The following is a 72,089-nucleotide window of genomic DNA, read 5'->3' as shown; positions in this document are numbered from 1 at the left end:
AACAGCTGGGGGATGCATTTTTTTTCAAAATGGTAGGCTTGGGGTGATTTGTGCCCAAGTGCCTGGGTTAAGTTGTGCCAGATGTTTTGTTTGTTAAGTTGCCCCAACTTATAATTATTAACTATATATATTACTTTATTGTATTTTATTGTTATATTTTTTTTATCCACTTTTTCTTATTATTTTTCTCCCATCCCAATTTCGTATTATCCAATTCTTCCCTCCCCTGTCTTGAACGTTGCTAGACTATGCCTCCCACTGGTCGGCTGTAGTGAGGATAGAAGCCTTGCATCACGTGTCCCATCTGGTACACGAGGAGGCAGCCTGTTGCATCTTTTCACCGCAGCAGCTCGAACACTCAGTGGCGAGGAGTAACATCCTAAACTATGTGTACATATTTTAGTTGGGGGCATTACTGTAATCCCCTTGCTTTAAAGGCACTTTAAGTAAAAATTTGCACTACTTACCCCACTCTCCCCTATAGCTCTACAAACAAGGTGACGCAGTCCTATCGTTTAAAGCGCGGCCTAGCTACAGCAGGCCCCGACTAATAGCTGCCGCAGAATGAGTTAAGCACAGGAAGAAATATTAACAGACGTTTTCCAAACAAACACTAAGCAAAATGGGAAAACACTAAACAAACACAGGTATAAAGAAGTATCATAGGACACAAGCCAACAAGCCAAAAGGTTGGCACTGGGAACCACCCAGAAATAATACACAATACAATAAGTCCACACAAATAGTGGCAATATGGCCAACACAATATATAATTCCATACAACAGTGGAAAATACAAAGGCCAACACAATATTCATCCACACTTCAGTGGCAATAGGCAACCCAACGATCAAGTCCACACACGTAGTGGCAATGGCAAAAAGCGCCCTGAGTGTGTGTCGCATCCCAGGGCCCTGTTCCTCGTACCTGGCTAACTGAGTTAGCCGGATATTTTTATGATAACTTGATTTAAGCTAGACCTTTCCGTTCCTCGAAGTGCGATTGTCTAAATCACTATGGCAACAGATCAGAAAGTTTGAACCTGGTCCAGCGCAGGGTTTAGTTCAGTTAGCTCGATAAACTGGCCACGCCCTCACAAAGAAATGCCAGCTCCCTTGCTGAAATAATCCTCACAGTCTAGATCCCATTTAAGTGGCGCGGCATAGCTAACCTATTGTTCAATTTGTGATAAAAGCACCAAATTTGGTACATTTAGCTTAATATATTTAGAAAATATATGGATATTGGGGCATTGCAGATTGGCATTCTGGTGACCATGGTAACCATTTCCAAAAATGGCTGCCAGCGATTACTGGCATAGAACACTTAGGCCACCAAAGCTATTGTTTCCATGTTTTTAACACCACAAATAGTATTTACATACAACTTAAAGTGAAGAACATGTTTTATTAATGTTTTTTCATAATTATTATATAAAAAATAATACAACAATTTACAAAACAGTATCAAACATTTTCCTTTTTACCCCCCCCCCCCCCCCCCCCCCACCCCCCCCCCCCCACACACACACACACACACACACACAAAATGGTGATGGGCCTATTGCCCGATTAAACTGTAGCGAAGAATGGTTCAACAGGGTTCAACTGGCACATTCTCAATCACAGAAGCAGAGGCCTGTACACTCACTGAAGGTTTAGGTTAGGTTTGCTTTATTTGTTCAAGGGGGACAGTGTACATTAATAAACATTTTACAGGTAAATGCACCCAATTTTTGCCAAAAGGCTAATTTCCATTGGCAGTCCCCCTGCCAGAAGGTACAGGCTAAAATCCTGTGTCAAAAAAGGTTAGAAATAAAAACAAAGATAAATAACATTAGAATAAAAACAGAACAAAAGCACATAGACATACGATAGGGATACAGGTCACAATACAGTCATGGACACAAGGACAGAGCACATCATGACATATTAAAAGACCCAGACATAGACAGACGCACCATATCCACACACACATACACACACAGACACCTCAGTGTTGACAGTGCTGGTTTTCAATGAGCCATTCCCTAACCCTGCACTTGAATGAATGGTATGATGTGGACACTCTAATTCAGGGCTATTCAACTAAATTGTTCAGGGGGCCACATTGTCAGAAACCCAAGGGGCCAGGGGCCGGACTGCCACGGCGCCTCCCCGTGCTATGAATATATGTACACTTGACACAACACGCAACCACATTTTCACAACTTTTATTTAACTACATTGCAAAAGTAGTATACTTTTCAAAAAAAGTGCTTAATTTATGTGCCACATCTGCAACATCTCCTGCAGAAAGTGCTTCATTTATGACTGTGCAACAACTGCAACATCTCCTCTTCAACATTTCAATATAAAAATTAAATAAAAAACAAACAAGTGCATGATGTGCATCTGAACATTCTAACATCAACACTTGAACAAAAAAACACATTTATAGTGCAGCTGAGCTTATGAAAAAGTGCTTCATGTCTGTGCAACAACAGCAAATCACAGCATCTTATTAGCACTTATTGTCCACTCTTAACTCTCAAACATCAGGGGGGTGGGGGGCAGACAGGCCTAGCCTACATACACACATCTAATGAGAGCGATTGCACTTCTTTGACTGGGCAATGGCAGAGAAAGAGGGTTCATAGGAAGTGAGGGCTACCCGCAAACAGTGATGCAAATGCTCATTTGTCAAGGAGGCACGTTGCTTGTTTTAATGGCATTCATGTGAGAGAAACTGGATTCACAGGTGTATGTTGAGCCAAACATTGTTAGCACAGATATTGCCAGCGTTTTTATTTTGGGGAATGTCTTGACATGAATACACTTTATCCAAAATGTTGTGGTGGATTCATTCTCAAGTGCCTGCTTCAGAGCAGATGATGCTTGCATGTCAATTATTTCAAGTTGCAGGAGACCTTCATCAATGTGAAGTGATGCAAGGAACTCTTGTCCTTTTGTGGAAATAGCAAATGGGTTGCTCACAAAATGCATAAATTCTCTGGACATGTCAAATTCATCAAATCGACTTGCAAAGTTTTCCCTCAATTTATCAATGAAATCTGTCATTAATTGAGTGACTTTTGGCTCAATTGTGCGTGTTAACGTTGACATGGAAAGAAAAAAGTAAAAAAAAAAGAAAAAAAAGATATTAAAAAAATATATATTTTTTTATTTTTATTTTTATTTTTTTTATTATCATGTCATCTTTGGCGGGCCGGTCAGAATCATCCCGCGGGCCGGATCTGGCCCGCGGGCCGCCAGTTGAATAGCCCTGCTCTAATTGTTTGAGGAATTTAGTTCCATTGGTGGGATGCTCTGTATGAAAAGACGGCCTGGCCAAATACACTTTTTTTTAAAGGGATTGTACAGTCCCCTTTGCCGCACCTCTAGTGTTCCTGGTTGAGGCAGACTTGAGGTTGATGAAACCAGACAAAGGAGGAGGAGCCAATCCACACTTTATTTTAAAAACTAGACAGACGTTTTGATATAGAGTCAGGTTTTCCCAACTGAGTAGATTATATTTTTTTAGAATGTGACAATGATGGTACCTGAATGGTTTCTTGTCTAGAATTTGTATTGCTTGTTTGTATAGTGATTGAAGTGGTTTCAGAATGGTCGAATGTGAATTGGACCAGGTTATCAAACAGTATGTGATATGGGAAAGAACCATTGAATGAAAATATATAATATATATATAAATTAAGTGCAGCCTTCTTGCACCTGCAGCGCTTTTTGCAACCACTCTTGCAGCCACAAGAGATCAGCTCGTGGCAGGATTGTGATGCTTGTGGCAATGTCTTCCAGTGGGGCTCATACATTCCTTCTGTCTTCACCCACCCCCAGTCAATTGGTGATGGCAGCACATAGTATGGAAGCAGTGTCTTCCCCCAGATGTGACCACCCTGGTAGACTGCTCTCTTGACGTGCTCCACCAGGTAGGCGGAATTTTCTGTGCCAAGCTTTTACGTGGAAAGAGTTTCCTTCTTGCCTGGTTCACATTGGTGCAGGTGCTGGTTCTGTCAAATAGAAGTATGACAAACCTCTCAATAATGTGCATTGCATCATCTGGGATCTCCTTTGGTCCATTTGGTGGGCTGGGGGTGGGGGGGTGAAACACTGCACAGCTGAGAATAGATATATGGGATGAAAACCTGCTGGGCATATTCATCAAATGTCTTGGCACCTGCTGGCTTCATCATCTGAATCATGGCAGCTCCATCAAGAACTACACAGGTAGCAGCAGGGGCTTTAGTCTGAGCTGGAGACATGTCCTCCAGGCATTTCAGAAGGTCACTCTTGGTCCCAAGTCGTAATCTACCTCCATCAGAGAGTGCTGGTGGCCATGCTTGTGTCATAATCACAGCGAGAGCGTACTTCACCCCTCCTCCTTCTCCCCTCACATTCACCACACACTCCTCTTCATCCTCCCTTCCATCCACCACGGAAGCTTCACACCCTTTTATGGTCAGCATCCCTTCACCTCCCGTCACTTAACCCAGCTGCACCTCATCCCCTGATTCACACACTGTCAGGCACCTCACTCCTCACTGCTGTATCCCATCCCCTGATGATGAGGACCCTACTTCAACCGGACGACGCTGACCAGAAGTCGTTGTGGTGTTAGTATCATTACCTAGGTACGACGCCTTAGTCCGAAGACCTGCTAGGCATCCCTGTGTGATTATTCCATGTTCTAACTTTCCTCTCTTGTGCCCGCGTGTCCCTGTCTGGACCCCCTGGAGCCTACCAAGGAGTTCCTGCTCCCTCTCTCAACACGGACCTGTGTCTTCCGTCTGCAGTAGCACTGGAGTGCACCTGCTCCCTTTATCCCCAATTCATATCTGTTGTACATTTCTGGATGTAATTCTTGCCTACTTGGGAATACCATTAAAACAACCTGAAACGCTCCATTCTCCTCGCCTGTGTTCAGCGATTGGGCTCTGCTTAAAACCCATTCTCACAGCTTGGTTCTCATGCTGGAAGAAGTCTTCCAGGTTTCCATCTCTTGTTTGACAGCTAATGTAGAGTCGTGAAAACAACTCAACATCACTTTTCATTGATGTCAGCTGCTGCTTCTCCTTACTTGCCGTCTTTGGCGTTGAGCCAACAAACCGTTTCAACCGGTTGCGGTGGATTGTGTCATCAATGGGTTTTGTTCTCTCCACAATACATTCCTTTGTGAATGCTTGGAACTGTTGTTGGCCAATCTTCTGTGTGTTCTTAACAGTCTCCACTGCCGATGGATCTGCAATCTCTTTGCTGTAAAGGACAAGCAGGTCTTCACTCTCCTCTTCGAATGGGTTGCCCAGTTCTTCCATTACATTGACGAGCGAGCAGACATCTTTTCTAAATGCTTTCTGCACACTTGCTGTCTGATCATGGTGGAACACCCCATCTTGTCTTCCCATGAGCTGGTGAGCATCTTCAAAGTCCTCAATCAGCACTGCAACCTCAGGGCCAGCTACCATCCACCGTCTGAGGGCACTAGGGTTGTCTGGAAGACCTACCGCCCCTCCATCACTCTTGATGCAAGCATTATTTTGCTCATGTGCTTGATCAATGGGGATTGGCGAGAAGACCTGATTGGTCTTCTGAATGGTGAAATTGCCTACATTAAATTCTCTGGCAACATCTGGGTGTCTTGTTGGTAGTTCAGTCATGTCACAAAGATGAACGGATCCAGCGGGCATAGTTTGTATGGTCCAGAGAAAAGAACCAGGGGACGAGTTCTGTCAGAGCATCGAGGTAAATGCTGAAGGACTGCCGCAGGGATCTCACATAGACCAGTAAAGACAGCTCCAATGCCATGACTGTTGCCCAGTACTGGAATTGAGCGCAGCTCTCCTCCCTCCTTGAGCACCATTCATCAAACCCCAAAGGCGCATCTTCTGTATCTGTATCACGGTTATTGTAGGCCCGATACTGCAGGACATATAGTGCAGCCACTGCGACTTGGTGGGAACGTCAGGTGCGAGCAACATATGCTGCACGCAAGGAGTCAGCAGTGCCTGCTGTTGTGATCTCTGCTTGTACCAGTGCTTCAACCCAGCCACTGCCTTTCAACCAATCACCCAGGGTCTTCAGAGCTGCCATCTCTATATGCAGGCCGCCAAACATCACAACAAATTTGTCTTCCCCATACATCTCTGGCCACTTCCACTGGATCTGCTTGGCAATAGCATACAGGGGTTGATCAAATGTTACTACTGGTGTCTGCCCAGAATCCAGATGTTGAACTGCATTTCTGACTACATCCATGGAGTGTTTGATCATTGCCACTGTGTGGGCACTCTCGTGGAACAGGGGTAGTAGGGCACTTGGGCAGATTACTTTTCTTCCAGCAAGCTGTTAACTTGCATGGTATGCAGCCCAGGACATTTTGTCCACACTCTGATTCACAGAGTTCTCTTCATCGCCAGCACCACCATGTGGTAAAAAAAATATATATAATAATAATAATATATAAAAATTTAAAAAAGAAATTTACATTTACATTTTTTTTTGCTTTTGCAATGTAAGCTTGGGGCCAGCTTATACCCCATACACTGTACTTAAATAAATAACATTTGCACTTTAGTATTGAGAGAAAATGGTGGTTTTTTCAATGTATATTTGGTTTATAAACTGCTTTAAGAGGGTAATATCATTATCATCACGGGATGATATTGACGGTGGAGAAGAAGCGGTATCACAGGCACAGGCCGCGAGGAGGGTGTTTGTTTTGAATTCCAATATAAGACAAAACATTGATAAGAGCGAGTGTACTGTAGACCCAGAGCAGGAGGGAGAGAGGTTCATCTTAAGGAAACGTTTAATGGTGTGAAAGGTTATTAGCACGTCGCATGACAGAGGGAAGGCGGGGCCGTCGTTGCTACGACGAAGATCTATAAGTCGAAAGGTGTTTCCGGGTGTAGGGCAGACTAAAAATCTGGGAGACCAAAGAAACGAATCCCACAGGAGGGAAGAGACCAAGATACTCTCTCCTCTCATCACAGAGAGGGGGGGGGGGGAAGAATGCCACATCATCATTAGCTTCGGCTAACGCGAGGAGGGTTAGGCTGACGACCAGGCCTGACCACTATCGGACTGAATAGCAAAAGGACAACAGACTGAACACACCGAAAGATCATTAGAATAGACTTTTCAAGGACAATACAATCTGTTAACATCTGAGCTGAGGTTCCTGTTTATAGCAATAAACAACGCTTTTCCTCATAAGGTATTACGCTGTGTCGGAGTGTCGAATTCTTACGTAGGTGGAGAATTATTATGGTTTGAGGATAGTACTAACAGGGAGAGATAAGGATCTTATCAGCCAGTATGGGAGACGTCAGGACCATTAAAATGACACAACGCAGAGGAATTGGATGGAGAGCCAAACAGACGAAGACGTGATACTGGCCAGATTGATCAGGATCTAACAGTATGCTATAATATGGAAATTACGTCTTTAAGCAGCCTGCTACGATAACTGTTTTACTGATTCATGCCACTATATATTATTAATATAATGAAATTACAAAAAAAATTGTAAATGTCCTTAGAATGGTAAGTGAGTATTTTATTTGGTTATCAGGGTTAGTGGGATCTAGATTATACCCGTTATTGCATGCAAATCCAATGGGATAGGAAAGTTTGACCAAGCACTGGTGGCCATTTTGAAAAATGCCTGCCACGGCCACCAAGGTGCTATGTTGTAATGCCCCAATATCCAGTTTTGTTCCCAATATATCTATCAACACATCTGCCAAATTTGGTGCTTTTATCACAAAATGAACAATTGGTTTGATATGTTGAGCTATGCCGCGCCACATACCATTATGAATTATGTTTTTGTGCTTCGTTTTTCTAGAGGGGGCTTTTGAAATGTAAAATAATATACCTAAAATTCTCATAATAAATCATATTCAGCCTATGGATTTACTTTGTCCTAAATAATGCACGTCATATATTCAGCGCTCGGAGTCGCGATACACACTATGTGGTTATTTTAATAACGCCGCATTGCAAATGTGAATCCCGCGGGGATATTTTTAATGAATGAAACCTATCGGGCGTTTGGCTCTGATTAGTTTCATATTCTCCGCTGTGGATGTATTTGCTTAACGGAGCGCCCGGATTGTGTTTCATTCAAGCATAAATTGAAGCGTCTTAATGCGTGGATTGTGTATGTGAATTATGACAAATCTGAATATGTGGATTGTTGAATTGTATCATTGTTATTGTGATATTGTAACTGGGATTAAAATGTTTGAGGAGATGCACTGTTTGACGGATTTGATGATGTGGACGTGATTTGAGAAAATAAATGAGCAATTGCAAGCCTTTGACGTTTTGATGAATGAATTCGAGAAAATGTATTTATCTGTTCAAGCACTGTTATCTGATGATGAACAAGAAGGTGATTAACATGACTGGTGTCACTGGTATAAACCAAAGGTTAATTAATTCAATGCATGTATGGATGATGTCCGAAACAGATTAAAACCTGAGTAAATGGTGAAACTGCAAGCCTCCAAGCCTCTCTGACACGTTATTTCGGGGGTCGCGCCTTGAAAACTTTGGGAACCATGTATTTATATAGTACATGATACCTAAGCACATACAGTACAGATATCCTCATAAGTATCTATTAATTCGTATCAATTAGATAGTCTTTGGGCTTGTTTTTATCTACTTATTCTGAAAGAGTTGAACTAATTATTTTCGCTAGCAAGATCTCATTCGATTATTCATTCCATTAAGCCTACTGCCAGCAGGCACATTTAAATAAATATAATCTGATTGATTGGGGTAATGAGGGATTTAAAATTAGCCTATAGATTAGGCATTTAACTTGTCTGCGAGGCTATTGAGCTGTACTGTATTGTACCCATTCTGCAATCTGTTAATAAAGTTTTCAATCAATAAATCAATCAATGCCGTTCAAAAATCCGGATTTCTGCGATCAACACCTGCTGACTTTTCAGGTGAGGCGGCCGCACGCAATTATCCTGAGTATCAAATCTGGTTCGAATTAACGAGACTGAATCAGCGTTCGAGGAACAGGGAAAGCCTGGATTCAAACATCGGGTTAATTTAATCTGGTTAATGGGACTTTTGATCGACTTAGTTGAACCAGGTACTGGGAATAGGGCCCAGGTTTTATCCACCCGCCCCTTAAAGTGTGATTGCCCTCAGCTGCCACATCCTCGGGCAATCAGCACTCTCTAGAGAGGGAGGGGCGGGTGACACATGGGAAGGGGGAAACAGAAAGGGGAATTAACAAGGTGACACACCTCAATACATAAATACCAACAATATAACCTACCTATACTAACCTGATGTTTACATGGTGTTAAAAATACAATAATAATGATAATGACCAACCCACCTACTTCACATAAGGGTAAGTGCAAATAAAGATGTTAACCAATTAACCATGTACAAGTATCGACAATTCTATGCCGGCAAGATGGTATTATAAATAGAAGAGTATTCTTGTGGTGTGTGCATGGCCAGTGTGCATTCTACACATTCGGGGCCAACCACGTGTATATATACGTGTTTCGGATCCAACGCTTGAGGGCCAACCACGTATACAGTATATACGTGGTAAGGTTGTTTTGGCCTTTATTCCATTGTAATATCCTACTCAATGTCACCGAGCGGCGCTGCAGATTTACCCTACTCTTGGAATTCGGAAAAGTGCATTACCGGCCAGATCCTCGTAGGGGCGCTGTCTCGATAATGCAGTGTTCCCTGTTACTAGGGCTGACCCCTATTAGTCGATTAGTCGACTAATCGGTCGAAAGGAGCCGTAGTCGACTGGCCAACCTCTTAGTCGAATATATATATATATATATATATATATATATATAAAAAAAAAATAGATAATTATAAAAAGAAAAGAGGCCTAGAAGCGTGGCTAACGCTAATGGCACGCATACCAGAGGCTAACTGCCTACGAAAACAGGCACAGAGGCACTGAAAGAGGATTTCACCCATCTAATGAACACACTAGACTAGACAAATATCAAGATGTATCCATCAGTGGACCAATTGCATGCTTTTGCAGAGGACAAAAAGCCTTCAGTCGACTCCTTCAGACATTAAGCACCCCCACAGCCCAAATGAAATGATACAAAAAAATAATATATTTGTAACTCGCCTTCCAGGAAATTCCCCAGAACATTCTGCTATAACGTTCATATTCACGACGCTATAAAAGGGGAACGTATTGATGAAAAAATTATTTATTTAAGGCATATTGAAGGGACAGTTTATAGTGTCAATTGACAATGACAATGGACAGATAGCAATAATATAAAGTATAGATTTTGCTCTACAAACAGCCTCACGCACAATGAAAGGTTGTTATGATAAGCTGGCCTTATAGAGTGAGATTAGACGGATCCCAATGGCCCCGAATGTGTTTGACACTAACATTAAGTTTCAGGAGTTGATCAAAGCATCACACAAAATGATTGGACCAACATCACACACTAGATTATTGGCTGGGACTAGGATAATTGATAATTGTCAGGAACAGCACAAATCACATGGCATCTGATCTTTTCAATTCTGATATGGGCCACTTTCATAATATGTGGTCCTAAATCAGATACATGTCTGAATAATAATGTGACTTTTATGTCCCTCTAGAAGATATCGACATTTGTCACAATTCTGCGCTGGAGGGAGTCACTCTGAACACAAACATGGAACACAGCTGCGATAGAGGTGGTCAATGGAGGGACAGTGAGGTGTTAGACCTCATAAGTATTTGGGGTGACACTTCTGCACAAGCAAGGGGTCGTATCGTAACCGGTCTGTGTTTGAAAGCATGTCATTTACTGACTGTAGCATCCTGAAAATATGCCTATTATTCAGAAGTGCTGACTTGCCTTTTATCTCCCCTTTGTGCACCAAGACATTCTAATTAGTTTCCATTAATATTCCCTCGAACAATGACGCAGGCTCCTCCTTGGTCTACTCGCTGGAATATGGATTATGAACAGTATCGCTGGACCATATTCACTCACCCAGCCTCCCTGTGTGGCTAGTTGGCGACCAGCAGGGGGTGGTGGCAGGCAGAGAGCGTACCAGAGAGCCGGGGGAGCAAGTAAATGGGGACGGAAGAGGGAAGGCGAGCCTCTTCGGCTTGGGACGTCGCCGTGAACGGTTGCAGCTACAACGGGAGGTGCTTTGGAATAGCCCCGTTAAAGAACCACCAAGAACGACGGGTTATCCTATAACCGTAAACGTAGAAGCGGCTTGCATGTTTCCCTCCTGAATATCCCTAGTGATATAAAACGAGTTATCCTAGAACAAAGGCGGTATAGCCGAGTTGGGCTTAAGTTAAAGCTATCCCCTCTATGGAGGCGCCCCGCCAGCGTGGCGTGAAGAGGACCGGTGTTTAGGGACACCCTGCGTTATTATATACCCCGTCTAGCAGGAGGGCTGTTTGGGACCCTGAGGGTAGCTGCAGTGTTAGTGAGGGCAAGCTTATAAATGCGCGTCGACCCAACACCAACCGTCCACAACCGGTCTGCTCCGGCTGTCTACAACCAGATCTGCACCAGGCTGCCTTCAGAGCATGGGAGTTCGTCCCGACCAACAGAGGTCGCCACCACCCAGCACACGCTCTCAGCCCAACACTGCCCTCTGCTGCAGCCCCGCTTGCTAGCGCCCTCGCCGAGAGCGTTCGACGCCATCTTGCCTTCCGGACAACGGTGGCGCGGCGAGGCCGCCATTTTGGTTGAGTACAATTGAGCATCTATGCTCCGGAGCTATTACACAGTACACAGTGTGGTGCAGCCTGCGGGCGAAGTTAACGTTGCTAACTACAGTTCCTAAGGGGTACCCCAAACATTACATGCCGGCATTAGCATAGGACTTTTGTTCTGGTAAAGTGGGCCCACATTTTGATTTCTTTTGAGTGTGATAACTTGTTTGTGTTTAATAATATTTTCCCATCTAATTAACCCTTTCCCTGTAGGGAGGTTACAGACCTGTTGCCTTATAAGTAAAGCCTAGAGAGGTATTATTCTTGCCGTATAATTAAAGCCTGTCAGAGATATTATACAGGGTGTTGATCCAGACGTGGGGGAGGAGTAAAACACATTAAAGTATATTACTCCAGGCACTAACACGGAGGTGTGTGTGGAATATACGTAGACATAAGGTATTGAGTTACACATGGAGTTATGGTAGGACTACCGTCCATTAGAGCACTCCCATCCATTCTTGTAACTGAACAGTACAAAATAGCATTAAGGAATTAGATGGGAGTTCTGTGTGCGTGTCCATTCATGAGCCGTTTAACAACTCTTTTGGTGTGGGTAACGTTAATGCCATTAACCCCTTCCTATTCCACCTTTCCCTTTTTATTGTAAGGTTTCTAGTGTCACTGAGGGAGGGTACTGCTTGCGGGGGGAACCAAGTTATTTATTTACAATTCAGTCACTAGGTGTGGGAGGGTTGTAGGAGTAATTGGGGGAAGTGGGAGCGTGTTGGGGAGTACTGCTGACCGCCCTGCTGCAGGGGAGGAAGACCAGAGTACCAGACCAGGTTGGTAAATCCCGGGCCCCATCCACTCGCACTGCCAGCCTCCAGTTGAAGCTCCAGACTCAAAGACAGAGGTGCAGTTAGACAGAGCTCTACTGTGTCTCGCTACCCAGTGATTGTGCCCACCCGTTCCCACGAAGCAGGGATAATCCACCCTGCTACATGACGTACAACATATTTGTTATTGTTTTGTTAGTTCTGGACCGTGACCAGTTCACACTGAAAAAAATTATCGGAATTAGCTAATCAAATTTATTTGAATTGAGCACTAAGGCTTGCAGTGTGAATGTAGCCCATTCTGCAGTGTTACATAAGATGTAACCTAGAGGTGAAATGGATTGTTCTTGGATTTGTTTGATACATGAGATTTCAACATAGTAGTCTGTTACTGGATGGAGTGAAGCCTGCAGACTGCAAACTCCATTCATACCCCTCACCACATTTACCCTCTTACATAAGATGTAAACTGGGGTGAAGAGGTTGGTTGAACTCCAAGAACAGAAACCATAGAAAAGAGATTATTATAGTCGGCAGGGGATTTCAACATCAGTTAATTTCTTTAAATCTTACTGACAGGAGCCTTTCACAGTTCACTGTGTTTCAGTGATTGTGCAATAAGCTACTGGCAGAGGTTGTAACACTTTCTCCGCCCAATGGAGTAAATTCAGCCTTACCCTGGGACCCAGGCTCATTGAACATTTTAGTATTTGTATCATCTGCAGATAAAATCTTCTAATGACCCAAAGCAAACCAAGCAAACTTGATTTTATCAATACTTTGCAGCATTAGACAATATTGCTGGATCAACAACCGATTCCAAGTAAGATCAGTTTCCTGACTAGATATTGAGAGGGAAATATATCTGAATGGAGACGAGTCATATTGTGGTTATATTATCATACTGGCCAATCGCGTCTTGCTCTTCGCCATAATGAGATATCTCTGGGATAAACCTGGGGTTTCCTCGTCTCGTGACAGCAGATCGAGGGACGTCGCGCGGCGGCTAGCTGTCGGGCTAGGTCGCGCACAGGTAGGGCCTGTGCTGCCAGGCATCAATGCTAGCGTTTGTGATACTGCTCGTTGTCCCGTGAGACAACCAGAGTTGTGTATTGGCGCAAGGGGCAGGATATCTGGGTAAACATTGTCGTCATGACTCTGAGTTGGATGTTTTCCCAGCTATCCAGGAGCGCGTGGCTAATGCTAATGCTACAATGCTGGGTCACTGTTCCTTTGTTCCCTGCCATGGGCTGTCACCTCTCTTCCCTCCTCTTAACCGGTTCATTGCTGAAGGTCAATCGGTATCTAATGTGGGGGGTTTTGCTGAGGCTTATTTACCCCTTTTATGGGTGAATGGGCTGACAACAGGGCTTGAGAGCCAGGTATCATCGATCCTTTGCCCTGGCATGGTTGAACAGTGTCCCACCCGGAAGCCGACGCCTAAGGGCGAGTCGGCCCGGCAGGTGGCGGTATGGGCTGATGAAGTTTATACCGCCACAGGATGGAATTTAGCAGCGACCAGTGTCATTGCTCAGTTGACTGTTTTTCTGTCCACATTGGTGTCGGGTAGTGGGGCTGTAGGGCCAGCCGACGCCGAAAACATCGCACGTGTTTTTGGGGTTATAGAACTTTTAACTCAGTCGCAGGCTATAACCGCAGGGAGGATCAGGATCCTATCAACTCTTATTCACAGGCATCTCTGGTTGGAGCAGTCTTCCCTTGAGGAGGAGAAAAGGTTTCTCCTCCTTAGGGCTCCCCTTTCCGCAGAGGGACTCTTTGGTCTTTCTGCGGAAACGCGGGCGGTATTTGACCTGGGCCCCACACCGTCTCGCACCACGCAGCCAGAGGTGAGAGCGCGGCCTCGTCAACGACTGTGGCAAGGCCCTCAACCAGCGGCCATGTTTGCCCCGCCTGAGATACCCTGGACACAACGAAAACAGGTGATCGCAAGGCCGACAGCCTTGGCGGCCAAGGGATCGGCTACATTAGATGAGTACGCCCTAAAGAACCGTTGCCGTCTAGCTGTGTCTAGCTCGCTCTCCGGTCACTCCCCCCCCCAACACTAACGGGATAAGGGCTCTGATTTGTTTCCTTTGGTTGTGGGCCGCGTGCCTTCAATAAAGCGCAAGCGGCCCCACGTTTCGCTTCTCATGGGGACAGGGGCTGACACCCAGTTGATGGCTAGGCCTGGGTCTGTCCGTGAGAATGTTGTGCTGTCAAGCGGCTCCCACGCCACACGTTCTGCGTCTGTGTTTGGTGAGCCTGGTGTTATGGCTGTCAACAACAAAGGTTGTCAGCGGGGGAGCTTGAGGCCTCTTGGGGCACAGCGCGGGTTCCCCCAACCCCGCCTTCGCCAGGCCGGGTATCACGTTAGTGCCTCCCACGGCCGGATGACCGGCAGTGGTCAGGCAGGCGTGCGTGATTTGGGTGGTAGTAATATCACTGCAGGGCTACGCTGTGTAGGAACCCACCCTATCGGGCAGTGTGGGGTCCTCGCACCTTGCATGTCCAGCTGTAGAACAGTTCCTCAGCGATCCATGCTGGGGAGGTGTTCAGTGGGTCAGCTTCCCCCGTATCAAACCGGCCCTTTCTGTCGGGGTCCCCCCTTGGGTGCGATTGCCTCGTTAGTAGTGTCAGGGTCCGATGTCCCGACTCTACGAGACACCCTGCTCGCGCGGTTGGCGGGTCCAGGGTTGGCAATGCACAGCGGGTGGGACCGGGCCGCCTATCTACGGTTCCTGGCGGACCAGCGCCAAGTGGCGGCAGGTGCACTTTTGGATTATCATCACATATGGCTACAGCAGTGCCATATGTCGAGGTGGATGGAGAGAATGCTGAGGCGGGGGCTTGTGTTGCAGTTTGCGCTACCCCACCCTCCGCTTTCAGGTTTGGTGCAGACCTTGTTGTCAGGGTCAGCAGCAGTGACAGCTCTGGCCGACGAGATCCAATCTCTGTTAGCGAAGCAAGCCATCATCGTGGTCCCAAGGGAGGACGCGATGTGTGGCGTTTACTCCCGGTATTTTCTGGTGCCAAAGAAATCTGGAGGTGTCAGACCTATTCTGGATCTGTCTGCGTTCAATCGGCTGATTGTGATAAGGCGGTTCAGGATGTTGACCGTCAAACACCTGATAAGTTCCGTCAGAGTGGGAGACTGGTTCACCTCCATAGACCTGAAGGATGCGTACTTTCACATCCCGATCTTCCCTCCTCACAGGAAATTCCTTCGCTTCCTCTTTCAGGGTGTAGCGTACGAATACCAGAGGCTGCCGTTCGGCTATTCTCTGGCCCCCCGCACATTCACCAAGTGCGTAGAGACCGCGCTGGAGCCTCTATGTCGTCAGGGGATACGAGTTATTTTCTATCTCAACGACATTCTGCTCTTCAGCTGGTCGGAGGAGGTCGCCAGGTCTCATACCAGGCTGGTGATGGAATTCCTCACCAGTTTAGGTTTTGCTGTGAACTGGGAGAAGAGTACTCCTCTTCCCAGTCAACAGGTGGCGTACTTGGGCTTGGTTCTAAGCTCAAGGCCCATGAGGGCAACCCTCTCGGAGCGGCGGCGAGTGGCTATTCTCGACGCGCTCATGGGGCTCCGTCCTGGCAGGACGGTTACGGCGCTGTCCGTGATGCGCCGACTCGGTATGATGGCATCTGCTCACTCTGTGGTCCCTCTTGGCCTCCTCTTCATGAGGAGGATACATAGGTGGTTTTCCAGTATGAAAATAGACCTGGTGAGAGGCAAGTGGAAACGACTGAAGGTTCCCATGTCAATACTGGGGGATCTCGACCACTGGGGGAGGACTGGTACCCTCACCAGCGGGATCTCCATGGGCAGCAGGCTATCACACGTCACGGTCTTCACCGACGCCTCCCTCACGGGATGGGGGGGGACGTGTCGGACCAACGCAGTAGGGGGCAGTTGGACATGCCATGCTCCCTGGTCTGCACTCCATATCAATGTGTTGGAATTGAAGGCAGTCCTTCTGCACGTGTTGGTCAGGACGGACAACACGACGACAGCGTCGTATATCAACAGACAGGGTGGAGTACGCTCCATCCGTCAGCACCGGGTGGCGGTCGAGCTCTGGCTATGGGCGTCTCTCAATCTGCGCAGCCTGAGGGCGCTCTACATCCCTGGCAAGCACAATGTGGGCACGGATGTGATGTTGCGGGGCGGTCCACATTCCGACGAATGGGGACTATGTCCAGACATAGTCAGACAAGTCTGGGACCGGTTCGGGGAAGCCACGGTGGATCTGTTTGCGAGCAGACAGTCTCACCAGTGCCCGGTTCTCGGTCAGTCGGGGGACAATCCTCCCTTGGGGGTGGATGCCTTCTCGATGTATCCATGGCTGCCCGGGATTCTGTACGCGTTCCCCCCCATACATCTGATAGCTCAGCTGTTGGAGCGGATACGTCGGGAGCACAGGACTTTGATCCTGATCGCGCCGGACCGGGGCATGGCTGTGTGGTTCCCGGTCCTGATCCAGCTCTTGGTAGCCCCGCCGTGGCCTGTTCCTTGGTCATCACCCTCTCTCACGCACACGGGTCTCTGTGGCTGTTCCCTGTTCTGGAACAGCCACTGATGGTTTGGCTGTTGAGGGGGTGAGTCTGGAGGGGATGGGTCTTGACCCTTCTGTGGTCGACACCATCCGAAACGCGCGTGCTCCCTCCACTATCACAGTTTACGCGGGTAAGTGGCATACTTTTCAAGAGTGGTGTAAGGTGGGGGGCTGGGACCCGGTGTCCTGCCCCCTGGACGCTGTCCTTTCCTTCCTTCAGTCTATTTTGGGTAGACTGTCGGCCTCGACGGTGAGGGTATACGCCACAGCTATATCCTTTTGTCATGTGGGTTTTGAGGGCGTTACATTGTTCAGCCACCCTCTGAAACGTTTCCTGCTTGGCGCTCGGCGTCTCAAGCCGGTGGAATGTTCTTTGTCTCCGAGTTGGGACCTCCAACTGGTCCTCGGCCGGTTGTCGGAGGCCCCGTTTGAGCCTCTTGAGCAGGCGCCGTTGGAGCAGCTGTCTTTCAAGACTGCGTTCCTGCTGGCCATCACCTCCGCTAAGCGCGTGGGTGAGCTGTGTGCTGTCTCGGTGCTGCCTGAGTGCCTGTCTATTCGTACCAATAGCAGTGCGACTCTGAGGCCTAATTCTTCGTGCCAAAGAATATCCGGAGCTCTTTTCGCTCCAGGGATATTGTGATTCAGGCGTTTCATCCGCCTCCTCACGCTAGTGGGTCAGAGGCGAGCCTTCATCTGTCATGTCATGTCCCTGCTTTGGGAGTTTACCTCAGTCGTTTGTTATGGTGGCCCTCGTGCTGGTAAGGCACTGTCCAAGCAGCGCCTGTCACATTGGTTGTGCGAGGGAATTGCCCTTTGCTACACGTTGGCTGGACAGGTCCCTGGAGGCCTCTGCCGCATTGTTAGGGGGGGCCTCGTGGAGGACATCTGTGCTGCGGACTCCTGGTCCTCCCCGGGTCCCTTAAATTTTACCTCATGGACATGACTGGGGGTTCTGTCTCCCAGGCGGTTCTGAGGTCTGGGACCTCCCCTGCGTCCCGCCTGTCGGTGGGTTAGCAGGGGTGTGTGGGTGTGTGCCACGGGGTGATTTGTCACACGTGGTCTCGCCTGTACTGTGCGCTTTTAGGGGTTTCTGGTTCCCTTTTTTTCGCACTTTGGTGGAGTTGACTGCCTCACCCCCTTCGCTAGGACGGGCGGGTGGACGGGACTCCCCTCCCCCCTGGTAGTAGGGCTTGCGGGCCCTCAGGGGGTACACTTGTCGGGCGATGCATCTGCTCTGCCCCATATCTCATTATGGCGAAGAGCGAGACGTGTTTGGCCAGTATAATAATATAACGAAAGGTTATCCTATAACCTAGTTATATGAATACTGGCTGAGCGTCTCGCTCTTAGCGCCCTGAGGTCACTTGGTTGGGTTTTCAGTGAGGAAGGTAGAGTGTGACCATGTCCGGCGTCATATAGTAGGACGCAGGGGTGTGGCCTGGTCACGTGCGGTCAAGTGCAATTGTTTGTTCGTGAGCACAGAAGAGCGAGACGCTCAGCCAGTATTCATATAACTAGGTTATAGGATAACCTTTCGTTATCAATTACAGAGTAACTGAAAACCACACATATTAAGTGTATTTTCAACAGGACCAGGCGTGTACTCAGATAGAACCCAAAGTGTGGTGCATTTTCAACAGGACCAGGCGTGTACTCAGATAGAACCCAAAGTGTGGTGCATTTTCAACAGGACCAGGCGTGTACTCAGATAGAACCCAAAGGGTGGTGCATTTTCAACAGGACCAGGCGTGTACTCAGATAGAACCCAAAGGGTGGTGCATTTTCAACAGGACCAGGCGTGTACTCAGATAGAACCCAAAGGGTGGTGCATTTTCAACAGGACCAGGCGTGTACTCAGATAGGAACAAGAGCAAGTCTTAAAGAAGAATCTAACTTTAATCTAATAAATTAAAGGAAAATAAAATTGGTATCTTGAAAATTTTAGATACTGTACATCAACTATTTCAATATTATCTGGCCTGCTACATATCCATCGTACCTTAAAAAAATATCTCATAATTGGGCGGCTGATTGGTGCAGTGGGCAAGGCGCTCGCCTCTAACGCAGGAGACGCTGGGTTCGAGCCCAGCTCTCGGCGTTGCTACCGGCTGGCCGGTCGTTCATACTAACACAATTGGCAAGTGTTAGAGGGTGGGAAAGCCGGTGGGTGGGGATTTGACGTTGTGGACAGCGACTCCTACAGGTCGGTTTGGTGACGCCGGTGCGACGGAATCAGGAAATGGCGGGGGCAGCGTGAGCCTCCCACGCGTTACTCCTCGCCACTGACAGTTCGAGCTGCTGCGGTGAAAAGATGCGACAGGCTGCCTCCTCGTGTACCGGAGGGGACACTTGATGCAAGGCTTCTGTCCTCACTACAACCGACCTGTGGGAGGCATAGTCTAGCAACGTTCAAGACAGGGGAGGGAAGAATTGGATACACGAAATTGGGATTGGAGAAAAAATTTAAATGGGGAGAAAAAGTGGATACAAAAAAATATAAATTACTCATAATCCAGAATTATTTCTCAATCCAACAGACATTAACCATCTGCACCACTATATTCATTATTATCTACCTGCAAATTAAACCTTTTCCAAACATGCTTATTCATCCTCAAATTCATGAACTGTAACACATTCATGAACCTTCCTCTTACCTATTTAGTTATTTTCTCATCTGACATCCCCTCATATCCAACTAGCCATAGTAATCATCAAACCTCCTACTAGCCACCATTTTTATATCAAATTCAGAGGACCCAAATTCTAGAATACCTTGAGCTTGGCTCTGAGACAAAGCAACTGCGGGACTATATTGACATTTCTTTATTCTCTTAAATCTGTTAAATTTGTTTTCATTTATTTGGTTTTGTTTTTCTTCCTTTTGTTTGTTTTCTTGTTCAGTTGTTTCTTTTTTTTCTTTTATTTAATTTTTTTTTCATGTTTTGAGTTTCTACCATTGTTGTTTTATGTGCTGAATGAATAAACTAAACTAAACTGCAGAACTGTAGCACTAGATCTACTACTCTGATTGTTTTATTGTGTCCCAAGGGTGCACTCAGAGCCTGGTAAAACTGCTTTTTCTTTATGCACCTTGGGTATGGAATGAGCTGCAAAATACCATTACCTTAGAAGCACTCCCTCCTTTGAATAGCTTTACAAGTCTTTTACAAACTGCCCTAGAGGAAACATCTTGCTGTTTTATATAACCTTGACTTGAGGTGGAATGTGTAATGGATATCACTGGTATAGCTTGTATGCCTCTCTATTTTACATGTTCCCTTGTGTAGCGTTTATGTATTGTATTTGTATGTGTTCTGTTATGTAACTTTCTTTTTTTGTGAAAGTGCTTACGCAGCTGTCTTGTCCAGGACTCCCTGGAAGAAGATATCTTGTATCTCAATGGGACCTTCCTGGATAGATAAAGGGTAGATAAACAAACAAGACCTGTGGATTATCTCATGATTTCTGGAAAGGACATTGCTTTTGAGTTTTTCAAATGTATTTCTTTGGTGTGCTGGCAGATATCTCTACAGCCGACATCTCCAAAACTAGGAGAATCGCACAGAAACAATCTGGATGGATCAATAGCACTATGGGAAAGGGGGAAAATACGTTGCTGTTTTTATTTTATTTTTGCACTTTGGGTGAACTGTCCCTTTAATAAGAAAATATAACTTGTTGTTGTAGGTAGTGTAGTGAGTGGATATGGGGCTATGAATGATCACCACAGAGAGTCCAGCTCCTTAGTGTTGTTCTATTCTCCCATAAGACACATACACACACAAATACACACGCGTACACACACACACACACACACACACACACACACACACACACACACACACACACACACACACACACACACACACACACACACACACACACACACACACACACACACACACACACACACACACACACACACACAGTTAAGCTCTGACCTGGACCCCCCCCACCCCCCCCAAAGGGCTCTTATTTCACTTTTCTCAGCTATCCTATAGTCAGAGCACCAACATCTGTTTGTCATTGACTGGAGAGCCCGTCTCTCGGTCTGTCTTTTTATGCTCATATCTTTCAGTCTATCTCTATGGCTATTCTTGCTGTCAATATGTGGATCTGCCTTGTGTGTGTGTGTGTGTGTGTGTGTGTGTGTGTGTGTGTGTGTGTGTGTGTGTGTGTGTGTGTGTGTGTGTGTGTGTGTGTGTGTGTGTGTGTGTGTGTGTGTGTGTGTGTGTGTGTGTGTGTGTGTCTGTGTGTCTGTGTGTCTGTGTGTGTGTCTCTGTCTGTGTGTGTGTCTCTGTCTGTCTTATCTGCTGTCTGTCTGTCTGTCTGCCTGTCTGCCTGTCTGTCTGTCTGTCTGTCTGTCTGTCTGTCTGTCTGTCTGTCTGTCTGTCTGTCTGTCTGTCTGTCTGTCTGTCTGTGTGAGACAATGCTAGATTGGGAGAGGATAGTGTGTGTGTGTCTGTGCACACACACACACGCACACGCACACACACACACACACACACACACACACACACACACACACACACACACACACACACACACACACACACACACCTCCTGAGTCACTTCGGGTTCAAAGTTCATAGCTGTGTCAAGACCTCTCAAGGGTCTATTTATATGGCAATGACACTAAATTAGAGAACAACAACAGTGATCACAGTATGCTTGTAGAGGAGCTAATTCATATATGAAGTGAAGTGTGCTTGTGACTTATATATGACATTATGTAAGAATGAGGTACGCAAGAATGAGGTACACATCTTTTAATTGCACTTTTAATGACACATAAACACATTTTGTGATGGCTTCCCTGTTGAATTATATAAACACTTCTGGTAAAAAGACCTCCCGCTGTTCATCAGAATGACATAACATATGACCCCCTGCTGTTATGTTATGTTATGTTATGTTATGTTATGTTATGTTATGTTATGTTATGTTATGTTATGTTATGTTTATGTTATGTTATGTTCCATGTGTCTTCTTATGTCCTTGTGGACTGTGGTGTATTGTCGCAGCTACCACCTGCACCGTGCTCGAATTCCACCGGCCTGGCCATGTGGCAATAAAAGGAACTTGAACTTGAACATTGAAAATGAACGACAAATACATTATTCCATCACACATGATATCATATCACTACTACTGAAGCCTGACAAAGACTCAACCCTACCGTCTTGCTGTCGCACCCTATCACAGATATAAAAATGATTAGTAAAGCATTAAAGTAAAGCTACTTGAATTGAGACAGTTCATAATCCATCCAGACCAAACTGGTTTGGATAAAAGCGCTATATAAATGCACCATTTACCATTTACCATTTACCAAAACAAACATCAGAACAATAATAATTTCACCCATGACTACTGTCACTACCAACAGATTAACATAGAACAGCTTCAAACTACATTAGGGAACCAGGAAAGTATGCCCACTCTCACCCTCATTATTTGCCATTTTCATTGAACCACTAGTGGCCACTATTCAACATAACTCCAAAATCGAAGGAATTCAAACTCTCAATACACTGCACAGGATCAGCCTTTATGTAGATGCCATATTACTTTACTTACAGTCAATACTACACCCAATTCTATGCAAGAAACCATTAATCTCATAAATAAATTATCTCAGATATCACATTAATCCACAATATTTCCATTATCTAACAATGCCTGGAATACTGAAACATACCATTCCTTTTCCATTGTTAACATCAGATATATAGGCATCAACATTTCCCCCAAGCTGTCAGATCTGTTTCAATAAAATTTCAACCCACTTTACAAGATGATAGAAGATGATCTCCACCGCTGGATGAACTTGTCGCTCTGGGACAGATAGCAAATATCAAAAGGACTATTGTACCTAAAATGAACTCTTCAGAATGATTCTCACTCAAATAAAAACCTCAGAATAATAATTTAACAGACTGATTGCAAGGACATCACAATATCTGATTTACATTTCATAAGCACGACAATTAAACACCATAACTGTTTCACAAGCACCACCATTAAACACATAACTGTTTCATAAGCACCACAGTTAAACACCATAAATGTTTAGAAAATCCCACAATCTCAATGACTAACAGCCTGGTGGAAAATCCACAACATCATAAAATCCCTTGACATAAGCATCTTGAAATCATCAAACAGAAAATGGAATCCATGTTTATTTGAATTTATTTGGACCAATGAAGGCATCAGTGAATGAGGAACTCAGGAAATTGGCTGAACCCTGATCAAATCGGTTCAGCTGGACCTCAAGAACCCCTGTCACACATAATGTCACCTCACACTCAACAGTCTGATAGTAATCTGTCTAAAGGCTGCACAGAGGTGTGTTCAGCGTACATAGGGACATAATTGAAACGGACCATCTAGAAACTGTCGCCGGGGAAATGGCACTAACTCCATCCAAATTATTATCCACGTGTGTCGTTATCTGTGCCAGTTTTCTCCAGTAACGACAGAGCAGTGTTTAAAACACTGAGCCAATGAATTCCTATCTGTGATAATTCACTGCAACATTACAGGCAAGGGAGGCTAACATTTATACCCAATTTTTTTTTTTTTAATAAAATTTAGCATGTTTAAAAGACATACAAAGAACAAATACAAAAATGTTAAGAGATCAGTGCCAAAGCAGAGGCAAGAGACCCCAAAGGGCCTATGAGACCTCCACTTGATTCAGAAAATACATTAAACTAAAAACCAAAACATTATTAGTTTTCTATGAGCTCATATTGAAGACAATGACAAAAAAACAACATCACAGAGGGAAGGGACAGAAATACTGACAAAAAAGTTTTCCATCTACGTTCGATCTTGGTCAATTCGGAATTTACAGAGCATTCAGAGAAGAAAATGTTATTCCATTATTTTTATAATCATTCTAATTAATCACACCAAGAGGACTTGCCAGAGGAGCTCTGTATGGTGCCTGCAGAAACTCTTGCACAATACGCAGTTTCCAACGAGAGCTTCTGAGTCTTTGCACACAGTACATGAAGTGTATTGTATATTGTATAGTGTTATTCCTCCTTTACTTTTTTTACTGCTCTCAGGGGCTCATACAGAACAAAGCATTTCACTGTGAAGTACACAGTGTGTGACAAATAAAAACAAACTTGAACTTGAAACTTGAACCCAAAAGTCGTCCGCGTGTGGAGGATGAAAGCTGCTGGTTTTCTGCGTCATTGTCATTCTGAGGAAAGCAGTGTTTTATATAGAGATTCCTTCTTTAATGGGTCTGAGTATGTGTGTTACGGTACCCACGCAAGAGTAATGGAGCAGATAACTCAGTGACATGTTTTTACGAAGAATTCCTTAGTCAAAGGATAAGGAAATGAGGATCAAAGTCAAACAACACATGTCAACTTTCACTGACTGGATGTACTCTCTCTCTCTGGATGTACAGTATATAATATATACAAATATATATTACTGTATTATCTCTGTCCCCCCTGTCTCTCACTCTCTCTCTCCCCCCCCCCCTCTCACCACCTCTTTCCCATTTCCCTCTGCCCCCCCTGACTCTCTCTGTCTCTGCCCCCCCCTCTCTCACTCACTCACACACACACACACACACACACACACACACACACCCACACCCACCCACCCACCCACCCACCCACCCACCCACCCACACACACACACACACACACACACACACACACACACACACACACACACACACACACACACACACACACACACACACACACACACACACACACACACACACACACACACACACACACACACACACACACACACACACACACACACACACACACACACACACACACACACACACACACACACACACACACACACACACACACACACACACACACACACACACACACACACACACACACACACACACACGGCTCCAGTCTGTATAATGAGTCACTAGGCACTCTGGTGAATGAGAAGCACATGCTGGGGGTCTGTGGTCTGTGTTTGCATTGGCTCCCATTTCACCACCACATACCATTGTATATGGAACCACTCAATACAATACTCAAGACTATTTGTCGTATGGATCTATTCAAAGTAGATGATGATATACAGTCAGTGGTTATTTCTATAGGTTGATTATTAGTGTTATAATTGTGTGTCCTTCTTGGCAAGAAAGATGAGCAGATGTGTGTGTTTTTTTCTTTTTTCTTTTTTACTTTATTTGCCTAGTGTAGATTTGCTGTGTACAAATATTTTTCAGCAACACCCTGCTTCGCCCTCCACACTTTCACGGGGGAACAAACCTGCGTCCTTCCAGTCACAAGCATGCATCTCTAAGTACCATCAGGCCACCGCTGACCCCACAGTGTGATGACACTTAAACTTTAAAGGAACCATCCGGACAACCACAAGTCTTCACAGACCCACACTACAATGGAGGCGTACAAGGCTCCATTGTCAATGTTGTCTCCACTTTCCTGAAATAGCTTTTGGAGCATTTAAAAATGTATTCTTATAACACACTTATAGAGTTGTGGGTGAGGGAGAAATGTGTGACCTGTTTTTATCAAGGAGGTGTACTGTATGAAGAGAAGGGCAATTAAAGAGTTGGGTTTCGGAGATAACGGCTGTGGTTATTTAGACCAGGCACACTCTTCTAAGAGAAAGGAATTTCAATGATATCTTGGTATTGTGATTTATCTAGGTCTCACCCTCGACTATTTCTATGAGGGCAATGAATCTCACATGAATATAAGATGAAAATGGTGAATGCTGGGGTGGGCACAGAACAAAGCTTCTTAAACTTTAATTCTGGAGGTTAGACAAACCTAGCTAGGGGATTAACAGCTGGGTGGGGGTGGGTATACGTCACAAGCAGTAGGAGAGGCAAGACAAACTCATATATAAAAACTTAAAGCTGGTACAGAACCAGGGGTATGGGCCAGGTCATACCAGGTCACACAGCATTATTAGTGTAAAATTGTCATAAAATATGAAATAATTCAAATGGAATCTGATCACAAGAGAAGTAGTTTTTGTAATCTATTTCACAACGCATCAACATGTAATATTTATTATTATGTATTTGTTTTTAGTTTCAAGTGTGAAAGACCACACAGGGTAGGGAAGGGAGAGAGGGGATCTAAATCAGTTTTAGTATAACACCTGGTTGACTCCAACATGTGTGCTTCTTTCAAAAGAGATTCCAGCTCTAACCTAGAAAGACAGCTCTTAGTTAAGAAAAATGGAGAGAATAACTGTGTTCTCAGAGGTTGGATAATCAATGAAGGCATTTTATTTGAATGTGCAAGACATAGGCCTACATACAAGACATACTAAGACATAAATAATATCAGATGGAAATATTGTATATTTTGTATAGTGTTTTGTATAGTGACTTTATTCTTTTTACTTTGTTTTACTGTATGAAGCACATTATCAGGGGGCTCATACAGAACCAAGCATTTGACTGTAATGTAGTCTACATGTACTTTATACGTGACAAATAAAACTTGCTGCTGGGAAGCACTTCTTGTATGAAAGGTGCTATAAAAATAAAGTGTATTATTATTTATTATTATTATTATTATTATTATTATTATTATTATTATTATTATTATTATTATTATTATTATTATTATTATTATTATTATTATTATTATTATTATTATTATTATTATTATTATTATTATTATTATTATTATTATTATTATTATTATTATTATTATTATTATTATTATTATTATTATTATTATTCATGTTAGGTTAATAAGGGTTAGTTTTATAAAGTAAAAATGATGACGAATTCTGGATTTGCAGCTTGGCCAACAAGTGACAGTCTGTTGCCAGGTCCCTTCCGGCTACCCACAAGCCTCTGTGGCAACACCCTATGAGCCAGTCACATCACACTGATTCACAGGTACAGAATGTGATTAAAGGCCCTACCCATAACATTATCATAGTAGCCTACACATGAAATGAAATACTAACATTTGACAGTGGCAAGTTTCCTGTTCGATTCCCGCTCCTCTTGGGCAGCGTGTCGAAGTGCCCTTGAGCAAGACACCTAATTGCTCTCTATTTGCAGGTTGGCACCTTGTGTAAAGGAGGTCCGTGAGTAATATCCACAGTCACGATGGACGTGTGAAGTGACTGTGGCAGTAAGCGGTACTGCAAGTTAAACTCACTTCCCCTTAAAAGACACATAGACATGTTAAAAAGAAGTTAATTCACCTCTTGGTATAGCGGTCTATGCTGTCGCCTGCGTTGTGGCCGACCCGGGTTTAAAACTCCCTCGGAGCATCAAAATGTAACACAACGCAGAAGGAGTAACATACGATTGGTCACACTGGTGCCGTATGAGCCGGATGTCCTGAGGTGGCGTGAGTTTAGGGAGGTGAGTGTAACGGAGGTCCGTGAGTAATATCCACAGTCACGATGGACGTGTGTTGTTAAGTGACTGTGGCAGTAAGCGGTACTGTGAGTTAAACTCATATTTACATTTACATTTAGTCATTTAGCGGAAGCTTTTATCCAAAGCGACTTACAGATACAGCTGGGAAAAGTCCAGGAGCAGCTGTTTGCCTGCTGTTATCACGTCGCTTGGCATGGTTAATGTTAACAATGACCAGCGGGGGCGCTCTCATACAGCTGGTGACAACTGCCAGACGTGCCGGCTTTTTGTTCATTCATTGGAGGAGCTCCGCACAGCTGGTGACTTCATTCATAGGATGCTACAACGTCCTACAGTATGTCTACAGACTGCATGAATGAATGTTGCTGAATTAAAGAATGAATAAGTTAAACGTGTGCATAATACAATAGTAATAATATATAATAAGAATCCAACCAATAGAGCGACATTGTGCAATAAACAAGTAAACAATGTGTCAAATCTAACTTCATTAGATGGCCGACGTACAGTACGGCTCTCTTTTCCATTCATTTCATCAAAAGAAAGCGTTAGTGTAATGCTTCTTGGTAACAATAGGTTTGTGTACGCAATGTTGCTGAAATAAAATAATTAAACCTAAGAAGAAGAAGAAGAAGAAGAAGAAGAAGAAGAAGAAGAAGAAGAAGAAGAAGAAGAAGAAGAAGAAGAAGAAGAAGAAGAAGAAGAAGAAGAAGAAGAAGAAGAAGAAGAAGAAGAAGAAGAAGAAGAAGAAGAAGAAGAAGAAGAAGAAGAAGAAGAAGAAGAAGAAGAAGAAGAAGACTTTTGTTTTGCAACTGGAGTCGCGTTTATTTTTCAAATGTAAACTAGTCAATACTATCTTAAACAATGTCAGCAGTCAGTGTATATTTTCAACAATACGTTTGTTTACCAATAGGTTAAACTGTTTTTGGATCTTTGTTGGCACTCTTTCAACATTTGGATTATAGCTCAGTCACAGCCACAGCGTTACAGACCAGCGTTAAACGTTCCAGAGACGGTAAGTTAATTTAACTTATTCTAGTCTAAAGAAACCTATATATTACTATTTGTTAATCAGAGCGTTATTTGGTTATAACACCGTGTGTGCGTCGTGTGTGTGCGTGCGTGCGCGATATATGTTACGATGAATTGGAAATGGGGGACCCTGGTGTAAACAAGACGAAAGTCTTTCTCTGGTCTGCATCCCCTTAACAATTGTATGTATTGAGCTGTACTGCACTGTACCCATTCTGCAATCTGTTAATAAAGTTTTCATTCATTCATTCATTGATTAATGCGTTTGTTAATATAACACTGTGTGCGCGCTTGATAAAACAAAGCATACTGTATTACTGTGTGTTTATATTGTGAGCAAGTCAAGCAAGTGTAATTGAACACAATACATGCTGACATCATGACATGCATCTTGCTGTTTGTCATTCTATTGCTAATGCCAGGTAATGTGAATTAATGTCACAAAACGAATCCCTTGGATAGGATAAAACAAAGCATCTACTGTATTACTGTGTGTTTATATTGTGAGCAAGTCAAGCAAGTGTAATTGAACACAATACATGCCTTTTTTAAATCAACCAAGATAATGGAGAAATATCAGTCAAGTCCGAAATCGACCGTGAAACCATTGGCAACGGAAGTTTTGTTGAGGTTGTTGTGATTGTTACGGTACATGTCTCTTTTATTTATTTATTTCCAATAATAATGATTTAAATTACTACTACTAGTCTTAGCAGTAGCAGTTGTCATAGTAGTAGTAGTAGTAGTAGTAGTAGTAGTAGTAGTAGTAGTAGTAGTAGTAGTAGTAGTAGCAGTAGTAGTGTAGCAGTTGTAGTAGTAGTAATAGTAGTACTAGTATTAAATATGAGCCTAGCAGTAAAGTTATCAATTATCTCCTCTCCTCTCCTCTCCTCTCCTCTCCTCTCCTCTCCTCTCCTCTCCTCTCCTCTCCTCTCCTCTCCTCTCCTCTCCTCTCCTCTCCTCTCCGCTCCTCTCTTCTCTTCTCTTCTAGGCTACTGAGGCTAATCTGAACATCCATGGGGTGTATGCCTTCACCACTGCAGAGGTACAGATCAGAATTCTCGACATAAACGACAACAAACCCGAATTCTACAGGTGCGAAGATACATGTGTCCCGCAGGACACCTTCACAGGAGAGATTATTGAGCACTCATCAGGATCCATCCCCCTCGACATCACTGTCAGAGATGCGGACCAGGTCACAGGATTTTTTTAATTCTTTAAAAAGATAAACAAAAACAGAGATATTGAAAAGAAAAAAACAGTCTCTAATTTGATGTTTATTAGATTAGATTAGATTAAAATGTATTGTCATTATACAGCACAAGTACAGTACAACAAAAAGAAGTTTGGCATCTAACCAGAGTGTACCAGACTGTAACAGTTAAGTGCAATAATAATATACAATGTACAAGTAATTAAATGTGATATATATAACAAGCTACTGGTAATATATGCAACATGTATTTACAGTATAATTATATAAAGTGATACAGGTAATGTACTAAGATAAGATATTCCTTTATTGATCCGCTTGGGGAAATGCGGGCATCATACAGTAGTAGCATGGGGGGGGGGGGGGGGGGGGTACATGGGAGAGGGGCATGGTAATAGTATAATACATTAATATAGGCAATACAACTATTGTAATGATACAAATAAGCAGTGTAAACAATATAATTAACTCTGAATATAAGAATATGGTGGTAAGCCATGCTGGCCAGTGGTATAACTATTGAGAGTAGGTATGGGATATATACAGATATAGATATAATATATACTGTACATATTATTAAATTTTATTATACAGGTATGTGAATAGGGAGGGATATATGCAGACATATCCAACAATTATAGATACATATATATACAGTATATACTGTATAATATAATTATTATCACTGTTTCAAAACACTTCAATGAAAAAAGCAGAGACCATGTTGTCCTGTTGTACTGTCCAACTGTATGACACATAACAAGACCTGAGTGGTTACTTGTGATTAAGTATGAATCATTATGTTTATTGTGCAGGGAGGACAAAGCAAGCTAACCCTGGCTGGAGACGTCAAGGATGTGTTCGCCGTAGTTCCTGTGTTTACCGTTGCAGAAAGCGCAACTCAAGTTCAACTCATGGTCCAAAAACCCTTGGAGCTGGATTTTGAAAAGAAAGAATTTATGGTTGTGCAGGTAAGGAGATGGAAAATGTAAGAATTGAAATATCAAAGTTGCTTTATGTAGAGCAATCATTAAAACATCACTACTTCATACAGTATGCTGTTCGGTTGGTACTGTGTACAGTCAGTACATCACTACTTCATATGTTCTGTTGGTACTGTGTACAGTCAGTACATCACTACTTCATATGTTCTGGTGGTACTGTGTACAGTCAGTACATCACTACTTCATACAGTATGTTGTTCTGTTGGTACTGTGTACAGTCAGTACATCACTACTTCATACAGTATGTTGTTCCGTTGGTACTGTGTACAGTCAGTACATCACTACTTCAGTGTTGTAGTCGAGTCACTAAATATCGAGTCTGAGTCGAGTGTGGAGTCCCCAGTGTTTGAGTCAGAGTCCAAGTCCAAGTCACCAAAGAAGAGCCCAAGTCGAGTCCCCATTACCCGAGTCCGAGTCCAAGTCATCAAGGTTGAGTCCACTCCATTCTGGCAGTCGAAGAGCTGACATACAAATAAAAAAAGGTCTACATTATACATAAATGACACAGCGTTCACCATTTAAAATGGAGTTTATTTACTTTGTGACACAATAGCCACAATAAATAGACACAATAAAGAAATCTAACCCTAACTAACCTTACTGTCATGCACTTGTCCTAATAAACTAACCTACACTGTAGCACTCAACACTTTGATGAACATTGTTACTCAGCTGATAGAGTTGTACCCTTCCTGATGACTTGTCGTACAGAACTTGTAAGTCGCTTTGGATAAAAGCGTCAGCTAAATGACTAAATGTAAATGTAAATAGCCAAACAAATGCACTAGCCATCAATATCTTATTACAAATGATTAGGGCCTATTACCAAAAAATAACTAAATAAATAACAAAATAAAAACTAAAATAAATGTATCAATTCACAAGTCCTTGTCTGCACCTTCCGAGTCCGAATGCAGTCAATGCTCGAGTCCATGTCCAAGTCCGAGTCCTCAGTGCACAAGTCCAAGTCGAGTCACAAGTCCTGAAAATCAGTCCAGTACTCGGACTCAAGTCCAAGTCCTGGACCCGAGTACTACAACACTGCACTACTTCATATGTTGTTCCGTTGTCAAAATCTTAAGCCGTTTTGAGCCTGGGCTCCAACCACAATGGTAACTGTGCTTAGTGTGTGAGTCTCAACATGCAGCTGAGTCTCTGACATCACAAATCAGCACATTTTCAGATGACTCAGTTCAGTGAGGGTGAATATTGTGAGAGGAGAATTGGAAGAATGCGCCAATATGATAATTAGAGACATAGATCATATTAAAGGGGAACTATTTTACTATTTCTTTCACTATTTGGGCACTTTTACACAATTCCTGTGAGTCTATGGAACACCTCTGTAATATATATATATTTTTTTTATTCATTGTTTTGTATTTCTAATCAAGTCCTCAAAAACAGCATTTTTCTACCTCAAGATCTTAAGCCGTTTTGAGCCTGGGCTCCAACCACAATGGTAATGGTTCTGGGGGAGAGAAAGAAATGAGACAAATTATTTCTAATCTATTTATTTTTTCTTTCGCTGCAGCTCCCACTGTTGCAGCGACCACAGACCAACCCAACAACATCCCTGCCTGTATCCTCTCACTGTACCAAGACCATCCCCATGCCCCTCTCTCCAGACATAGGCATACCAACACCACAGCACATCCAGAGCTTTGATCTTGAGGAAGCAAGACAACTACAACTGCAAATGACGGGACAGGCTGCATGTCCACTGTGGCACAAGGAGCGAGAGGGCAGGCTGACTGCATCAGAATTTGGCAAGATACTAAAGAGAGAGAATTTCAGATGCCTTCATACAGTCCACATATTACCCCAAGCCCTTCACTGCTACAGGCTCAGCTGAAGGAGAAGGAGGAGGAGAACAGGACAGGCAGCCCGAGACCCAGTCTTGCAGGAGGGTTAAGGGGGTTAAGCGTCTTGCTCAAGGACACTTACATTGGAATGCGATGGCTGCAACCCCCACACCATTGAAATGCTAATTGTCCACCACCTAGTATTTATCGTTGCCATTTGAGAGTTCACACTCTACCATAGCAGTCATCAAAAAGGATCATGGATCATCTTTAGACAAATAAATTGATACTAATAATAGATTACTTTGAACCTTGCACCTTATTAAACCTTGTCTAAAGATTAGATTAGATTAAAATGTATTGTCATTATACAGCACAAGTAGGTCCATGCAGGAGCAGCAGCAGGCCACCACCCAACTCTTCCTGCAGATGATGGGGACTTTTGCAAGAGCCATATTGCCTCAATCTCAGACCCCGCCGGCACCACAGTGGATGCCCACAGCTCAAATGATGCCCCCACGTGCCTGGCCCAAGACATTGCCTCCAACTAACCATGCCACATCAGTTTGTAGAGGCTTTTGGCAATCGTGTTGCGGTTATTCTGGACTGCTTTGAAATTGGCACTGAGACCATCAAATCTGAAAGCGCAGGCACAGACATATTCCCACTACAAGCAAAAGCACACTGTTAAGTACCTGATTGGCATTACACCACAGGGGTCTATCTCTTTCATTTCCAAAGGGTGGGGAGGGCGTGTAAGTGACAAGCATCTGACCGAGAACAGTGGTCTCCTCAATAAACTGTTGCCTGGAGACTTGGTTTTAGCAGACCGTGGATTTGACATTGGGGACCATGTTTCATTAATGTGTGCATCGGTGAAAATCCCTGGATTCACAAGCGGACGTGCCCAGATGGATCCAAAATCTGTAGAAGAGACACAGCAAATAGCTCACCTCAGGGTCCATGTTGAAAGAGTGATCGGTTTGGTACGCAATAAGTATCGCATGCTACATAATACCATACCAGTCCAACTGCTGGTTCCATTTGAAGGCGAGGACTTTTCTTTCATTGACAAGATTGTGACTGTGTGCTGTGCCTTAACGAATATGTGCCACAGTGTTGTTATGAAACCACCAGACCATGCGTTACCAGATAGTGAGGGAGAGACGGAGTTATCTGTTATCTGTTATGCTAAAGCTAAAATGGAAAATCAAGGCCTCTTAGTTTTACTGATGTGGATTATTTAAATTCAGTTTGTCATGTTTTCATTGTTATTTGAACAATGTTATGTCCTGTAAATACTAGGGCTGTCAAAAGTGAATGCTTTAACTGTATTTCACAGGAGAGAAACTGTATTCATTGAAAGCTATTAAAATTGCCTTTGAATCTAAATATACTTTGTGTTTTTACATTAATTCCATGATTTCTAAAAAAAAATATTTCAAACCATTCCAATTATTAACACCTTTACTGCTGTAGCATACGATTGGTAAAACAGTAACATATGGTAAACATTGGTACAACATTGCTAGAACAGATGTAATATAGCATTGTATATTAGTATACTGCATAGTATATTGACAAAAATAAAGAATTAAGACTCGCACAGGTTTGTTTTTCTTCTATCTATCTATCTATCTATCTATCTATGAGCCGTACTGTATTGTACCCATTCTGCAATCTGTTAAATAAAGTTTTAGCTCTAATTAAGAATGACAGTGACCTAGCTGACTATTATTTGGAAATCCAGAGGTTTTAAAAACTGGTGCGACAATAACTGTCTGGTTTTAAATGTTAAGAAGACTGGGGAGATGGTGTTTGACCCCAGAGGTGTTGGGGACCACAGGCCTGTGGTCATCCACACACAGTCCATCTCACAGGTCTCTTCATATAAATATCTTGGGATTTTTGTCGATAACACACTAACCTGGAACACCCATGTAGATAGGATTTTATAGTATGTCTGCACTTTATGTGCTCATTTCATCATTCATCAGTTTTGTTTATCTGATCTTATTTCTGAAGATGCATTTCCATTGGCTAATGGTCGAGATATAAGTCACTTGTTACTTGATATTACTGTAAATCATTTGACATCTATTGCTGACTGTTCATACATTTGTTACAATAAAGATGCAAATAATTGTTATCTCTTGTCCAATCAGAATATTTTTTTTATTACAAAACATTGAGATATCAAACAGAAAAATTGTCTTGTTTACATCAGGTTCACAGGTTGGGTAGGAAGAGTGGGTGGGGGACACTGTACAACTGAACAAGCAAAACTGTACATTGGAATATTGACTCCCTCCCAGCAGAACTCCGCACCGCCCCAACTCTGGACTAATTTAAAAAACTGCTCAAAACCCACCTCTTCAACTTGGCCTTCAACCCCTAACTTTCTCACTTTATATGTATATGTTGTGTCTGTCCACTATGTTTGTTAATTTGTCACCTCCCCCCCCCCCCCTATGTAAAGCGACCTTGGGTCCTCTGAAAGGCGCTATATAAAACGAAGTTATTATTATTATACTTGGTCATTTACTGTACATTGGGGGGGGGGGGGGGGGGGGGTTGTGTTAGGACATTTACAGGGGCCAGTTTAGAATTGCAGTCTCCCGTAGGTGTTTTTTGAGAGTGTTTTTGAAAGTGGGAAGTATTTTGACATGTACATGGGTACTTTGGTCGTGTAGTGTATCTTGTAGACCAGGCCCATTGCAAGTTGTGTCTACTCTAAGCCATCCTAGGTTGTCAAAGTGGGCAGGGGTGAGGTGGGTTCTAGGAGTAAGGTCAAGCAGTAGTCTGACCAGATTGTTTTGAGATGTTTGTAATTTTGTTTTTGTTTCTGACACAGGTTCCCCTCAACTACAGTATAGACTGTTAATAGATGACGGGACCTAAGATGGGTTTACACACTGTACCAGGAGAACTGTAGACCAGGAGTTGTGTTACAAGAGAAGTGATTCAAAACTAAAACTTTGTTTGTAATGACAGCTTCAAGGATGCTTTCTGTATGATCACCCGTATGATCACCCCCCCCACCTCCAATGTACAGCCCTCACCCAACCCACCCAACCCCACCCCACCCACCCAACCTCCTCCAATGTACAGTTTCTACGCCAAATGTATATACACTCTTTTTCTGGACACTTTTGTATCACAAACAGTACTGTATTTGCAAATCTGATATGTCATAAATGTATAGATGTAGCAGTACTGTCTATCTGTATGTCATGTATGTCATATATGTTATGATGAATTGAAAATGGGGGACCCTGATGTAAACAAGACGAAAGTCTTTCTCTGGTCTGCATCCCCTTAACAATTGTATGTATTGAGCTGTACTGTACTGTACCCATTCTGCAATCTGTTAATAAACTTTTCAATCAATCAATCAATTATTGATTATTTTTTTTATATCACGTTAACAATCAAATGGCTAGCAAGCTCACCTGTGACATACTGTACAGTGCAAAATACAAGAGTACAATCTTAGTCAACTTTTATGAAAACAATACACAAGTTGGAACAGTTTGAACGTTTTATTTTTACTTTCGTCTTGTTTACATCAGGGTCCCCCATTTTCAATTCATAATGACATACATGACATACAGGTAGACAGTACTGCTAGTGTACATCTATACATTTATGACATATCAGTTTTGCAAATACAGTACTGTTTGTGATACAAAGTAGTAGTAGATAGTAGACATAGCAGCATAGTGTAGGTAGTAGTAAATAAAACGATATGCAAAGGAACGTGACGCGTCGCTACTGTAACTCCGCCATCACAACCATTGAACTATTATAACTCTGTTACACCTATACACGGCTGGCCCATAGTAGGTAGTAATAGATAGTAATACATACTGTACTGTAGTCAGAAATAAGACGTTACCAAAATAATAACGTTTAGGCAAATCACAGACGCGGATACACAGTGTTGAATGAGGAAGTCAATAATCAATAGACCGCCGCCGCGCCGGGCGACTTTGCGCCTCCTGGCGGCATAAAACAGAACAGCACCCTGGGTTCCCAATTAATTAAAACGACGTGATATAACCGTGCGCGCGTCGCGGCAAAGCGCCCAGGAATACTAAAAGCTTCATCTGTACAAGTTCTGTAACTCACTTCCCCTTAAAAGACACATAGACACGTTACCAAGAAGTGAATTCACCACTTGGTATAGCGGCCTATGCTGTCGCCCACGGTGCGGCCGACCCAGGTTCGAAACTCCCTCAGGGCATTGAAATTTAACACAACGCAGAGGAGTAACATACGATCTGTCACACTTGCATGGTTGCCTCCGCTGTCGGTGTGTGAATGTGAGGATTTTTTTTAAAGTGCTATATAAATGCACCATTTACCATTTATTTTATTTACCATTTATTTGGTGCACCCATCCAGTGCAGAACCCCATTTGTGTCCTGAACAATCTGAATAGACGCTACAAGGTGTTGACAAAAAGGTGGTCAATTAGGAATTTACAGAGCATTCAGAGAAGAAAATGTTATTCCATAATTTTTAGGGGTGTCCGATATTATCGGCCTACCGATATTATCGGCCGATATCGGCATTAAAATGTGATATCGGAAAATATCGGTATCGGTTTTCAATTTTTTTCTTTTTTCTTTTTTACATTTCTAGAGAAATGGTGTCCGATATTATCGGCCTACCGATATTGGCATTCAAATGTGATATCGGTTGATATCGGTATCGGAAATTAAGAGTTGGACAATATCGGTATATCGGTATCGGTAAAAAAGCCAATATCGAGCATCCCTAATTATTTTTATAGTATCCTCCTTGCATCCCCCGCAGGAATGGGAGTAAATGGGGCTCTGCGCTGGCATGGCTGATGTTGTGGGAGATTAATAATATAATAATGAGCAATAACTTGTTCTGAGTCCAAAAGTTGAAATAAGGAAATAGAAAATAGATTTAATTCCTCACATAGATCAATTGATAAGGAATGCACAGTTGAAGATCAGACCATGTAAACAAATGTCCGATCACCAAGTGAGGACGATCTCTCATCCCCCAAGACCGTTAATACAAAATTAATATATACATATGACGTGGAAGGAACTGGAACATCACTCTGAGGATTGGCTGAAATGACTATTATGGCTGCTTTACAAGGAAAACAGAGCGGATCCCATAACAATGTCACTTATGGCCTTATAGCAAGGATCAACATAGATCATAACCAAATTGTTTTGACTGGCTAATGTGTGCTTCTCTTAAAGAGAAACATACTACGTTGATATCTGATGACAGCGCCCTCTCATACAATACCACAATGGTATGATAATATATTTCCACGACAGTTCCCTCCTCTTGATGATATAATCAACATTATTATCACCATATAAAACAAAACAGAAATAATTATCCCACTTAAACAACTACTACCACCAGCCCCTAGAGGGAGACAGCGGCCTACATATAAAGGCGGCCAGGATGAGGGACGGTGAACACAGGATCTCCATCCCAGTGAGGTGATGGAATGTCCAAGTCGTGAACCGTGAGATGATGAAATGTCCAAGTCGTGAACCCAGCACAGCATCCCGGCGCTGGTCACAACACAACACAGGTCCAGATGGAAAACATCTCTCCTCTCAAGCTGGAAAGAAACACAAAATCCCAGGAAAAGTATTTTGCAGAAAAATAACCATCCACCGAAAACCCCAGAACATATCATAATAACAACAACAATAGCCATAATAATAATAATAAAATAAGAATAATAATAATAATAAAATAATAATAATAATAATAATAATAATAATAATAAAAATAAGAATAATAATAATAATAAGAAAAGGAATTAAAAAACAACAAAACTGACAGACACAAAAACTTTCTTGGAACTCTAAGGACAACACAACCTCTAATGCGTAATATTAACCACAACTTGCCTCTTGACATTGCAGAATCCGGAGATGAAACAGGGCACGTCCACACCATTCCAAAAAAAAAACCCTGCAGCGATGGGACATCTCAGAGGTAGACAAACCAGAGCTTGACAACCACGAACAACACTATGCTACCCCTCGTCTTCTTGTCGCAGTGGGGGGTTCTGATGCACTGGAACTTCAATGGGCAGCAAAAGATCCCTGTTATACAGGTGTCCCGCCGTGCCAAAAAATCATGCTCCCGAGAGGGCTTTTAGAAAAGCCTGTCTCTACCCACGGACGCGACCTATCACCCCCCACCCACCATCCTATTGTTCGTGGTCCAACAGTCATGGGCTGGGAAAGCGTCCACAGCCGGCCCGGTCTGCTCCCCGTGTAAGCCAATCACCGGTGGGAATGGAACAGCAGGACACGCCCCATCTCTCCCTCGGAAAACAAAAAGAGAAAATACATCACACACTAATTCCAGCATCAAACGATTCAACATGCCAAATATTTAAGAAATAATGTACCAGAATGTGTCGGCTATGTGTCTGTCAGTTTCTCTGAATGTGCGGCCCTACTTCAACATTTTTTTCAGAGCGCCACGCCTAAAGTTGTCACATAAAGGAAAACAGACATCACACACTGTCTTCATCCTCAGATAAATCTGAAACCTCCCCCTCTCCTGTGTCACAACGAGCGGAAGGATCCCCAGATGAATCTGAAACCTCCCCCCCTCCCGCGTCACAACGAGCGGAAGGAGAAAGAGAAATCTGAGCTCTAAACATGGTATTTGCCACTGCCCTGTCTATCACTCGTTTGATAAGGCCCTTGACACAAGGTACCACACAACAGCCAACAAACACAAATAAAATCACAACCACCAAAACCGCAGTGGCTATTGTGGCAGCCAGCCTCTTCCATTTACCGAACAGATTCTCAAAATATCCTGAAAAAGGATCACTAACACCCGAACTCTCAGCCAGTTCCTGTTTGAGTGAGCGTAGCCCCTGCAAAGCCCTGCTTACAGACCCATTTTTAGCTGTATTCGATGGTATGAATGTGCAGCAGTTGACCCCTATCATCACGCAGACCCCACCCCTTTCAGCCAGCAGCATATCTAACGCCATACGATTTTGCCACGTCATAAGAGAAACCGCACTGAGTTGCTCGGCCACCCCCTCAATTGCAGAGTGAGTCAAATTCAGGTACCGCTGTTGATTAAAAAATATTAGATTAATCCAGGCTACGTTCTTATTAATAGTAGGCCAAACAAAAATGGATTCAAACCCCGCTGCTATCTCACTCCTGGCCTTAAACTCATCAGGAACCCCCCTAGGCACCATAATGGAATCAAACCAAACGGGAGAAGCCGGGACCCCTGGCGGAGAGAGCACGCCTCTTCACATGATTAGCTGTGAGGGGTTCGATGGACGCAAGTTTACCTATGAACACAGGCATCGTTAACATCACTGGACTACACGTGCCTGACCAATCAGCGGGGAGAACTTGTATCAAACCTTTTGCAGCGCCACAAGCCCACCACACGTCAGACCTAGCTCGGGGCGCGAAGTTAGACAGTGTAGGAACATGCTGTGACAACCGAGAGGGAGCCCCCTCCGAAGTGGAATATGAAGAAATGTCATTCTCCTCCATCACCCAAGTGGAAGTGCAATAAGGGAATCTACCCCTAGGGCTACTCTTCCCAGACCTTATTGCTGTGAAACACTCATAATCCCCCTGTGCAAAATTAGAGGGCGGTGGTGATGAAATGGCCTTTGGAATGGGAAAAAGAAGGTTGAGCCCGGGACAGAACCTATCTGTTATAGTGGCCGCGGCGGACATTAACAAGCACTCAGATGCATCACGTGAGTTGGTTCCATTTAGTGGAAAAGGAGCCGTAGCCAGCGCTGGTCTAGCTGCTGCACATACATAGCAGTCATCTTGTAAGTGATACTGAGCCGTATACTTTGCCCAACTGAGCCAATAATTGTCGTTCGCGTGGAACTCCGGTCCCTGCATATCACTAACATGGGGAGTGGGGTGGTCGCCTGGTTGGGGGGGAAGTGGGGTGGTCCTCTGACGTTGGTCTAGGGTGTTTGATCCCCCTGCCACCAGGACTCTGAAAACAACCATGATATCTTTGCCAGCACGTTCTATGCCTAATACCCAATAACCGTCATCTATTTTCTCCACAGATCTTACTGTTATAGCCAGGCTAATACATGAGCCTCTCCCGCTCGAAGAATGGCAGTCGGGAACCTCCTTATCACTGATCATGTCAGAGTCAGAAATGGTCCACCTAGCACCAAAAGGAGTGTCAACATTAAAATACCGAGCCAGTAAGGAGTGAGCGATTATGTGAGATCTAGTGGAGCAAGGGCTTATGCAAATGTATTTGCCAAATATATCCTCAGAGGACGCATCCTCCCTACTCCTCTCATCAAGAAAATCTCGCATATCCACCGGCATGTCCCCCAATGGTAAGCTAAACGTGGCCGTCTCCCCCTCGATTAAGGTCACTACCGGAAGAGTGGCCGTGGTCGTGCTTGAAATTGAGAAAATACACATGATCACTAAGGGGAAAAACACAGGCCCTAATCTGAGGCCAGCTATTGCCCTCCTGCATGTCATGAGTGACAAAAGTATGATGGATGTAAGAAATGAGAAATAAAAACAGGTGACCTTTGTAACACGCACAGTCAGTGTGGCTGAGCACCCCATCCCACTAAGATTACAAGTCACGTTAACTGCCAATTAATTTGTTCCCTCAGCGTTATCGGAGGCCTCTGTGTGGCTCGGACAGATTTTACAGTGGGCTGCGTGAACCCAGGATGGTCTCTCTGCCACACGGATAGCCGTATGGGTGGTTAAAAGAACTTGAAACGGACCTAACCACCGTTTGGATTGCCAGTTCTTCTTCCTAAAATCTTTAATGGCCACAAAGTCCCCTGGTCGTATTTTGTGGAGGGGTTGAGAGGCTGGAACCGGGAGCGCTGCTTTCACCCTCTGCCTGATTTTCTCCAATGCCTGTGATAAAGACATACAATACGTTAGTAACGCGTCTTCACACAATGCTGTTGAAGGAAGAGGTTCCCTTGGGTTACTACTTCCCACACATGGGGGCGTGGCAAACAGTATCTCATAAGGAGAAAGCCCAGTTCTTGATCTCTGTCGCATCCGCATGTACATCAGCGCTATAGGTAATGCTTTCGTCCATGGCAAATTAGTCTGTGCACATATTTTCGCTAATTTGTTCTTGAGGGTTCCGTTCTCCCTCTCTATCGCCCCCCCACTCTGCGGGTGATAACTACAGTGAAACCGTAAACTGATCCCAAGAAACGCGCTAACCTGTCGTATAGCCTCATTATAAAAGTGCCGCCCGTTGTCCCCGCTGAGAAAGCGGGGGCACCCCCACCGGGGAACGACCTCAGTGAGTAGTGCCTTCGCTACTGTAGCAGAGGTGGCCTTAGAAGAGGGGAACACTTCAATCCACTTTGACCACATGTCTACCATCACCAAACAAATTTTTTTTCCCTCTGATGGAGTCAATTCAATGAAATCCATCATCACATGTTCAAATGCTCTAGTGGGGGGCGGATGTGCTGCAGGTGGAACGTTTGTGCCCCTCCCTACATTGTGGGTGACACAAATAACACAAGCCTGACAATATTTCTGGGCATACGCTGAGAAACCCCTCGTGTACCACTCTGTGTCAATCAATGCCTGCATACCTCCCTTCGACACATGGTCTAGGCCGTGCGTCAGTTTTGCATACGCTGGAAACAGTGCAGACGGAAGACATGGATTACCATTTGACCCCACCCAAATTCCGCCCTCAAATACTGCCCCCGCTTTATGCCATGCTGCTCTCTCCTCTGAAGTGGAGGCATCCTGTACCTCAACCAATGGGGAAGGAGAGGGAACTAAAACTAGAATATGGGGGTCCCCCTCCGATACAAAAGGTAGAGTTGCTGCTTGTTTTGCCGCAGCATCTGCTCTGCTATTTCCCAACGCCACCGGGTCCCGTGTGTTCCTATGCGCTGTGCATTTGCACACTGAAACTGCTGCGGGTAATAAAATGCTGTCTAAGAGAGCCAGAATTTTTTCATGATGCATAATCAACTTCCCAGAGGATGTGAGAAACTTCCTGTGCCTCCACAACGCCCCGTAGTCATGAATTACCCCGAACGCGTACCTTGAGTCTGTCCAGATTGTTATCACCTTGCCCCTCCCACTTATGCATGCCTGAGTCAGTGCAACAAGTTCAGCAACCTGCGCGGAGTAGTGTGAGGGGAGAGGACCAGATATCACTGTTTCATAGTCAGATACTACAGCATAGCCTGCCCTGGCCCTGCCTGTCTCTGGATCCCTCGAGGCCGACCCATCTGTATAGAAAACAAAATCAGGATTACTTTGTGGGACGGACGACAGGTCAGGCCTGGGTGTGCAAATCTCATTTAACTCTGCCACACAGTGGTGTGGCTCTCCATCGCCAGGAGATGGCAGCAGAGTTGCTGGATTAAGTACTGTGCATCGTTTCACAGTAATATTGGGCAAATCAAGCAATGTTGTATGATATCTGAGATACCGAGCCGCCGACAAGTGACTAGTCTTATACTCTAACAAAATGTGAGCGACTGAATGGGGTACCAAAAGAGTGAGGTCATTGTAGCCCACTATATCACGTGAGGCTGTGACAGCCTTCTCAGCTGCTGCCACGGCCCTCAGGCAAGGAGGGAGTCCCGCCCCTACTGGGTCGAGCCTGCTTGAGTAGTATGCTACAGGGCGGAGCCTGTCTCCATGTGCCTGCAAGAGGACAGACGTCATATGACCGTTTTTTTCATCTACTGTCTGTGTGAAAGGCTGTGTAGGATCTGGGATTCCCAGAGAAGGAGTGGTCTGTAACGCTTTTTTTAATGTTATAAACGCCGCCTCTCCCTCTGACGTCCACGTGACCTTGCCGGTCGATATCAGACCCTTTCCATGAATCATATCGCCTAGAGGGCTCGCCAACTCTGAATAATTTGGAATGAACGATCTGCAAAACCCACAGGTGCCCAAAAAACACATGACCTGCTTTTTTGTTATTGGTCTCGGTAGTCTGACAATTGCCTCAATTCTGTTAGGTGATAGCTCCTTTCCCTCTGGAGTAAGAATATGACCCAGAAAAGTGACACGCTGTTTGACAAACTGTAGCTTCGTTAGACTAGCTTTGTGACCCTCCTCTGCCAAGTGATTCAGTAGAGTGATAGTGTCCTCTCTGCACTGCTCCTTAGTAGGAGCTGCTATCAATAAATCATCACAATACTGCAAAAGAGCCGTTCCCTCCGTAAGAATCAAAGGGTCTAAACTCAGCCTTAGCGCTTGATGGTAAATGGTTGGACTATCACAAAACCCCTGACAAAGTCTAGTAAATGTGTATGATTTATCATTGAACATGAAAGCGAACCAAAACTGACTGTCTTTGTGTACCGGAACACTAAAAAATGCATTAGATAAATCTACCACTGAAAACCAATTAGCATTGGCTGGGATCTGGCTCATTATGGTGTGCGGATTTGGCACATCCGGGGCCCTACTCTGGACAGCCTGATTGACGGCCTTGAGATCCTGAACAAATCTCCATTCTCTAGCCTGGCCTTCTCCTCTCACTTTCTTAACTGGGAATATAGGCGTTCTGACTGATGAATTTGAACATGGCACTATTACTCCTTTCTCAAGTAAAGATTCGAACACCGGTCGGATCCCCTCCACAGCCTCTTTTTTCAACGGATACTGCTTTCTTACAGGCCTATAGTCACTTTTAGGCACTATGACAACAGGCTCTGCATTTTTAATGAGCCCCACGTCATACTTGCCACATGCCCATAGAACAGGGTTCACTCCCACAAGCTCATTAGGCACCCCTGTATCTACCCACAACTCATCACTGTACTGTTGCCCCCCTTGAGTGTCCTCCGAGTCAGGGAGCATGTACACACTTCTTATCGCTTTGCAAATAAACGGTGCCATCGACATTTTGTAAATGCCCTGCAAGGCAGAATACATCACCCCGGGTCGCTCAGTCGGCCCCCAATCAGACACGTCGTTACACCTTGCGGCTAAAGAGCTCAAGTCCTCCCATCTGTCCGTCACATGTTTTGACAAGCACATGTGAGGCCTTGAGTCTGGCATGCTATAGATTTCCCCCTGTTCCCGATTCAGCTCCACCCCCATTATACATCTCTGATTATCCCAATACAGAGCAGAACAAAGGATTTCATCATCTATCTTGGAAAAGAAAAGATCACTAAATTCAGGGTCCGGGTCTTGTGATACCTGCGCCGTCATATGTATCTGGTGTGCCCCCATAAAATCCGCGTCTGGCGGAACAACTGAGCGAGCCATCTCAATTAATTGAGACGCCATCTCCATTTCTGCCCACCATTGGTACAAAAATGAAAAAGGGAAATATGATTTCAAAAGTGTGTTCTCTGACTTTGTCACTTCCACCCCGCTCGGCGTTGATATTAATTGGATACCCAGCAAAATCATTAAATCCCTCCCCAAGAGATTAAACGGACAAGCAGATGAATATAAAAATGCATGTTTAAAACTCAAGTCCGCCTTCCCTCCATCCTGTATGACACAAGACATCGGCAATGTATAGTTTTCTCTGATTACAGTCCCCGATGCCCCCCCTGGAAAATGCATAGCGCCCGCTTATTTTTGCCCCTGGACAACTTTTTACCGTAAGCACGCTATGTGTTGCTCCTGAGTCAACAATGAATGTCACCGGTGCATTTGAAATATACAAAGTCATAACTGGCATCTTTAAGTAAGCTGTATTCTCAAACTTTAAATATGTTTCTACAGCTAAAACAGGCACTCTACTCTCAATATGCGAAATGGCTTCCGCTATCAGTGTGTGCATTCCTTCACTTTGTTTTTCATTGCACATTGCATGTGTGCGAAGTCGGTTGAGAGTGTGTGTGTAGTGTGTGTTTATACTCTGCCTGCGGTCGCTGCTCTGCCCGGCCCTCCTCGCCTCGACACCCATCCGCTGCGATCCCCCTCCTAGTCAATGCGATGGCTCCACTCCATGTTCCTCTCCCCCTCTCTCTCCCGTTCCACCTCGTCCTCCTTTACGGCGCTGTTGTTGAACCTCAGCACGCCACTGCTCCTTTTTCCTCTCAAATTGATCCTTTTGATCGCAATCTTTGTGCCAATGATCGTTTTCGCCACAAATGAAGCACGCCCCTGGGCGTTGACGCTGTCCCTGTTTTTTATAGGCCTTTCCCCTCTGATATCCTCTCGGAACTGTCTGGCCAGCTCCATCCTCCCTCGAAAGTTGTGTGACAGCTCTCACCAAAGTCAACTGTGATTCCTCATGTAACTTGCTGGCCTTTTTCCCTTTCTCCTCCAGGTCTTCTCTGTATCTTTGCTCAGCGTGCCTTGCATGTTTTCTCACATCTGCCAGCCTGGCATCCGCGACACACACACAAGAGTCCTTCACTTTTCCTGCGATAGTTGGAATCAGCCCATCTAGAAATGCTCTGCTCATGTGACTTTCCCACACATCAGCCACTACCAGCGCATCACGTGCTTCCTGTAATCCGCTGTTGACAGTGAAAACCCCATACAGTCTAGTGTAATAGTCCTCTGTGCTTTCACTTACAATCTGTTTGCAAGCTGTGATTTTTTTCATGTCCACTCTGAGTGGGAAAGCCTCAATTATTCTGTCCCTTACTGCCTGTATGACAAGAGTATAAGGTCCATTGCTCTCATGCGTCCAATCCCTGTGGCCCATTCTCACATCTCCGTCACCCAAAGCTGACTTAATCTTTGCGTAATGAGTTGGTCCCAGCCTCCTCATTAGCAGCCGCCGCAGTTCTGTGTTAGTGGGCATGAATTCCTGGCAGAAACTCAACAGCTGGTCCGCAAAACGCTGGCCTGATGCAGTTATGTCCGGTAAATGCCCCATAGCCTTTTCTCCGTCCTCATAATTCCACGGGCGGTGAACGAGAATCACCCCATCAGGCCCCGCTACCTGAACCATAGGAAATTGGTTACTGACGAGTAGCGGATCTACCTCAGAAGGGGCCATGGCATGTTTCATCATCTGGCTACTATAGTCAATTCTCTCCTGTTCCCTCATATACCCCCCCCTGCTCCTCTTTTGTGGATTTACCTCCGAAGACAACACCAAAGAGGAGGGGTCCTCTGAAGCGGACCTCGCCCCCATTATGACTTTTGACGTAGCCCGTGTATTTCGTTCCACGGACAGCTGGAGCTCTCTCAGCTGCTTGGAAAGGTCATCTGTTGTTGTCAATTCAGCCTTTGGTGTGAACGGCATGGGTGGCGGGGGAGGTAGTTCGTGGCGCCAAAGGAGCAGTGGCGTGGGTGGAGGGGGAGGTAGCTCTCCATCGTGTGATTGACGCATGGGAGACCCAGTCGCCGGTAGTCCATGTGATTGACGCAGGGGAGCCTCAGTCGCCGGTAGTCCATGTGATTGACGCAGGGGAGGCACAGTCGCCGGTAGTCCTGGTGGTTGACGCAGGGGAGGCACAGTCGCCGGTAGTCCTGGTGGTTGACGTAGGGGAGGCACAGTCGCCGGTAGTCCCGGTGGTTGACGTAGAGGAGGCCTCACACACGGAAGGGCATCGAGGTCAGGGTCCAAACACAGCAGCGACTCCACCGCCGTGGGGGAAGAGACAGACAGCAAAATGTTATCCTCTACATCGTCTGCAGGCAAAAGCTTCATCGCTCTTTTTCCCTCTCTCCTCTCTGCCTCCCTCTTCCATAGACCTAAACAAGCCTCTTGCTTCTCTAAATCCTCCACAACTTCTATTTTAACACGCTTCTTTTTCCTCAACCGACTCCTCACTTCCCTCAATGCTTCCTCCAACTCTTTCAACTTAGTCAATGAAAATTGTTTTCCTTTACCCACTTGTCGACGTATGCCACAGAATCTAAACCATAAGTGCTTCTCATCAGGGATTAAAGCAAAAAAGAATCTCCTGACTGAACTTTTTTTCAGGCCAAGTCATATTCTTATTTTAATCTCCACTATTTTTTTTAATAGCGTTAGCGTTTTAAGGGAGCCTACTTGTAGAGCCTACTGTCCTGACTGTGACTATATACCCTACTGTTGTGGTTGTTGTGCCAGGCAGGGAGGCTGTGTGCTGGAGAGCGTGAATGCAAGTCTTGTGGCTAGCTTCTGATTGATGGCGAGCTAGCACCCCTTTCCCATTACTTTGAACCATGAACTAAACGGCTTGTTATCATACAAACAAGGGACTAAACACGTTTAGCAAATTATGCCACAACAACAATGGACAGTCTCCTCCCCACCGTTTGTATATATTTTTTACCACCCACCCACCCCCTCCTAATGTACAGTCTCCTCCTCATCATATGTATATATTTACTGTTAGGATCTCTGGGTAACAGTACTGTATATTTGCTTATCATATATGTGACAAATGTAACAGTACTATACCTGTAAGTCAAGTATGTCCCCATGTCATAAATGTCATGATGTCATGTATGTTGTGTATGTCATAAATGTCACTATGAATTGAAAATGGGGGACCCTGATTATGTAAACAAGACAAACATCTTTCTCTGGTCTGCATCCCCTTAACAATTGTGTGTATTGCTACTGGATTTACCAGATCCAGAGTGAATGAATGAAAACTTTATTTAATACACAAGACCCTCTTCTTGGGACCAAGTAAGGTTTTGTCGATAATCCAATGTACAGTTACCCCACCCCGCCTACCCAACCACCTCCAATGTACCACCCCACCTACCCAACCTCCTCCAATGTATATACTCTCTTTTTTAGACTATTTTTGTATCACAAACAATACTGTATTTGTAAATCTGGTATGTCATAAATGTATAGATGTAGTAGTATTGTCTATCTGTATGTCATGTGTGTCATATATGTTATGATGAATTGAAAATGGGGGACCCTGATGTAAACAAGACAAAAGTATTTCTCTGGTCTGCATCCCCTTAACAATTGTGTGTATTGAGCCGTACTCTATTGTACCCATTCTGCAATTCTGTTAATAAAATGTTCAATCAATCAATCAATATTTAACAGATTGCAGAATGGGTACAATACAGTATGGCTCAATACACACAATTGTTAAGGGGATGCAGACCAGAGAAAGACGTTTGTCTTGTTTACATCATCAGGGTCCCCCATTTTCAATTCATAGTTAACAACTCACCACTACAGCCCCCAGTAGCGCTGCCTAGCCAGTCTCTTCAAACGTCCTCTCCTCTCTAAACTTTCTTTTGTTAGGTGGTGCCGCTCATCCTTTTCATCTGAGAACCCCGCGGTGGGTTCTCTTTTTAGTGGCCGGCTTACTCCTTCCATTTAACCGACGCTATTAAGCTAATGTTAGCTAATCGGTATAGCAGCGAGTGCAAGCAGCGTGGTATAAACAAACAAATAAACAAACAAACAAACAAACAAACAAACAAACTAGGTCAACAAGCAGAGTTGACTTGACGCGCGAGGCTGCAAAAAAGGCGACTCGTTAAACCAAAACACGCAGTTTTTAATTATTTTACATGACTATCTTGTTACCCTGCCATGTGGTGGACAGACTTCTCAGACCTCGCAAATGTGTAACTCGCCCAATAGACTGCAGCTGCAACCGCGGAGCGAGCCTCCGGAGCGAGCAGCGTCCTGTCTCTCAATGACTCTGCTTGGCGCGGCGCGATTTTTTTTCTTCATATTTGGCGCCTCTGATTGGCTCAATTTTGTTTAAATGTGTATGCATCTACAAATCATATTATACCAGGTAGCCAATTCCGTCAGACCGCGAATCAAATGGACGGATCTCCCCAATCAAATTGACGGAAATCCGTCTGGAGACGGAATGCTTTAATGCATGAGGCTTCTCATACTTCACTCTTCCACTTTCCTCACCCTGTGGCCCCGCCAACTTGCTCCTGCTTCTTCCCATAGCGCAAATAAAATGAAGATAACAAATATAACAAAAACAAACCAAACAAAACAAAACCAAACAGAAAATAAAAGTTAAAAAAAAATAAAAATAAAAATAAAAACCCACAATAAAATATGTGGCAACAAATCGTTTCCTCTGAACACTTTCGAGAAAAAAGCTCTGTGGAGTAGCGTATCACGCCTGTTATTTCGGATACAATGCCCCTATCTTATTTCTTTTCAGAAAAACTGCAGTATGACCAGATAAGACAGTGGAAAACTAATCACACGACATAAGCCCCTGTCCCCCTATCTTTTGGCATCCCACGCACGGTCCAACTTCCCGCCTCTTTGTTAGGAAAACAACCAAAAAACCCAGAATCAGTGCCTAAAACCCTTTCCACTATAACCACAGTACATTTTGCACACGCCTGTTATTTCGGATACAAATGTAATTCACGCCTAATTATCGGAACATACCTCTTAATTTAAAGTGTCCAGAGGAAAACAATAAAAAAAAAAAGTACCCAAAAAAAACAATACTATGTTCCAGCCCTAGACAACATCTGGACTCAGAATCTCAAAATAACTTCCAACTCCCGCACGCATCCATATGGGTTTACCTGCCAGAGATGACAAAACAGTCGGTGTCCAGGTGTCCCCCCTTCTCCTGAATCCTTTCCCCGGAGGCTTAGGGCAGGGGATAATTTAGTATTCCCCTGGATTGCTCGTCGGCAATGCACCACTCTGAACTCCCGCTGTCTGGTCTATCTTGACACCCTAATGTAACTGTAAATCCTCGTCGCCATCTGTTGTGGGAGATTAATAATATAATAATGAGCAATAACTTGTTCTGAGTCCAAAAGTTGAAATAAGGAAATAGAAAATAGATTTAATTCCTCACATAGATCAATTGATAAGGAATGCACAGTTGAAGATCAGACCATGTAAACAAATGTCCGATCACCAAGTGAGGACGATCTCTCGTCCCCCAAGACCGTTAATACAAAATTAATATATACATATGACGTGGAAGGAACTGGAACATCACTCTGAGGATTGGCTGAAATGACTATTATGGCTGCTTTACAAGGAAAACAGAGCGGATCCCATAACAATGTCACTTATGGCCTTATAGCAAGGATCAACATAGATCATAACCAAATTGTTTTGACTGGCTAATGTGTGCTTCTCTTAAAGAGAAACATACTACGTTGATATCTGATGACAGCGCCCTCTCATACAATACCACAATGGTATGATAATATATTTCCACGACACTGACATTCTACCTCTACGACAACTCCTACCAAGTATCATGGAGAGGGACCCTGTCGCCCCCCCCGTCCCCTTCGGACGGGTGTCCCCCAGGGCTCAGTCCTTGGACCCCTCCTCTTCTCCCTCTACACCAAATATCTGGGTAACATTATTACGTCTCATGCCTTCTCGTATCATTGCTATGCCGATGATACTCAACTCTTTCTCTCCTTTCCTCCCTCAGATATCCATGTCTCTGAGCGAATCTCGATGTCTGTCTGACGTTCCCGCGTACCTGTGGTCAATGGTAAACTACACACCCTCAAGACCCCTCCACTCTACATACTCTGGCCACCTCAGACCCACTCCTATCCGAGCTCCGAGAGGGCCATCAAGGAGAAGCCACCTATTCTCTGTTCTTGCTCCACAATGGTGGAACGAACTTCCCACACAGTTAGGACAGCCGAAACCTGACCAATCTTTCGCCGTCAATTAAATACACAATTTTTTTATTTATTTTTTTCATATATTTTTATTTCATTTTTGGATGAAAGGCACAGGTACAGGCATAAAATGCACATAAAAAATAATTTAAATGATTTGCCAACTACACGCATTGGCTTGCCCCTTGCCTCATAAAAAAAAAAAAATCCTACCCCCTAACCCCTGCACCAACCACCGTTGACAACATTTATTTTTAATAATAATAATAACCCCCTCCAACCCACCCCGTCATAGGCCTGAGAAGAAAAAGAATTGAGCAAAGATTTCAACAAAGACCAAAAAAAATTAAGGGAATTATACAGATATAATTAGTTATGTCCTGCTAGTTATATAGTAGAGGTCCTAACTTAATAGAGAATATGGTTCCAGCTATCTATTGTTTGATAGTTTGCACCATTTAATCTAGCTGTAGAAAGCTCCATTGTTACAACATCAGCTAATAACTGTTTCCAGTGATTAAAGGGCAGAGAATATGGAGCTTGCCATCGCAGCGGCAAAAAAAAATTTGCAGCAGTACTTCCTGCCAACCAAAATCGTCTCTGAACAGTACTTAAAGCTAAAGAATCATCATCATTAAGGAGCAGTAATTTGGGACAACAGGGAATATGTTTTTGTAATACTTTAGATAGATAATTAGTTATCTGTTCCCAGAAAGCTTTGACTGTGGGGCATATGTGTAAAAGTACCAGTAGTATTTAGAGAACAAAGTGTACAGTTTGGTGAAATAGCACGTTAAATACACAATTCTTCAATCAATATCTAAAAAAAGAAATAAAGAAAAAAAACATTAACCTTCTTACTGTCTTAAACTATCATGCACTCTTCCTACAATACTAATATGTCTTTACTACTATGCACTCAACACTGTCAGCACTGTTTGATGATAATTGTTACTCAGCTATAAGCTTAGTCCTTCCTGCTGACTTGTCGTACAAAACTTGTACAGTAAGTTGCTTTGGATAAAAGCGTCAGCTAAATGACTAAATGTAAATATTGTTCCCCAAGAGAAATAGCCACGATCAGAGAGAGAGAGAGAGAGAGAGAGAGAGAGAGAGAGAGAGAGAGAGAGAGAGAGAGAGAGAGAGAGAGAGGGGGGAGACAGGGAGAGAGGGAGAGGGGGATAAAGGTAGAGGAGATTTAGAGAGAAAGGGAAATAGAGAGAGACAGCATTCTCTCATTGTTCCAGAAGTTCCAGGACCCCTTTGCCGTAGAGGCCGATGTTTCTTAGACATCGTGGGACACCAAGCCATTTTTTCACGGATGGTTCACTCCATCTTTTCCACAGTTGTTATTGGGACCTCATAGATGGTGAGTGGCCACATTGTCCAGGGGAGGAGTCCAAACTGTAAGCACCAGAGTCAGTTTCCCAGGCAGCAAGGTCTTATCAATGTTTTCCAGGCCGTTGACAATGTCTTGTCTTAGTTGTTGTACCTGCTCTTTGTCTTTGAGGCTTGCATTGAACCATCTGCCCAGGCTTTTGACAGGCTGCTCAGACACTGTTGGTATTGGGTCATAATAACAAATGCAGAATCTTGTGTCTTTAAGCACCCCATAACATAGATGCTTCCCTTAAAGCATTTAATGCTTCCCTTAAACCCTTAAATGAGCAAGCCTTAAAGGAGAATGCAAACAAATGTATGTACTCAAATCATTTAAAGGGCCACTCTGGCTCTTTTCAACCTTAATCTTGTTGTTCTGTTGTGAGGAGGACAAGTTAGAATGTGTCTTGTGTCTGTTACGCATGCCTTTCCTCAGAACTCTATTTGTTCTAGATTGTCTATTTTACAGATCAGAATCATCAAGAATGTATGTAAATACACCCCACATTGATATGGTAAAAAAAAGAATCATAAAATCACGGATTGTTGCTTTAACTTGCGACTGGAAATATGTGTTGTCTTGTGAAAGGTCAATGGGTCTCATTCCCGAACGGATTAAGACAAGAAATTTGCTCTCAGGCAAATGTCTGCCCATTTAAGACATATTAGGGCTGGTAGCGAGATTCCCCAAATTTCCCTGAGATCGGATTCGGCTGTGGCTGAGAGTAGAATTTAAGAGTGCTAAGGAGCACACTTATTATTGATTGACTGATTGAACATTTTATTAACTTGACAGACTGTGTTCTCCATGTGCTTAATAGCGTTATTTGGGTGGAATCAGTGATTCCTTCATCTCAAATAATAATAATTACTTTAATTACTCAGATATTCAAACACAATTATGCAATTATTGTGAAATGATTGAAAATAATAATTATTTAATGCCTTCTGTGGAATTTGTATTTCTTATTTGTTACATATCTTTTTTATTGATTAATTATACATTTGAAAGAATGCAGGTTAGAGCCAACATGCAATATATCCCATGATTAATGGGACAGACATTTGTTTGATATAGCTATAACTTGTATTCCTTCAAATATATCATTAATCAATAAGATAATGATATTGAAAGATATTGAAATACACTATGTAGCCTACTACACCAACACTGCAAATGACAGTGGATACATAAATAAATAAGAACTAAAGCTAATCGCGTGGAAATAGACTGCATTAATATTCCATAAGTCTTGTGTGCGCCAGTATAGCCTACGTGTCTAATGAATGAACAGTAGGCTTATATTATTCGAATGACTTGTTTCATTAGGATTTAGTAGATACTATATATGCTCTGCCTTATACAGTAATTAGGCTACAGTACACATATTAAGGCCGCCAGAGTCGGGCAGCGGACTGGTGGACTGTATCTGCGATCTCCTAATAAAACAAGTCATTAGAATAATATAAGCCTACTGCGTTCATTCATTACACACGTATAGACTATACAGTACTGCGAGCGTGTGTGTGTGTGGGGGGGGGGGGGGGGGGTGGGGGGGTGCGTGCGCAGGTGGTCACGAGTAGTAGCCTGTATTCTGTATAATGATGACAATACATTAATCTAATCTAATTTTGATCTGTCACAAAGCGCTTCTGCCACCATTTTCACATGGCTGCATCATTAGTTTTAATGAGCTGGACACGTGTAGTCTTTTACCAACACACTTGCAGTTCCGCGTTCGGGTTCTGCGATCTGATTGGCCACTGACGTTTCTCTCAGCGCCAATCCGCTTCCATTAATTTGTACTAAGCCGCTAGGCTATCTTGCAGTGGATAAGCTTTCTACTGAACGCAGAAGAGATGACATTTGTATCTATCTTATTGTCTGACTCTGGAGAAGACTGTTCCCTTTAAATGCTGTACTCACTTTTATTACATCGGCCTTGGATAATCTCGTTTTCTGAACAAATGAGTTTATGACCGCAGGCAGAAGCAGGGATCGCTGCCTCGGCAGAGCGAACACCCTCTGCGGCGGCATGTTGTTGTTGTTGCTGCTGGAGGAGACCGCGGTTCAGACTCCTTCTTCCAAACGGTGTTGTTGTTGTTGCTGTCATTCGATTTCCTCCATCCTTATGTCCTCCATCTCTTTCTTAACGGGAGATCACATTGCCGAGAACAACACTGTCGAGAAGACTCGTTCTTAAAGGCCCCACCTACAAGGTGGTGCGGGTCGCGTGTAGTCTTTTACCAAGACATAAGGATGTATATGGAGGAAATCGAATGACAGCAACAACAACAACACCGTTGTTGTGGAACTGCAAGTGTGTTGGTAAAAGACTACATGCGAGCTCGACGCGCTATAGTTTTTTACCAACAAACTTGCAGTTCCGCGTTCGCGTTCTGCGATCTGATTGGCCACTGACGTACCAGTGGCGTCGTTAGCCCTGGGCTTCCGGGGCTTTAGCCCCGGATGTTTTTCTCCTAGCCCCGGATCTAAAAAATAAAAAAAAATAAAAATTGTTTACATTTTTTTTTTTTTTTTACTTTTTTTTTTTTTTTTTAGCATCCCCATTGTCTGTGCTGAATGTTTGTTAATGTTTGGTATTTTTTGTTGGTTTTTAGTACTTTTAAACATTTTTAGTAAGTAGTTTTCATTTGATCCTATAATTTTTTCATTCACCGATTTGTGGACTTTTTTTTAGTGTCCTGAAAGGCGCCCTATAAATCAAATGCATTTTTTATTATTTTTGCATTATTATTATTATTATTATTATTATTATTATTATTATTATTATTATTATTATTATTATTATTATTATTATTATTATTATTATTATTATTATTATTATTATTATTATTATTATTATTATTATTATTATCATCCAGGAGGGAAAAGACACTTTGGATAGTAGGGACTGCATCTCTGCCTGTCCTGACCAGGAAACACTTTGCAACTGTGATCTCCTCTGGCAATAGTTGGATATTGTAATGTGTGGCGAGGGGTTGCAGCAATTCCACTGAGAGAAACTGGTCTGAGGCTGGATAACATGCCTGTATGCCTCTCATAAGTTGTTATCCAACTCATAAGAACCTGCTCTCAAGCTCTTGCAGCATTCTGTCGACGACTGGATAGAACAGTCTCTGTCTCAGCTGATCTCCTGAGCTGAGGTCTGAGCTTGTGCCACAAGATGACTTAACTACATACTCGTCCATCCTTTTCTGCATCCTCCTTTGGCTGGTAGTATGTTCCTCAATCCAAAGGCCATTACATATGGCCTTTGTCCTGTCATACATGTCCACTGCCATCTCTGAGGTGCGATAACCTTTGAGTGTGTCCTGCACTGTGCTTTTAAATAGTACAGATATTGAAGATGTGCACTTTAACGCAGCAGCACCTGGAGCCATCCATACCCATGTCCAGTGTCCTATAATAAGCTTTAATCGAACCTCGGATAGTCCGGTTGGTTTGGAGTGGTGTGAAAGCTCATTCACTCTTGCAAGTGAACCCTGCTGCGGTTCATTTGAGATGTGAATGCAAAGCGGACCAAAGGCAGGAAAAGACCCAAAAATCTAATATTTTTTTATGAGAAGACTGAAACATATGTATATAATGAAACACACAATACAGTTTTTTTCGATTGCCTAAGCATGATTTTGAAAACGGGGCCTGGTGTTTCAAAACACACAATTAGCACAACCACACACACAATTATCAGAACACCTCAGATCCTTTGCTAAATTAAACACTTGTCAAAACCATACACTAATTTATAAAAACGACATTTTGTTACCATATGAAACACACGTTTCATATGACTTAATTCTGTTTGAACCAGTTACACACACTGCTGTGCTTAACCTAAAACACATTTAGCAATTCTACTTCTCAGTGATTAGAGTAGGCTACTGTAAGTGAAGTACGCAGAGAATGTGCAAATATACAATAAATTCACCAAACACTTGCACAAGACCAATGCTGTAGACTGATGAAAATATAATTTATTTATCTACATATACCCAAATCAATGATGCAGACTGATGAAAAAATAACATTTTCTCTCCATATAACCAAATCAGTCAACATTTCAACATGGAGAATCACAACAATACATGTCCCAGTTTTCATGCTACTATGTGCATAACACTGTAAGCTCAGCAAATATCAGACAAACATAAAATACTGTATCCAGTACAGGTTAAAATTACAGTAAAACAAATTTTTTTGAAAAAATGTAAACAGAAAATACTAGACATTATCTCTTTGCCTAGCTGGATCTGGCAAGATAATTTTTTGTTGTGATTCTCCATGTTGACATGTTGACTGATTTGGGAAAATGGGAGAAAATGTATATTTTCATCAGTCTGCATCATTGGTTGTCTTGTGTAGTGTTGGTGAATGTATTGTATATTTTCACGTTCTCTGTGTACAGTACCTCACCCCTCTTCCATTTTGGTTGAAGACAGGTGAACTCACCTGCTGCATTTTTATAGTGCTTAAACCTGATTGGTGCATCTACAATAGACCTGTCGCTAAACCACGCCCCCTTTCAAAACCCTGTCGCTAAACCACGCCCCCTTTCAAAAACTCGGACAACAAGCCGAGCGTGACTGACTATGGCAGCGGGAGGACATCAAGTTCAATTGTCAGATTTACCACAGCAGGTAATAGACCTGTTTTTTAAAGATGACACAAATATTTCGTCTAGAAGCAGACAGAGAGGGTTACAATATGCAGTGGAAAAGTATGTTCATGAGATAAACATGTACAGAAAAGATACTATTAGAATCGAGGCTAAATGCTACCACTCGCAGCTGAAAAGTGAGAAACCCCACATGCTCTCTATCAATGTTGCGGATGACAACACCATCATGGAGCAGTGTTGTTCATGTATTGCAGGGTAAGTGATTTCTAACACATTATTACCTTAGACCTCAATGATTACTGCTATTGCTGATATATTTTAGTTTAATTTAGTGGTCCAACGCAGTATACCAGCTCTCTCTCTCACCCACCCGGTATACTGAGTGGGTGGGGCAGGGCTAAAGTCAGGAAGACATTGGATTTACATGTCAAAACCACTGTAGGCCCGACAGCTGTGTCATTTATGTAATGTTAGTGATATTCAAGTAGCAGCTAGTACGAGCAGTGTTCTCAAACAGTATTTCTTTTCTCCCCTTCTCATTTCTGTTGAAATCATAGGGCACCAGGGTACTGTGCACACATCATTGGGCTCATGTACACCTTGGACATTTCTCGTGCCCAAAATGATGACACCTCATGTACCAGTCGGCCACAGCAGTGGCATAAACCCAGAGGGAAGAAGATAGCAGGCCAGCCTATAACCTCTGCAGTCGTGGCAAAAGCCAAACTGAACCGCAAAAGGAGGCCAGTGATCCCTACCTACACTCCTAACAGGTAGTTTCAAAGCACAATAAAAACACATAGGTAATAAAGGCAAAATGATGCTGCTTCACAGTTTATTGAAAAAAATAATAGCAGGCACAACATCCGATACATTTCTAACACAGTTAACAGTAACATGTATCAAATCAAAATTTTACAAAGTCCTCTATTTACCGTTGGAAACTGTCCTTCTATGAAGTATTGAGAGTATTGAGATTAGAGACATCCATGCAGTGCTAGAGCACAGGGAGCAAGGACAGAATCGATCCAAATATTACTTACTGCGGCCCATAAGGTAAAATCAGTACTAGGTTGAACACTTGTAACTTGACACCAGAGAATTAACAAAAATCATGTTTTTTTATCTTTTCTTTTTCTGTTTACTGTTATATTTTTTAGTTGTTTCTAAATTGTATTTTCCCCTATTACTTTGTAACAGGATCAGAGGTTATCTAACAAACATAATTATGATTTATTTTTTAATTAATTGTATCCTATACATTTCCTAAAAAGTTGGTCACAAAAAAAAACAGTAACATGTATCTTTCTGCCTTTAGGAAAGAGTCAGGAATCAGTGAGGAAATATATGAGACACTGAGAGGAATGAGAGGCACACCTATAAGCTACATCGTTAACAAGACCCCTATACTGGTAGCAGTATGTGGAAAGGACTACCCCATTGGATGTGGTTTGAGCTATCAGGTAATGGTATTCTTGAGGATGCAAGGCTGGAAGTTAGACAGCATACTCACAACATACCAGATCTGGTTGATGTTTGTCAACCTTATGTTAGGGATCCTCTCTGACACAATTTTAAATTTCTTTATCTTTGATATAGCACGTTCAACATGAATCCTGTGTGCAGCCACTTTCTTTGTCAGGCAGACATCTGTAGAGGGCATCTGCCTTTTTCCTCTGACGAAGGGTGGGATGTTTATTTCAAGTCCAATTTCTTGTAGCTCATTTTCAATTAAAAATCCTTTATCTACCATAAGCCCATCCCCTTCCTGCAGATAGCCATGTTTAAGCAGATTTTTCATTAGCTCAATAAAGTTGCTCTGCCTAACTATTTCCTTGTCAGACATAGATCCAGTGAAAAGAGTTGAACAAAATATTACAGAACCTCGTGGATCACATGCTATGAGGGATTTCAATGTGTTTGCAGACTTGTAGGTTGAGTAACTTTGACTCTGCAATACAAGTGAAGTTGGGGTTTGAATTTTTAACTCTGTACAGTCTAATATTGCCATCGTTGTAGGAAATTCCTCTCTGTACTTTCCTGGCATTTGTGCCATTATTACGTCTCTGTGAGGCCACGCGGGTAGTTCCCCTAGAACTGTGAACATGTAGTCCACCCATGCGTTGAACAAAGTACCAAGACTACGTTCATCAATCATAAATCTAAATGCCAAATCTTTTAAATCATGATTTTGTCTCAGTTTCATAAGAACAAGCAAGAGCTGCACACGCAGGGGCATTGTGTTAATTTGCCAATCAGTTCTGCTATATGTCAATGGGACTGAAGTTTGCTGTGCTGTTTCACTACTAGGTATACTAAACACAGTACATAGATTGTTGAATTCATCATAAGTGAATCCAGTGGAATATTTGAAATACGCTGGTACACGGCTGTGCTGCAAGACCTCTGGTGTTAATCTATTTGGTTCTTGATTCTGTCTCAGAACAGTATTTATACTAGTCAGTGATTCAATTTGTGCTTGTTGAGTTCTCAATCTTTCATCTCGCTCCTCTGGTCCACCTTCCATTGGGGGAGCCTGCTCCACAGGCCGGCGCTCCTCATCTGGAGGCTCCTCCACACCCTGACCTTCTTAGAGAAGAGAGAGGAGTAAGAGGGGAGGAGAGAGGGGTGATGGATAAGGGGAGAGGGATGAGGGGGAGAGGTGAATGAGGAGAGAAAGAAATGAGACAAATGATTTCTAATCCATTTCTTTTTTCTCTCGCTGCAGCTCCCACTGTTTCAGCGACCACAGACCAACCCAACAACATCCCTGCCTGTATCCTCTCAGTGTACCAAGACCATCCCCATGCCCCTCTCTCCAGACATAGGCATACCAACACCACAGCACATCCAGAGCTTTGATCTGGAGGAATCAAGACAACTACAACTGCAAACGACGGGACAGGCTGCATGTCCACTGTGGCACAAGGAGCGAGAGGGCAGGCTGACAGCATCAGAATTTGGCAAGATAATAAAGAGAAAGAAAATTTCAGATGCCTTCATACAGTCCACATATTACCCCAAGCCCTTCACTGCTACTGCAACAACCTATGGCTCTGCCAATGAGTCAAAAGCCAAGCAGCTGTACCAGGAGAAATGTCCAGATAGGCATGTTCATAACTCTGGCCTCCTCCTGCAACCAGATCTCCCCTTCCTTGGGGCAACACCAGATGCTATAATATGTGACAATGGTCAAACAGGCTTGCTTGAGGTGAAATGTCCCTTTGCAGCAAGGGACATGACGGTAGCAGAGGCAGCCACAGCCATAAAAGATTTCTATGTGCGTAAAGACGGAGAAGCCATGCACATCTCAGAGAGGCACAACTGTTATTACCAAATTCAAGGGCAACTGCTACTTAGCGGACTCAACTTCTGTGACTTTGTACTTTTTACAAGAAGAGATATATATATTGAGAGAGTTCACAGAGATATTCAGTTCATCAATGACATGATTGTAAAGTTGCACACATTCCATGATGCTCACTTTAGTCCAAAAACATAAATCATACCTCTTTCATTGTCACTCATGTCCTGTGTTGGATTGACCTGTGTTGTCTCTGTGAGGGCAGTAACATCTCCAGCACACCTCATTCTGTGAAAAAACACAAAGCTGAGTATTAGCTAAGCATAGACAGATCGTTGTCCCTGTTGTTACTGGTTTCAAGTGGCACTATGGCATCTGAAGTGCATCAAGCATTCTTAGTGCATGTAGTAGTATTGATGTTATTAGTATTCTGTTGTCTGTTAGCCAGTTCTTTATACTATCAATGGTGGTCACTACATTACATCTATAACTGTCCTTGTTGGTCATCATTTCCACTGTTATGCACCTGGCTTGCGGTAACGTTACCGCACATACAGTTAGAAGATGTATTGATAACAGTTAGAACATGTATTGATAACAGTTATAACTTGTATTGATAACAGTTAGAAGATGTATTGATAACTGTTAGTCTAGAAGATGTACAGTTAGAAGATGTATTGATAACAGTTAGAACATGTATTGATAACAGTTATAACTTGTATTGATAACAGTTAGAAGATGTATTGATAACTGTTAGTCTAGAAGATGTACAGTTAGAAGATGTATTGATAACAGTTAGAAGATGTATTGAATGGAATAACAGTTACAAGATGTATTAATAACACAGTTAGATGTATTGATAACAGAGCTAGAACTTAACGTTATGATGCAGAAATATCTGCGGTATTGTACCTTTTTTTGAGTGAGGGTCTGTGTCTTTTCGGAGCAGACACGAGAGCCCGGATGGGATCTGGATTTTCCAGAGTTGGATTGACCTGTGTTGTCTCTGTGAGGGCAGTAACATCTCCAGCACACCTCATTCTGTGAAAAAACACAAAGCTGAGTGTAACTGAGGGGTACAATTCCCTGACTGTATTGTTAGATATGATACTTACTACCACTACCTCTTGTACTTTAGACTCTGGCCACCCAGTACTAGGTATAAATAATTATGGTAAACACTCCCACCTGATGAAACGGATCCAACACAAATGTACCAAGTCGAAAGTCTGCGTTTAATAATAATACATAGCAAAAGGTATGTACAACGATCACTTAATTACATTTATGATTTGAAATAGTATGCACTTTTATGGCAAATGAGTATTCGTAGGTAGATCAATATCGAATGTCCAATCTCTGATTGCGCAGGAAGCAAATATACAACCTGGAATATTTAGGGAACAATAGCAATGATACTTGAATGATTATATAGCTGGATACACTAGGGGAAGGTTCCGACTGCTTGTAGGACAGCTGGAGGGGGGGGGGTAGAGTCTGGCTGTATCCCGTCTGGCCGAGGGTATCCTGGGAGAGCCCACAGTCGTGCGACCCGGTGCCCAGCGATCCTCGATCCACAGATGAAAGCAGTTGGACTCTCTGTGGCCGGCGTCCTCCGGTCCACGATGGAGAGACGTGAGGCGACCTCGTCGTGTAGAGCGTCTTCTCACCTGTCGTCCTCTCCGGGGGGGGTATTTCCAACACACCGCAGTGTTGGCCTTTATCCATAGAATAATCAAAGTACTCAAAGCATAATCCAAGCCGGGGAAGGCTAGCCGTCGTCGGTAGAATAATCCAATATACAGGTCCACTCGCTCTTTGGCCTGGAGCTCCTCGGGTGCAGCTTCACGTGGGGTCAACCACCCTGGATAAGCGTCCAGCTGATGCCCGAAACGATGGGGGTGCTGATTACTATAGAACTCTTACCGCACGAGGCACTACATATGAATAGACTATTATTAGCTTAATAGAATACGTCCAACTCGACGATATAGTGCCAAATATGACTATTCGAATATTAATATACACGATGTCTCAATGCCGATACTGGGCCGAATTGGCCTTACTGCCCACACGTGGTTCGCGGGGAGGCTTTTGCGTCTGTCACTCTGTTGGAGGGTAAGGAACTGGACTAAAAAGAAAGCTCTACTTTAATAGCGCAGTATATATACGCACTATGAACAAATAGTACCATTAGTGGTGCGGTAGACATATTCCTACGCGGAACTAGGACTTGTCCATACATGTTGAGCGGTACGATTGAACCTGGTCTGAGGGGTATGGCGACCTGGCACCAAGGTCTCGTCCAATGGTAGAATGGAGACTATTATGGGATGTTCAGTAGACTAGAAGGGATATTCAATGCATATTGTACAAGGAATATACAAGGGATATCAGGGGATATACAAATACAATTAAATATATATATATAAATAAATATATATATTCGGTTTAATCTGATCCTTCAGAACAGCCGCCCCCTAATTGGTCCCAACCCAATTAGTTAAGCAGAGACAGATTAACCGCACTGTCTACCACTCAAGGGTTCGCTGTAAGGGTCAGTCAACTCACAAAGTCATAGGGTCATGGTCATCATCGATTGTGTCTGGGAGTCGGGGCAGTTCTATGAGCCTCGCCACAGGACGGGTGTAAATGCGCCCCTGGACGAGTACTTCAGCTGCTCGGACCTTGCCATCGGCACCGGTGATCACTTTGCTTACGCGGCCAGCCGGCCACATAGCTCTGGGTAGTGACTGGTCAATAATCATGACGACTGTTCCTTCCGTCAAATTGTCTCTCTCTTTTACCCACTTCTGGCGGGTCTGTAGAGACGGTAGGTAGTGCAGTAGGAAACTGCTCCAAAACTTGTCGGCTAATACTTGGCTGTACCTCCACATTCGTCGGCCGTTCGCTTCTTCAGGCCGGTACATTGTCTGGGGTAACGCGGGATCTAGCCGCCCCATCAGGAGGGTGTTGGGGGTGACTGGGTCGACATCTGCTACATCACTGGAGACGTAACCGAGGGGCTTTGAGTTCAATACTCCCTCAATCTCCGTGAGGACTGTCATTAGGACTTCTTCCGCCACAGTCTGGGCCCCAAGTACTGCGTACAGGGCTGTCTTTATAGAACGTACTTCTCGTTCCCAAGTTCCACCGAAGTGGGGTGCGTTTGGGGGGTTGAATTGGAAGTCAATCTGGGCTGGAGCGAGGTGGGTCTTAAGTTCTGGGCCCATAGCTTGGAAGCTCTCCCTCAGCTCTCTTTCTCCGCCTTTGAAGTTTGTCCCGTGATCGGACAATAATGTAGACGGTTTTCCTTTCCGTGATGTGAATCTTCGGAAGGCCATAAGGAATGAGTCTGCGCTCATGGTCGGAAGGAGCTCGATATGTATCGCTCTGGTGGTCATGCATTTGAATACAATACCCCACCGCTTCTCGGTGCCTCTTCCTTTCTTTATGTGCAGCGGGCCAAAACAGTCCATGCCTGTTGAGTGGAATGGCTTGTCGCCGAGTCGGAGGCGACATGGAGGTAGGTCAGCCATCCGTGGTATGCTGGGCTGCGCGCGCCACTTTCGGCAGTCTAGACAGGTTCGCTGGAAGCGTCGCACCGCCTCTCTTCCTTGAAGTATCCAGTAACAACGTCTGATCTCCGCGAAGACTCTCTCTGCTCCTGCGTGGTGTACATCCTCATCGTATTTCTTTATAATCAGCTCTGTGACCTTGTGTCGGCTGTTCAATACGATCGGGTACTTAATGTCATCCGGTAAATTGGGGGCTCTCCGCAGGCGACCACCCACTCTGATGAGGGTATGTGTGTCACTCTCGGGGGCCAGATGAATCAATCTGCTGTCTGATGGGACGGGCTTTCCTCCCTGTAGACAGTCTAGTTCATCGGGGAACGAGTCTCTCTGGGCTCGTTGCAGTAGAAGCAGTTCTGCTTCCTCGTAGTCAGCTGCTGACATATCAGCGGGGGACTTAATCTCTGGGTGGTGCCGCAGGAATGTCCGTTGCTGCGCACTCTCTATGGTAATGCAATCGTCTATGTTGGGGTCTGCGGAGACAACAGTGCTCAATCCACAGAACATGGGTTTCTTATTCTCAGCCTCCTGGTCACTTGCTTCCCTCGGGGTGGGCGTGGGCCAATCTCCTTCCGGGAGCTTGAGGAATGCTGGTCCGTCACTGTAGATGTTATGACGGGTTAAGTCATCTAGGGACATTCCCCGGGTGATGACGTCAGCTGGGTTGTGTTTTGTATCAACATAGCGCCAGTTTGCTTCTCCGGTTAACTCTCCGGTTAACTCTTGAATCTCAGTGACTCTGACTCCCACGAAGACTTTGTATTTGCATGAATCCGATTTGATCCAGGCGAGTACTGTCGTGGAATCTGACCACAGGATTGTTCTATGCACCGGAATGGTGAGCTCACGTTGGATGAGCGTGGCTAGATGCGCTCCTGCGAGGGCTGCGCAGAGCTCTAGACGTGGGATAGACTGTTGCTTGCGTGGGGCTATTCTCGAGCGGGCGAGGATGAATGCTGTGTAGATCTCTCCCCCCTCTTCTTGGGCCCGCAAGTAGGCTACTGATCCGTAGGCGACCTCGGAGGCGTCACTGAAGACGTGTATATCCATTTTACATGTCTCTGGCCTCACCGTGGGTGGGAAGTAGCTTCGGCGTATATTAACGCCTGGGAGTGAGTGGAGTTCCATCTCCCACTCTCTCCAGGTGGATGAAAGGTGTGCGGGAATGGGGTCGTCCCAGCCCTGGTCCTTGTCCCACAATGCTCGTACAATCATCTTTGCCCTGGTGGTGTACGGTAGTATACATCCTAACGGGTCATATTGTCGGGCGAGTGTTCTGTACACACTCCGTCTGGTGGTCGGTATTGCCGTCGACCTTCCCTGCTCCGTGGTCAGGGGTTTGTGTCTATAGTGGAGCGAATCTGTTTTGAAGCGCCACACTAGTCCTAGTGTCATCTCTTGGGCTTCTCCTGGGATTGTGGCCATCCAGGTCTCGCTGCTCGCTGCCTTGTCCTCGGAGGAGAGGCTGCGCAGTACGTGCGGATCGCTGCTGGCCCACTGCCTGAGATCAAAGCCGCCTTTGATCAGAGAGGCGCAGAGTTTAAGTAGGAGAGCCTCGGCTTCTTCCTGGGTCGAAACGCTTTGTAGACAGTTATCTACGTAGAAGCTGTTCTTCACACTGTGTCGGACCTCTTCGTCCGCTGCTGGGTCCTCTGCGACATGTCTCTGTAGTGCAAATGTAGCACAGTATGGGCTGCATGTAGTTCCGAAAGGGAGGACTTCCCATTGGTAGATGGCTGGGTGCTCATCTCCTGGCCTCTCTCTCCATAGGAACCGCAACAGGGGCTTGTCCTCCTCTACTAATCTCACCTGCAGGAACATCCCTTTGATATCCCCGCTGATAGCCACCTTGTCCTGGCGGAAGCGGAGTAGTACGCCTAGTAGGGAGGGGCCGAGTGTAGGACCGGGCAATAGCTCTTTATTCAGATTTTGGGATCCGATCTGGTAGCTGCAGTTAAACACGATGCGGTCTTTGCCGTTGTGATGAACCTTGTGGTGGGGCACGTACCACGATTCAGTCGTCTGGTCGGCCTCTTTAATGTCAATCTTTGTGACGTGTCCCGCTGTGATGAGCTTCTCAATCTCAGCGCGGTATACACTTTCTTGGGCGGGGTCCTTGGCTAAGCGCCGCTCTGTGTTTAGTAGGTACCGCTCTGTGGCGTCTTTCTTTGCGTGAAAGGTAGGCATCCCTTCCCGCCGCAGGAGTGGCGTGGCGTATCTCAACACGCCGCTGACTGGGACTCTCTTTGTTCCCGTCTCGAGGAGGTTAATGGCGTAGATGTCGTCTTTAGAGCGAATGTCTTTCTTTTCGTTCTTAAAGGGCATTTGTTCTAAGGTCCATAGCCTCTCTACATGCTGCAGGAGTGCGGTGTCTCCCTCTGTGACTCGGGAGTGGAGACAGCTAGTGGCTGTGGTTCGGTTGAGAGATTTGGCGAGTGGGCCTTGGAGAGTCCATCCTAGGCGGGTCTCGACTGCTGCAGGACAGCCTCTGGGTCCGGTATGAACCCGGTCTATCGGGACAATGAGGTCTGCATGGTCGGAGCCTATCAACAGTGTCGGGGTAGCACCGTCTATGAGTGGGATCGGTAGCTTGCGTAGATGTACATATTTCTCCATCAGCTTGGCTACGGGGTATGTGTACCGCGAGAGTCCTATTTCTTGGCTGGTGAAAGCGTCTGTAATCCTGTACCGTCGCTCGGGCTGGCCGCTTGCTGCGATAGAGAATGAGACATTCTCGCCCTTTATCGTTTTCAAATCTCTTCTTATTGTCCGAATTGTCATTTGGTTTTCGCTCCCCCGCAGCCCTAGCTGGGCCGCAGCGGACGCGAGCAGAAGGGTCTTCTCTGACCCGTCATCAAGGACGGCGTAAGTGTCCATGACTTTATTCTGGTAGCTCAATGTCACACGGACTACCTTTAAGAGCACTCTGGCTCCGCTGCTGCTGGCGGGGTCGATGTACATGACGCTTGCTTTGCTGCTTGATGGTGCGGGTGGAGGCCGCCGTCTGTTACTGTCGTGGAGTATGTCCAGATGGGCTCCATCGCACCGACTGCACTTTTTCTTTAAGCGGCATTCGGCTGCCATGTGTGATCGCGCACAGCGAAAACAGCGTCTGTTGGACTTTATCCATTGACTCGCTTCCTCCGCATTCATCTTGGGGAATGAGTCACATTGTGACAGCCAGTGTTCTTTCTCACAGTAGGGGCACACTATCTTCCACTTCTCCTTTCTTGAGGGGGTACTGTGGCTCCTACTGCTTGGCACTGACTCCGATTGGTGCATGACAGTCACCGATCTTCTTCCATCATTTAGTCTCCTGGTTCCTTCTCTGGAGCCAGGGGTGCTCCGTCCGAATGTATCTAGCCGTAAGCTGCTGACTTCTCTCGCCAGGAAGTCAGCTAGATCGGGGAGGTTCGGTTCGGGGCCATTAGGGTCTCGGTGGTCTCTCTGCCGCCTAAAGCGCTCCTGTCGGGCGGGCGGTAGCTTCTCCAAGATCCTCTCTACATTTGAGTTGGCGTATAGTTCATGCCTACCCTTTTCCCTCTGCGCTCCCAGCATCCCTACTAGGGACTGCACTCTGATGGACAGGTCGTCCAGTGCTCGATTGTCTGTTGCTGGGGGTAGGCGGTCGATGTGCCTGATCTCCTGGATCACGTAATCCCATATACGTCCATATCTCTGGTCCAACGCTACCAGCGCTGCGGTGTATGGGGTCGTGGAAGTGGCGTAGGCGAGCGCTATGTTGTGCGCGCGGGGTACCTTTAAATGCTTCAGTAGTATCGCGTATTTATGGCGTTCATCAATGACATCCACCAACATTGTCTCCAGACACATGCGGAGCTCCGTATACTGGGCCCGGTTCTCCTGGGTGAAGTCTGGTACCATAGGTGTGCCAATGTATGACGCGGATTGTTGATACATCGGCGAGCGTTGGGGGAGAGGCCTCCTAGGCGAGTCTCCTCCTGCTCCTTGGCGTGGGCTGGTACCGGCTGTGTACCATGGCCCGCTGGTCCAGGTGCTGTTCCTCGGTGCGGGTCGTGCGTCGTGCTCACCCGTGAATAGCGTCGGGGGTCTGTAGCGCAGCTCCGCGGGGGTATAGCCTGGGCTGTACTGGACCTCCTGGTCCGGTAGAGTACTGTGCTGTCGTCGGGCGTGGTTCTCCTCCTCTTCCTCTTCGTCTTCCGTTAGGTCATCCAGGGCTTGTAGTCTCTGATTTAGCCTCTCCGCAGTGTATGCTGCTCATTCCCGGTGGCTGGGTCTCGCTTGGACCGGTTGGGGAAGGGGGTCTGCGGGGGGTATAAACCTCGTCTGTTGGTCAAGTTCAGGGTCGCTTACTCGGCTAGGGGATGCCGCCCTGGAGTGATGTCTAGACGAGTTCCTGGAGCCTCTGGTGGAGGGAGGGGGTGTTGTCCTTCTGATCAGCTGTTCTATTAGTTGCGCTTGTGCTCTGTCGCGCTCGGCTTCGCGCTTGGTGAGATCCGATTCTCTCTGGGCACCGGTGGCGGCGCGCTGGGCGTCGGCCCGGTCTCTTGCCATATTCTCTTCCATCTGAATGCGTCTTATTTCCAGGCGTATGTGCTCTTCTTCGCTCCGTTGCTGTATCTGCAATCGATCGCGTTCACCCTGGAGTCTATCGCGTTCAGTAGAGGCTTTCAGGCTGACGAGGAATGCCTGCTGTAGTGTCCTCTCTGCCTCGCTGGGAGAAGACGGTTGTATAGGGGAGCCGTCCCTTGGGGTACTCCGTGCGGAGTCTTGGAGCTCTATCTCCACGGTGCTCTCCTCATCTTCTTCCGTGCCGAGTTCTCTCTCGGTAGTGTTGTCTTCCTTCCGGGACTCGTCGGGGACTACTTCTTCGGTATTGGCGGGGTGTAAAGTCATGTCTGGTTCCCCCTGGTCCCCACCGTGAGCTGGGTCAGTTACGTTAGAACCCATAGGGGCCTCTATGGTCGGGGTAGCCTGGTCGTTAGGGTTAGACATAATTTTACTTTCTAGTTTTACCGCGTTTACTGTTGGTAGAAGACTAGGTTGTTGACTGACAGCGTAAGCCTCTAGGTACTGAGGGAGCTGTCGTTTGCGCCGCGGGCGTTGTTGGTTAGGAGGATCGTTTCGTGGAGTGTTCATCATAGGCCATTTTAATATTAATAACACTATATTAATATTACACTGATTACCCTCCGGCTCGAAGGACCAATTGTAACTGAGGGGTACAATTCCCTGACTGTATTGTTAGATATGATACTTACTACCACTACCTCTTGTACTTTAGACTCTGGCCACCCAGTACTAGGTATAAATAATTATGGTAAACACTCCCACCTGATGAAACGGATCCAACACAAATGTACCAAGTCGAAAGTCTGCGTTTAATAATAATACATAGCAAAAGGTATGTACAACGATCACTTAATTACATTTATGATTTGAAATAGTATGCACTTTTATGGCAAATGAGTATTCGTAGGTAGATCAATATCGAATGTCCAATCTCTGATTGCGCAGGAAGCAAATATACAACCTGGAATATTTAGGGAACAATAGCAATTGTCACGACGGGGTTAGGTTGAATGCAATAATACAGAAAGGGAAGGAATGGAGGAGGCAGAGGCGAGGAGTGAAGCTTGGAGAAGGGTGTTTACTGTAGAATCCAGTGCAATACAAGGAGAATACAGAAACTAAATAACAAACTTCACAATACAAAAACAACAAACACTAAGACTTACTAGAGGGAGAACGGTGCGACACGACGTGGAGGAACAGGGGGTAACTGGAGGAATGTCGCCACAACGAAGGGGAGACAGACAGACACCTAAATACCCCGACTAATTAACAATTAAGAACACCTGGCCAACACAGAATCACAACAACACCTAGACAATAAGCAAAGAACAACTAAACACAACTAAACACAAAAGCAACTCCTAACAACCCAAAACAGTGCATGACATCACACCAGGGAAGGGAAAGACAATGACAGTACACACCATGACACCACATTAATCAAACTATTAATTATAGTTAACACAGTAGTCAGGATGTCCAGTGTACTGGAGCGCACCGATTGTTTGTCACCACTAGAGGGTGGTAGGGCGCCAATGTCAGGCCGAGGGCCAATGTCAGATAGAGGGCATTGCCCAAAGTTAGGTGGAGGATACTGCCCAGTGTTACCATCCTGCCCAGTCCAGCCAGGACCGGGCCTAGGATCCTGACAGTACCCCCCCCTCAACGGGTGGCTTCCAGACACCCGAAAACAACGTCCATAAGCAGGTGAGGGAGGAAGCCGGAACCCCGGAGAGGACCCAGGGAGAGGACCCGAAGACGAGGGACCAGGATGCTGAACAAAAAACCCAGGAGGGGCATAGCAGCCAGGGGGGTAGAAAACGGGCGCAGATGCCCGGAGAGGGGGGGTGGGGATGGGAACAGAGGCCCGGGGAGGAGGACTGGACCTGGAAACAGAGGTCCGACGAGGAGGGCTGGACCTGGGAAGCGAGGCCCGACGAGGGGGGGTGGGTACAGGTGTAGAAGCCCGGGAAGGGGAGCTGGACCCTGGAGCCGGATCCCGGACGAGAGGCCCTCCAGCCGCCGGACTAGGGACCGGTTCCGGAGAGCCGGAATGGAGGTGCGGCGGCGACGACCCCCGGAGCAGGATCCCACGCAGACCACGGCGAAGACCACGGCGAAGACCCCGGCGGAGACCACGGCGAGGACCAGGACGCCGATCACGGCGCAGAGCTGGACCAGACGGGGAGCCAGGATCCGTCGAAGAGCCGGGAGCCGGCACGGCAGCCGGACCAGGTGGAGAGGCCGGGCAGGGCGTGGAGACCGGATCGGTCCCGGCGGCGAGGCGTGGTGTAGGATCCGGGGATGAGGAGCCAGGACCCAGAGCTGAGGCTGGACTGGGCGTGGAAGCTGGACCAGCTGTGGAGGCCTTACTAGCCATTCTAGCCTCGGGGGCTAGGCTAACTGTGGGCCCTGGACTCACTGTGGGAACTGTGCTAGCTGAAAATGCCTGGCTAGCTTGGGACATCTGGTCCGTCTCAGGTACTAGGCTCACCCTGAACCTGGAGCCTAGTCTGGCAGTGGAGACTGTGCTAGCTGGAGACATCTGGTCTGTCTCCGCTACCAGGCTCACCCTGAACCTGGAGCCTAGGTTGGCAGTGGGCGTCTGGTTAGCTACTGTAGCGGGGCTAACAGGCGGGGCTGTGCTAACTGGGGACGGCCGGTTAGCTATTGGGAGGGGGCTAACGGGCGGAGCTATGTTAGCTGGGGATGCCTGGCTAGCTTGGGACATCTGGTCCGTCTCCGGTACTAGGCTCACCCTGAACCTGGAGCCTAGTCTGGCAGTGGAGACTGTGCTAGCTGGAGACATCTGGTCTCTCTCAGATACTAGGCTCACCCTGAACCTGGAGCCTAGTCTGGCAGTGGAGACTGTGCTAGCTTGAAACGGCCGGTTAGCTATTGAAACGGAGCTAACGGGCGGAGCTAGGTTAGCTGGGAGTGGCTGGTTAGCTCTTGACACTAAGCTAACCGGCGGAGCTATGTTAGCTGTGGACGTCTGGTTAGCTGTATGAGCGGAGCTAACGGGTAGAGCTGTACCAACTGGGGACGTCTGGCCATCTATAGTGGCGGAGCTAACAGGAGGAGCTGTGCTAACGGGGAACAGCCGGTCAGCAATTGGCACGAAGCTAACGGGCGGAGCTAGGTTAGCTGGGAGTGGCTGGTTAGCTAATGGCATGAAGCTAACGGGCGGAGCTAGGTTAGCTGGGAGTGGCTGGTTAGCTCTTGACACTAAGCTAACCGGCGGAGCTAGGTTAGCTGTGGACGTCAGACCGGCGATGGACATCCGAGCAACCTCATCGGCTGTGGGAGGATCTAGGCTGACCGTAAGCCTGAGAACAGTCGGCAGGCTAGCTACACTAGCCTTCGGCTTATGCTTCTCCATGAGGACCGCAATATGTTCAGCCATCTCCCACATCGCCGTCTGCAGTGTCGGGTTCTCAGTGGCGACCTGGTCGATCTTCCGGAGTAGGAACCCCCATTTGGCCAGTGAGTAACTCTTCATGTCACCGGCCATCAGGGCCAGGACAAC

This window comes from Notolepis coatsorum (genome assembly GCF_963971535.1).
Source record: "Notolepis coatsorum genome assembly, chromosome: 10".
In the NCBI taxonomy this organism is placed as follows: Eukaryota; Metazoa; Chordata; class Actinopteri; order Aulopiformes; family Paralepididae; genus Notolepis; species Notolepis coatsorum.
This window is presented reverse-complemented; position numbering follows the sequence as displayed.